The sequence below is a fragment of the Phascolarctos cinereus genome, unplaced genomic scaffold (genome assembly GCF_003287225.1).
Source record: "Phascolarctos cinereus isolate Bilbo 61053 unplaced genomic scaffold, phaCin_HiC Scaffold_9;HRSCAF=440, whole genome shotgun sequence".
Lineage (NCBI taxonomy): Eukaryota > Metazoa > Chordata > Mammalia > Diprotodontia > Phascolarctidae > Phascolarctos > Phascolarctos cinereus.
In genome coordinates this window covers 259,807,034-259,879,122 of record NW_027556402.1, presented here as the reverse complement: position 1 = coordinate 259,879,122, position 72,089 = coordinate 259,807,034, and positions in this window count along the sequence as shown.

Sequence of the window (72,089 nt, the reverse complement as noted above, 5' to 3'; positions counted from 1 at the left end):
ATTTTACAGATGAGAAAACTGAGGCAAGCAGGGTGAAGTGACTTGCCCAGGGTCACACAGCTCGTGAGTGTCCAAGGCCTGATTTGAACTCAGGAAGAGTCTTCCTGACTCCAGGCCCGGTGCACCACCCCCTGCTTCCCAGAGCTTAGCTCACAGTAGGTGAGCAAGGGAGGGAGAGTGTTCTAGGCACCAGGGACAGCCAGAGAAAGTGCCTGGAGCCAAACACCCACTTTCAACATAAGCCAGAGTTGGGAGAAGGGGGTGTTGTATGCGAGAGGAGCAGGGGCCAGGCAGGTGGGGAAGGCAGCAGCCCTGGGCAGTGGGCAGTGACCCGGGATAGGACTTGGTGGAATTGGCAGCTTCCACGGGCACATCCCTGACCACAGACCAGCCGTTCTTGTCCTGCTTGTTTGTCCTTCCTTCTCCCCACCTCTTTCCTTTATTCATTCTTCCCACGTCTGTGTTTGCGGGGGCTCATGGTAACAGAATGGACATTTTTGGAGTGCTTTTACAGGCTGTGACACCATTCCCCAATCCTAGGAGCTAGGGACTCCTGGTGGAGGGAAGTCCATTCAGTAGGGTGGAAGCGGAGCAAATCGTCCAGTCACCCAGCTAGTAGGAGCAGCTGTGGGATGCAAAGCCTGTTCTCTGCCTGCCGCTTCTCAGGATGACCAGCTAGTGTGCACAAATCGGATCCTTCTGGCTCCGGGAAGCCTCACTCGGGACAGAGGTGTGCCTTTCTACCAGGAAGTGTGTTCATCACCTGGATCTTGCAACATCAGTGTCTGCCTCTTGACACTTCCTGGTTCCCAGGGAAGTGTCATTCTGGGGTTGTTTGGGGACAGGAGTTAACCCCAACCCTCCCCCCCCATGGGTAGCCTTGAACTTTGACTCTTTCTTGCTGGGGGCTCCTTGGCGGCTCTGCACTGAAGAGCCCTCGGGTTCCAGCACAATCCCAGAAGCAGCCTCTGTGTCCCCAGCCCTCCTGCCTCAGACCTTGGTCTGTCCTTCCTCTGCCCCCTCTCCACCCCCGGTTGAGTCCTTGCATGGATTGTTCTGACAGCTTGGCTGGGCCTCCTCCTTCCTGAGCCCAAGGCTCTGCCCTGGTCTGTAAGCCCATCAAGAATTTCTCTGGGCCTTCCTCTTCCCATTGGCAGCCCAAGAGCAGCTTGTCAAGCAATGCTTTTTGTGAGGTGGGAAACCTTCTGACACAGAGAATCCATATCTAACCAGGATGAAAATTCCCATGGGGCATTTTGCAAGTGGCAAATTTGGGTGAGGATTCCTATAATCATAGCCCATCAGATCTGGAAAAGACATTCTTCTACTGCTCTCCCCCTCCTCCGACCATCCTGTAATTGTGGAAACCGAGGTCCAGAGACAGCAAGCCAGCGGCCAGTCTCAGATTGGGATCTGTGCCTGAATCAGGGCTTTCTCAGTATCCGGGCAGGCAGCATTGGAACTCATCAAGTGGCTGAGAAAGTGGCTGAGCCCAGGGTCACACAAGTAGGAGGAGGGGCTGAGCTGACTTAGGATCCCTATGTTCTGATTCTTACCCCATGTTCTGCCATGGTGGGTCACCAAGTTCTGAAGGGCTGCTTGTCCCCTCCATCAGGGTTACACTGGCTTCAGGGATAAGAGGGGTTCAGGTCCCTCTAGTGAGTCTAGCAAAGGTTCTGACTTGCTCTTTGCTTTCTCCACTGGCCAACGAGTCCTATGGGGTTTGAGAACATGACTGCAAAGGAGGAGTTCTCTCCAAGTTCCAGCCCCAGCAGGCGCCTGTCAGCACCCAGCTCAGATACTACTTACTACATGGAACCTTCTCAGATCTCTCATCCTGGGTGAGAGTTTTCTCTCCTCTAAACTTTGATATTGAATGTTTATCTCTCAGAGGATTACACATTCTGCCTTGTGTGGGGGCCTTGGAAAGTTGCAAAGAGGAGTATTTCAGCTTGATATGACAAAAGAGAGGTCCCAAAGAAGGATGAACTGCCTTTGCCTAGGGAGTGAGTAGCCCATCACCTGAGGTCTGCAAACATAGCCTGGCTGAGCAAAGAGGCTGCTTCGAGTCGCGTGATCCCTCCATGTGGGGAGAACATGGCTCAAAGCACAAGGAAAGGGGGCCTGTCTGGCCAGATTTAGAATGTTCTTGAGTCTTGTGGGTTCTCACAATGGAGCCACGTTGGAGGCCCATGGGGTCTGACTTCCCTTAGGGCTGCCAGGACCCAGCATGCCGAGTCAAAACAAATGCGCCTTCCCTGGGCCCCCCAAAAGATCTCCAGACCCAGCGAGGACAGCCAAAAAGCTTAGGATGATTTAAGAGTAAATGAATCTGAAACATAAGGATTAAATTGCTCTAAAAATACCCAGGAATCCCAAATTTAGAGGAGGGAGGAAAAGGATTTTGAAGAAGACATTCATGGCCTTTGATGAATTTTTAAAAGTTTGGGGAAAAAATAAATCCTGCTCATTCAGGAAACCAGAACCGTCTAAGCCAGGGCTAGAAAAGAATGAGTCCTGGCCCCACACTCCATGTCAGAGCCACGGCCCCCTAGGCTCTGTTCCTTCTTAGCTGGGCATGCTGCTGGGCCTCATCACAGGCCCCTGAAGTCACAGAATCCAGCCTGCACCTGGACAGCAAGAATTCTCTTTATGGTTCCTCCCAGAGTGGCCACCCAGGCTGCTTGAGGACCTCTAGGGAGGCGGAGGCCACCTAGGACAGAACCCTAGCCTTTGGAGACAGGAAGGTTCCAACCCTACCTCTGACTACTATTCACTAGCTGTGTGGCCCTGGGCAGATCACTTAAAGTCTTTGAGACTCAGTTTCCTCATGTGTAACATGGGGATAATAATAGCTTCTGTGTCCCAGGGCTGTTGTGAGGCTCAGATGAGGCCCTGTGTGTAAGGTGTCAGTTGTACAGATTTTGAAGCTCTCTGGACATGCTGGTCATTATTCTTGGCTGATCGAAGCAAGCATGACACCAGGTTCCCATTTCTGGCCTTGGTGAGAAGGAACACAAGAGAAGCTGGACTTTCTCCTAGAACTGTGAGGAGGGCTGTCCCCCACATGTAGCATGGGAGTGTCGTTGTGTGGCTCAGCGTGAGGCAGGAACAAACATGAAGAGCCTCTTCTCCTCGACCCGTCAGCAAGGGAGGGGAAGAAGGAGGTTCGGACCAGGGCTGCCACTCTGCTATCCTCAAAGAGAAGGGGCACCAGGCTAGAATGCTATCTGTCTGCTCCCTTAAATATTATTTGTCTAGGGGATATAATTTTTCAGTTTCAAGCTAAACTTTGCTCTGTAGTTGTTAATGGGGAAATGAGGGCCCCAGGCTTTCTAGCCAAGTCTTAATTCCCTTCCCATCAAATATCAGTTCCACAATAAATACACGTAGTAAGTAGCAGGAAAACCATTTATTCAAGTCTATAGCCAAACAGAAATCAGAAAAAGTCTGCACAGGAGGATACGTACCAGACAATACAGAGGGAAGGAGCTATCCCATCGGCAGTGAGATAACAAGAGACAGTCCTAGATCTTACCCCAGGGAAAGTTCGCTAAAGTGTCCAGGGCAGCAAGCTGGGGATGGGAACTGATGGAAACCACCAGCTGCTCTCATCCTGGTTTCTCAGTCTTTTCCTTCAGCAGCCTGAAGTGGGGCTGGCCTGGCCCATCATCTCTCTCAAAGCTGAAAGTCAGAACCCAAAAGAGACTGAAGAGATGGGGTCTCTCTTCTCTCTCCCTCTTCCTAACTCTGACCCACTCCTGATGCAGGTAGAGGGCATTGATGTCCACCAGTGGGAAAGAGTCCCCCACTGATTGGCTCTGGGGCTTGGGTAAGGGAGGAAGAGGAGAGAGGAATGTCATCAGCAGGACAGAGGAGCCCTGTCTCCCTCTGAGGTGCCACGCTGCCCTTTTCATGCCTTCTGTTTTAAAGACTCCAGAAGGGCAGCTGATGCTTGAGCACCCGTAGAGGACAGAGCTCTGTCCTCCTTCCCAATTCTTCAGGTGCATGGCAAAGACTGTCCTGGGGCAGAGCACCAAACAGGAACATTGGGATAGCCTGAGGAAAGGATCTATTTAGATGAGGAAGGGAGCTATCTCGTCCAACCTTCTCATTTTGGTAGGGAGAACAGCACCTGCCCAGAAAGATGGAGTGCCACAATCAAAGCACCCCTAAGAAGTAAATTGTACCACTGAGATCCGTACCCAGTTCTCTCTTCAGGGTCCTGCATGGCCTCCCAAGAGTTACACAGGTTATAGGTTCAGAGGAGCCAGGTTCCAATTCCATCTCTCCCCCCACTGGCTGGGTGGCTGCCCCCTCCCCAAGCCTCTTCTCTTCCTTCTTCTGTTAAATGAGGGGGCTCTCTCCCAGCCCTTTCCAGGCTGAGATTGCTCCTGGATTCTCTCTTCAGCTGGAGGTGGCTCCTGATGGCTGTTTCTTGGATCAAAATGCCCTTTTCTCTCCAGAACTAGCTCTGTCTCTTGGAATTCTCCATGTTCATTCCCTACTTCTCGGGTAAAGCCTTTCAGAGATGATTTCTGCTAACAGCTGAAGAGCAAAGTTGGCAGGAAGAGGCAGATTTTTCTCTCTCTTCATTGAGAGACAGAGACAGACAGAAAGAGACTGAGAGATGAGCATAAGGTGGAGACAGAGAGATATACAGAGACCAAGGAGAGAGCCAGAGACACAGAGGAGAGAAACAGAGACAGATGCAGAGATAGAAAGATGGAGCAAGAGAGGAGAAAGACAGAAACAGAGAGAAAAGAGAAGCAGACACAGACACAGTGAGAATTTTTGAACTGCTCCTAATTTTGGGGTGTCCTATTGTAGCTTGTAGTACCTGAATGTGTGGCTGGTCCAAACCTGCACCTTACCCCTGTGTTTCCCCAGTGCCCAGTTCTCTGTAGCGGGAATCCTGTGAAAGGAAGGTCCATGTCAGAACCATCTCCATCATTACTTGGCATTTTGTCTTTAAGATGATTTTAGTGGATGGAAGCACAGAATGGCATTCCAGGGAGGCTCCCAGCATGCCTTTTCTTCCCTTCACAGTAGCTCTGGGACTATGGGCTCCCAGAGCCCTAATCTGGCTAAAGGAGAGATCGCCAGCGTAGGAAAGCACAGTGAATGTGGAGGCAGGTCTTCTGTATTCAGTTCTCAGCTTGGCTATTTCCTGGCTGTGTGGCTTTGGGCTAGTCATGGTACTTTCCTGGACCTCATTTTCCCTTATTTGTAAAATGAGGGGTTGGACCAGGTGATCTCTACGATCAGTGCCATGTGTCAGTCTGGAATGCTCCACAGAATTGAACACCAAGACTTCTGGGATGCACCTGGGAGGGTTTGGACCCCACTCCTCCACTGGGTGTGTCCTCACTCTGTGATCTTGGTGCTGGGCCTTGGTGGGGTCTCCTTGGTGAGTCGCAGCACTCCCCTGGCCTGACACGGAGGGGATGTGACTCAGGCCAGGGCTATTCAGAGTCCTCAGAACTGTTGAGTCACCGAGTGAAGGACCACAAAGCAGCTCTGAGCACTGAGCTCTTGTGTGTTTAGAGTGAGATTTCAGCCCTGACTTAGAACAACCCACAAAACCACCCCTGATCTGGACCAGGCCAGAACTACCAAGGAACTCTGGGTCCTTAAGACTCACTTCCGAAGTCTGGGGACATTTGGCCCTCAGTTACTCATAGCCAAATAGATGAAGAGTCACCCACAAGCCCCAGAAGGCAGCTGCCTGTCCAGGCCAGGGAGGCTTCCTGTCAAGCCCTGTTTGCCTTTTGCTGAGTAGATTCCAGGAGAGGACTATCCATCCTGGACTGGAAGACAAGGCAGGACAGAGAAGTCCTTCCCATGGGCTACCCCACCCCTACAGCAGGGCTGGGGGCCAGGAGCCTGAAGTACTGGCCCATTAATGCTAACTACAATAGAGTCCTGACTGGGGCAGGAAGAAGGCTGCATCCAGACCCTGAAGCCCTGGGTTCAAATTCTGATGAATCTCTCTGGGCCTCAGTTTCCTCATCTGTAAAATGAGGAAATCCAAATCCAGGGTTGTTCCCCCCTCTGTCACAATGCCTTCACCTCTCTAAAGCCTCAGTTTCTAAGGTTCCTTTCAGCTCGGGATCTGTAGTCCCGTCATTACCATAGTCTAGACTTGCAAATATATATATATGTACTTTTTAAATTTCACATAGTAAGCTCTTAAGAAATGCTTTCTCATTCATTTCTCATCCATTTTATCCACCCGCTGACTCCTTCATTTTTGCACCCATAACAGAATGCTGGGTCCAGGTGGCCACTACAGTGCCCCTCCCTGCAGGGACTCTACGGCCATGTGCCCCATTAGGACGGGCATAAACAAACTTTGTACTCACATATCTGCACACACTAACAAGAATCAGGAATAAATTGCTCCATTACCCCATTTTCTCTGTGTGTTTTCAGAGCGTCCCATCAGAGCTGGGCCGAGGGAAGTGGAGAGAAGATTTAGACCTTGTCTCCTGTTTCTCAAAGGCACCATCCTCCTTTCTGTCTCCTGGGTTCGTCATCTTAGTGAACAAGGAACTCCCTGCAAGAAAAATCCTTCCACCCACATAGACTGGCACCTTCTTGGCCACTTACTCTTTGAGAAGCTGAGTGATTTACCCAGGGTGACACAGTCAACATGTGTTAGAAGTAGACCTTGGGTCCGAGTTACTGCCCGATGCTGCCTGTGATAGAATTCCTATAGCGACCATCCCAGAAGGCTGAGACATTCCTACAACTGCTGAAGAACGGTTTACTATCTTTAAGGTTCTCAGTCACAGCTCAGTGCAACCTGGTGGCCTTGGATCTGATGGGAAACTTCTTCCTAATGCAACCCCCATCCCTGCTCCTGGCTGTGGCCCCCAAAGCCCCACAGAACAAATCTGATATCTCCATCAGATGCTTGTGGACAGCTATCTGTTTCCCCTGAATCTTCTCTCCAGCCTCAGTTTCTTCTAGGGATCTTGTCATGACCTGGACTCCAAGATCATCCCCATTCTGGCTGCTCTCCACTGGACACTCTCCAGCCTATCTGTCCTTCTTGAGTCACGGCAGCCAGACCTGACTCCGATAAGACCAGATCGGACAAGTCAGTGGCCCGCCCTCCTTTTGGGGGGCTCTGTTCCCCTTCATGTAGCCTGAGACCCCCATTAGCTCTTCTTTAGCTGCGCCATCACACTACTGACGCCAGTAGAGTTTGGCATCCACTGAAGACCCCCAGATCATTTTCATGACAGCTGCTATCTGTCCGTTCATCTCCTATCCTGTAGGTTGGCCCCTAGAGGGAAACAATGGGAGTCTTCAAAGAGGTACCTTCAGGCTCAATATAAGCCCCAGCTTCCTAGCAATGGAAGCCGTCCCAAAGTGAAGCAGGTTGCCTTTGCAGGTGTGGGGGGAGCTCCTTCAGGGGACCTTCAAGCAGCTCCTTGGGGTTATGCTATAAAAGATTCTGGTGAACACTTTAAAAATGTTTGGTGACTGACGTTCTTCCCACCCTGAGTTGGTTTCCAAGAGCTGCTGGTTGCCACTTGGCTTGCCGGACCCGGTGTCTTGTCTGCCAGGCTGGGCCAGGCAGGCTGGCTCTCTCCGGGGCCAGCCCCAGGACACTGACTGGTTCTGCAGACTTTTCGAGTCCTCCCAAGGAAGAAAGGCACAGACGGGTGGCAGCCCTCTCCAGCCGCAGGTTTGGCTGTGAGCTCCTGGGCTGGCCCGGGGTGGGGTGGGGGTGGGGAAGACGGGCCAGGCCCCCCCCCTTATCTTACACCCTGATGGCTGCTAGGGAGACCAAGAGAGTCGGTTCTCTCTTGACGTTTTAAAATTTCAACCTCAGTTCTGGCTCACTGTCCCAACCAAAAGGCCTGTCCCCACCATGGAATGTGTGGACAGGAACAATCCTAGAATACAGGGAGGCGACCTTCAGCTAGGTCTCTGTCTGCTTCTAGCAAACCTACACACTCATTCTCCCAGGTCTGGACCCTCATCGGCCAGCCCCCCCCATTGCATGTTCAGCCTCTAAAGGACTATAGAAACGTCAGCTATTGTGGTCATTAGGAAGAGAACAAGGCAGCAGGAAGGAGTTGCAATCGGCATCAGTGAAGGGAATGCTAACGAAACCACAGGTTCTTGGAGAAGGGATGTCAGTGCAAAGGGAACGTGATTTTCTGTGCCTTCCTAAGCCTTGAGCACCCACAAAAATTGGAGCCACAGATGTGTGCCACACCGTGTCTCCCCAGTGCTGCTTAATGCTCCCATTCGATAGCTCCTTGCCCCCCAGAGATGCCTGCCCAGTGGCAGTGAGGCACCAGAGGCCTCCAGGGCCTGGGTGAGTATGGTGAACTGGTAGAATGAGTGGCTGGGCTGGCTCACTGCCCATTGTGTGGAGTTATTTTGGGACCTGAGAAATGTACTGTGTGAACTGTGAGACCCAGGGTTATCAGACAATCTCAGATGATGGGAATCATCAGCCAGCCCATGCTCACTGAGCATCTGCTATGCGCCCAGCGCCATGCTAGGCACCACTAAGGGTGTGTGGGGGTGTGTGTGGAGGGGGGGCCCAGGAAGGAATGGCTTCAAGCAGCTTATGACTGATGTAGAGAGATAGTATGAATACGCGTGAGATAATTCCAGGCCAATCTAGGCCTAAGCCGTAATAATGCTAGTTCTGAAGAGTGTGTGTGTGTGTGTGTGTGCCGCGAGTGCCATTAGATTGCACTGAAATTCATTCATGTATTCACACTTATTAAGCACTTGCTGCTAGGCCCTGGGGAGAATGCAAAATTTACATTTAATTCGGGTAGGCTTGGCCCCTGGAGCTCACAGTCTAGGATGGAATCCCACACACACAGATAGCTCTTCCAAAACATTCCTTGATACATGCCTTTGAGATGGCCTGGTGCAAGGGTTCTGAAAGTGACAGAAAACCAGATTTGGGAAATTTGCCAACAGGGCTGTCCCAGGGGGAAAGGGCTGTCCCTGGAGAAGAGGGCCCCAGCACCTCCAGAGGCAGCTGGAATTCTTGGTAAGTTTTGTTCCGGAGTTGCTTTTTGCAAGTTCCATCCATTAATCTTGCTTCTGTCCTCTGGGGCCAAACAGAGTGGGTCCCATCCGTCCTCCATGTGACAGTCCTTCTGATACTATCGTTCGTTCCTGCTCCCAGTCTTCTCCAGGCCAAGCAGGTCAGATTCCTCATCCTCCTAGGCACAGACCTGGGACCTCTTTATTCCTGGAAACGGCTTCTCAATGCAGCCTGAGATTTTATTGGCTTTTTAGCTGCAGTGTCTGCTTGGGACACAACACACATACTGGGGTCCCAGTTCCCTAAAATCCCTGCATTTTTCCCAAACAAATGGCTGCCTCTGTGGCTCCCCCATCTTTTGCTTGAAGAACTGATTCTTTTTTATACCCAAACATGGGACTTTATGATGGGAGCATCCTTCAAAGGCTGGGAGCAGAGGCAGTGACTGCTTCTCCATTGTGTTGTGATAAGAATTCTTTTTCAGATTTGGGTTAGTTTAGATGACCACTGACGTCCCTCCCAACTCTGAAACTCGAGGACTTTCATCTCCTTAGATCCAGCTCAGTGCCCTTTGGGTCCTGTCTATGTCATCCAATGGACTAGCTCCGCCTTCCCACTTTGTGTCATTGGCAAATTTGATGAGCATTTCATCGATGCCTTTGTCCAAGTCACAGATAAAAATAATAAATGGCCAGGGCTGAGCATAAATCCCTGAGGCACTCCTGCGGTGTTGATATGGAACCATTGACAGCTAGCCTGAGTCCTGCCTTCCAGCCGACTTCTGAAGTCATCTGACTGTGTCCTGGCTGCTCTAGAGCTCTCTGCCTTCTCCCCAGGAAGAGTAGCAGATGCTTGGGCAAAAGCTTGCTAAAATCTAGGGGAATCATGCCCACAGCATTCCACTGCCCTGGCCTCATAGATTAGGAATCCTGACAGAAAGGAAGTGAGGTCAGTTTGGCATGCCCAGTTCTAAGTGAAGCCAGGGAAGCTCCCTGGAATCACCACTTTCTTTTCTAAGTGTTGACTAATTATTTCTTCCATGTCTGTGGCCCCTTTAGGGATGATATAAAAGGGATCCTAGTTTAGTTTGGGGTTAGATCCTCTCCGGTTTCTTCCAGCTCAGAGGGTTTGTGTGTGGGTCCTAGGAGGAAGTGAAGCCCTGATTCTGCGCATTGTTGATTTGCGACTTTAGAAAAGTCATTTCCCTCTTTGGACTTCACTTTCTTCCTTGGTAAAATGAGGGTGGGGGGGCAGGAGTGGACTAATTCCTTTCTAAACTCCTTTCTGGCCCTAACTTTTTCTATGATTGACCTAGAGAAATCCTTGTGAAGTGAAACAGTTTGAGGATACCTCCTAGGGAGATGGGCCTTGAAGGCTCATTAGAAAGGGGCAGGGAAGGCATTCCAATGGGGGGAGAGGCTGTAGGCTGGAATGGGCACTGACAAGCTTGTGGGAGTAAGAGATTAGCTGAACTACAGCCCGGGGCTGGCCAGTGAGCTGGGCGGGAGAGAGAGATAAGGCTGGACCAGCAGAGGAAATCCACATTGAAAAGGGCTGAGAAGGTGGGGAGGGGAGCCTGGATTTGTCTTTCCCAAGGGAGTGATCTGAGGAAATCAGTGCCCTGGGGCCCTGAGCCTGACTGGGGCTGGGGCCAGGGGACAAATCGGAGGTTCTTGTCCTAATCCAGGCCCGGGAAGATCAATCATAATCAGCACTGGTTAAGTGCCGAAGCGTGGTGTTCCAATCCGGACCCTGCCACACACCATTTGTGTGGCCTGTCGGGAGCTCCTCATCTCTTCGGTAAAACCAGCATAATCTCCAAAGTCCCTTCCAAGTCAGAACCCACAATTCCTGGCGTGGGCTGGGGAAGAAAGCAGGAAGAGGCAAAACCCAATGACAAGGAGAAAACCTGGCTGGGGGCTCTCTTTTACAATCTCACAAAACTGCTTTGCATGCTTTGGGGATTGACTTAGAATAATAATTAGCTAGCCAGGTTTGCAAAAGCACTTCACATATATTATCTCAATGGATGCTCTCTACAGCTCCTCGAAGGAGGTCCTATTATTATCCCCGTTTTACAGAGAGGTGAACTGAGACTTTAAGTGACTTGCCTAGGGTCACCCAGCTATTAACAGTCTGAAGCTAGATTTGAATTCAGGTCTTCCCGACTGCTGTCCAGTTCTCTATCCACAACACCAATTAATTATGTTCTTTTGGTGTCATTCATTTGTTTCATCCAATTTTTCCTGACCACATGTGGGTTGTAGTGCATCCAAGCAGCCTGTGAGAATATTGAAGCCCTAACAAGGATCACAGAACTGTCCCAAGTAAACTGCTCTCACCTCCCCTGTGGGGACTGCAGACAGGCTCCCTCAGAGGGACCCCGCTTGTGGTGTGGTGTATGAGGGGATCTCACCTTCGCCGTCCAGAGCAGCGCAGGGGGTGGGGAGGGGCGTGCTGCTGGCCCTTTCTCCCGGACCACCCCCTCTCACCCCCAACCTGTTGCAGGGTCCAGTCCAGCAGGGTGAGCACCCACACTCATCACCAAGAACACCACTCACAGAAGTCACCTGCAGTAGTTGATGCCAGTGATTGCCCAGAAAACAGTTCTCTGGCCCCAAGCCGGTCCAAACCAAGCTGCTCGCCCCTTCAGTCCTCCCTCATTGGGCTGCTGCAGAGATATCACTGCACTGGGGACCTCAGGCAAGGTTCTTCCTCCCCTGGAACTCAGTTTGCTTATCTGTAAAATTAGAGGGTTCACTCACTGGTATCTAGGCTCTTTCTAACGCCAGCTCTGTGATCTTAGGAACTTCTGACAAATAGAAACCCTCAGCTCTATGGGCTTTAAGTCAGAAAACCCCCCAAAAGGGTTTTAAGCCCATAGTTATAGGAAGAGAGAAGAGGGATTCCTGTCTTCTGTTGTGCCTCGGAGGAGCAATGTGGGTTGGAGGTGGGGAGCGCAGAGGCCGACTGAGGCTCGAGGTTAAGAAGGACCGGCCTAGCGTCAGCGCCCTGCCCAGGACTCCCTCCGGTCGAGCGCCTGCGAACAAAAGCTGCGCCGCGGCCATTTGACGTTCAGGTTGTAGATACAGGGATTCTGGTACAACTCGGGATCGCCTCTGGGGTCCCTTCTAGCTCTGTGACTGTGAACCCGAACCGAGCTTCTGCGCCCCGGGAATGCTCAGTGAAAATTTTATGTTGACTTGAAGTCGGAGGACCTGGGTTCCAATCCTGACTCTTCCGTTCTGTGACCTTGAGCAAGCTGCTCACCTTCCCTGGGCCTGAGCGTCTCATTTGTAAAGTGAGGAGGTTGGACCAGACAGTGTCTTAGGTCTTGTTGACGGCGGAACCTGCCATCCTGTGAAACCTCGGCCCGGACAGCAGCTTGGAGAGCAGAGGCGGCCGGGTCCGGGTCAGCGACCAGACTCAGGGTGGAACATTTTAGAAACCTTTTACTCCCTTCTCCCTCCTCCCTCCTTCCTCCCTCCCTCCTTCCTTCCTTCCTCCCTCCCTTCCTCCCTCCCTCCCTTCCCCCCTCTCTTCCTTCCTCCCTCCCTTCCTCCCTCCCTTCCCTCCTCCCTTCCTTCCCTCCTCCCTCCCTCCCTTCCCTCCCTCCCTTCCTTCCTTCCTTCCCTCCTTCCCTCCTTCCTTCCTGCATCAGCAGAAGGAATTTCCTCATCTGGGAGTTCTCTTTAACCAGTGACATCCCAGGTCCGGTCCCTATCTCCTGCTAAGGGCAGGCACGGAGAGTCTGATTCTCTTTGTTGTACCGTGGCACTCATCAGGGATCCTGCTTTCCCGGTCCTACTTTTTCCCCAGAATTCCTCCGCCTCCCCGTTTCTTTGGGCACCAGAGTATTCAGTGAGTCCCCACCACATCTTGTTCTGGCATTTCCCAATCTCTGGGCACTCACTTGGTTTATAGGTGTTTGCTGCCCCAAAGAGGAGGCTGTGGGCATCTGGGTGTCCCTGAGACCTTTCTTTTGTCATTTATCTCCTTGGGTATTTGTCCATGGCTGGAATGTTTGGGCCGCAGCATACGAACATCTTATTGGTTGCCCTCTTTTAGTTTTCCATTCGCTTGCTTTTTACAACGGTTGGACCAGTGCCCAGCTCCGCTAGCCTGGTATCAGCAGGCCCGTCTTCCCAAAGTCCCTTTACCTTGACCTCTTTCTGGCTTCTGTCGCCTTTGCTGCTTTGCCAGGTCTCAGGCGAAACCTCAGAGGTGTTTAGATGTTCCTTTCTCCATGGTGCAGTGGTGAGAGCACCAGGCCTGGAGCCAAGAAGACTTGAGTTCACATCTAGCCTGAGACACTTCCTAGCTGTGTGACCCTGAGCAAGTCACTTCACTGCTGTTTGCCTCGGTTTCAAATGAGGATAATAGCAGCACTGACGGTTGTTGTGGGGATCAGATGAGGTAATAATTATAAAGTGCTTAGCACAATGCCTGGCACATAGTAAGTGCTATTTTAAATAATAATATTGTTAAGTATCGTTATTATTTCTCTCATTAGTCATTGGAGCATTATTTCGTATGGTTTTCAATAGTCTTCCTTTGAAAAACTGTCCAGACCCTTCAACTTTCTCTTTTTTTCTACCAAACTATTCTCCCTCTTTCCTTTGAGCAGCTTTTTAATACAATAAACTTTCTAGCAAAGCCAGGGACCGGAGTCATCCCTGGAAGATGGCTGGAAGGGGCTCTGGCCAACAGAGACCCACGTGTTTTAGCTGAAGAACCCTGGAAATTAAGAATGGTCTTCAGAACCCAGCCTGCAGAATGAATGGAAGCCCCATTGGGGCAGGGGATGCTTCCTTTTTGTCCTGGTGCGCCCAGTGCCTGCACCCCACCCCCAATCCCCAGCCCAAGCCTAGCACACAGATTGGGTTTCATAACTGTTTGTTGAACGGATTGAGTAGCTGGAGCCTTCAGCTGTTCTGACAGTGTAGACACAGATAGCAGAAACAATGTGGGGCCTGGCCTATCATTCCTTCTGGTGCATCATTAACTGCCTGGGAGTCAGTAGGAAAGGAGGGTAGGAGAGGTCAAGTGAAGGTGTACAGAGGGTAGAGTGTGCCCTTCAGGGCCTTCAAGCCAGCAGCTGTGACTCTAAAACCAGGGCTCTTTCCCCAGTGGAATCACAGAAGCCTGAGCTTCCTCCTCTGGACAAACCCCCACCTTTTTCTGGTCCTCAGCTTCAATATCTGTAAAATGAGGGGGTGAACCCAACTCTAACATTCTCCGTTCTAAGGTCCCCGCTCTGAGGTTCTACGTTCTGCAGGAACACCCTGTTCTGACATTCCTCGTTCTCTCAGCTCTGACATTGTACGTTCTATGATTCCAGGGGAACAGTGAGAGGGGTTGGCTCTTTTGCTATTGTTTGGGAGTGCTACCTTCCTGTCCCTGGAATGGATGAGAGTGCCAGGAACCAAGCAAGAGACGCTGGAATCATGGACGTGTGTGACTGTTTGGCCCCCTGGGCTCAGTCTCTCCAGTATCATCACAAAAAGGTGGAAATTGGAAAGGTCCTGTGGGTTGGCCCATTGTCCATTCAGCCACGGGGCATCGAGAGCCCACTTTGGCATGTTCTTGCCCTGTCTGCCTATAGCCCTCAGGCCTTGACTATTTTCACAATAGAATTGGCTGAGAGCTTTGGGGTTACAGAGAGAGAAATTCAGGGGTGCTCCCATCAGCTGACTGCAGTCCCTGAGCCCACAGCCCCACACAGACACTTGTCCCCTGGGAATTCTTGTGTGGGCACATTCTGGTGTTGGGGAGGGAACACAGGGACAGCCCAACTCTTGGGTCCCTTCAAGGGTCCAGACCTGGGCAGAGGGGGGTTGGGAAGGAAGGCAGGCTTCAGGAAAGGGGTTCCACTAAGCAGTGGGTCATTAGTGGGTTTGTTTTTTAAGTCTGCAAAATGCTTCACACACATTATCTCCCCTGAGCCTTAGGCAGAGCAAAGTACTTTACTGTTGTGGAGGACAGGGCTATTTAGTCTATCAGCATACTGACTGGAACCTTCTCCCACCAACCCACCAGGGAGGGCCTATAAGGTGTTATTTACTCCATTTTACTGGTGATTTTCCTTAGGGTCATGAGAATCCATAGCCTCCAAGCCTCAGTTTCCCCATCTGTGCCCTGGAGCCCACAGACTGTCAAAGCTGAAAAGGACCCCATTGACCTTCCCTAAACAGGGTCCTGCTCTGTCACATCAGCAGCATTACCCCTACCCCCTCATCTCCCATGATCTCCTCCGCTGAAGCAGCCTTTCTGCTTCAGGGACAGCTCTCCACAAAAGAAGAAAACTTCTTCACTGGACTAGATGATTTTTCAAGTTCCTTTCAGGTCAGAGATTCCAAGGTTCTGAAGAGTATGTCTCCTTGAAGAAGGGAAACCGAAAGGTTAAACCAGTGTTTTTTTTTTTTTAACCAGCCAGGCCAAGCAGACAATGCCCTTATCTGCCCTCTGAATCCTGGCGAATGGCCCTTACAATAATGGCAAGGCAAGATGGGGGTGGGGGCTTGTGGTAAGAATACGAATTCTCTAGAAATCTGCAGTGTTAATCTCTGAGGAGAGCTCAGGGAGTCCTTGCCAATAGCCCAAGATAGGAGCTCTGGTGCTTGCATAGGAGAAACAGATCTGAATGCCTCTCTCCCTCTGGCCTGATGGGTTCCTGAGGCTGGGACCTCTCCCCTGGATGAACCTAGAAGCATAAGGAGACCCAGCTGAGGTCCAGGACAGGGTCTCCTTCCAGAGGACCACCATCCTCATTTACACAGGAACAATGGGGGTTGGTGGCAGGGAAAGGGTGAAGAGGCAGCTTCAGGTTGGACATCAGGGTGTAGGAGAGCTGGCTCAGACCCGGGCCACCTGGGGAGGTGGCAGGCTCCCCTCACTCGAGGTCTTCGAACAGAGGACCTCCTGGTCTTCTCTTCAGTGAATCATCATTACTGACCATCTCTGCGCAGATTCTGTATCCAGCCCCAGTCTGTCCATGCACGAAGCTTCAGTCCCATCCTACCACCTGCCTAGCAGACATTCTCAACCTTGTAGTTGCACCTCAGACTCAACACATCCCAAACCACCCCCTTCCCTTGCCAAATCTTCCTATTTCTGTAGTCTTAACAGTGTCTTGCTGGACAGCTAGATGGCATAGTGGATAGACTGATAGGCCTGAAGTCTCAGACCAGTCCAGTTCATCCCCGCCACAGCCCCCTGGGGGGATTCTCCATAAGTGCAGCCCCCGGGACTCCCCGATTCAACCAGCTCCATTGGCTTCCTATTGCTCAGAGACAGAATAAGCTAGAATGAGCTTGTCCAGCCCTTTCCAGCCGGCCCCACCCGATCTTTCCAGCCTTGCTGGACGTCGCTGCCCCTCCCTCCCTCTGCGATCCAGTCAAACTGGCCTTCTCTCTGCTTCCTCCACTCAACCCCTCATCTCCCCGGCTGCTCCTCAGGCTTGGAAAGCGCCTAGTCCTGGCCAGCGCCTCATCTAATCTCTCTCTTCCTTTGAGAGGAAGCTCAGGCGCGCTCTTCTGAGACAAGCCTTTCTCCATCCCTCTCACTGCTCATGCCCTCCTTCCCCTCAGCTTCATTGTTCTCTCTCTGTCTCTCTCCCCCCGCCCCTTTTCTCTTGCTCTCTCTGTCTCTTGGAGTTAGTTCATTCTTTGTACTTGGATATATGTCCCTAGCATCTAGCATACTGTGTGGTCCATCATAGGCGTTTAATAAATGCTTGACTTACTGATTGGCTGTTGCAGCGGAGATTCCTCTTCTGCTATTGGCTGGTCCCGATGGTCACTGAAGCTTCTCCTAACTCTGGGACTCTGTGCCAGGCTTGGCTGATAGCTGCTCCCCCCGTCCTTAGAACAACACCTAAAAGTGAAATCTCCCTCTGAACTGGGCACCTTTGGACCCAGGGCTCAATGATAAGATCACCTTTATGTTGAGTCAAAGCCCTCCCAGCTCTTTAAGGATGAGTGGATTGTCGGTGCTCCCCAAGGCACTTTCATTTTGTCTTTTGAAGGTCACTCTGACCTGGAAGGGATGTTGAAGACCATTTAGTGCAACCCTCTCATTGTACAGATGGGGAAACTGAGTCTTGGAGAGTTTGTTTTTTCAAAGGTCTCTGAGGCAGAGGGAAGGATGATGCCATTGGCCGCTTCCCCTTGCTCTGTCTCGGTCACGAGATTTGGCTTTCTAAGGAGCCGGATGTTTCAGCAGGGATTTTCAGTCAGTCTGATTAAGCAAAGCCCCCATCTCTGTCCACCTTCTTGTCTCCACTGGCTTAAGGGAGTTTCCATTTAGAATGGGCCATTGACGGGGGCAGCTAGGTGGCGCAATGGATAACGCACCGGCCCTGAAGTCTGGAGGACCTGAGTTCAAATCCAGGCTTAGACCAAACACTTGACACTTACTAGCTGTGTGACCCTGGGCAAGTCACTTAACCTCAATTGCCTTTAAAAAAGGGGGGGGCGGGCTACTGATGGAGGAAAAGACTTCTCAATACAATTTTAGATTACAGCAATGTGCCCAGCAGCCTGCTAGGTACTTGGGGATCTAACAAGATGATAAACCTGGAACTGGAAGGGACCTTAGAGGCTACATACTCCAATCCTGGCTAATGAGCCTCAGAGGCAGGCTTTAAAGCCAGTCTTTGGACTCCAGGGCTTTGAGTGTGTGTGATGCCTTAATAATAAGGACAAAAAGAAGTCAAGCTAACAAGCACTAATTAATATTTGGCCATCATTTACTGATTATTATAAATAACAAAAAACCATTTTGTAATTCATTAGCAAACAATTGCTTGTTGATAATTTATTAATATATAATAATAGTAACATCAATAACATAATTACTTAATCCTTGGACATTTGTAAAGCACTTTGCCTGTCTCTTTTGATATGGCCCCTACTTTCATGGACATCCATTTGGGGGATCCAGGGAGAATCAGCAACGGTTGGGCTAGTAAGGGAACAGTTCACAGAGAAGGTGACCTAGGGGTGGTGGGGAGGATTGGCCAAGGGGAAGGAGAAGGCATTCTCTTTTGGGAGTGCAGGCTGAAAGATGACCCAGAAGTGGCACCAGGGTGGAGAGAGCATTAGGCTTGAAGTCAGAAAGACAGGAGTTTGAATCCCACCTCAGACACTTTCTGGCTGAGTGATCCTGATCAAGTGATGTCACTCCTACCTGCCTCAGTTTCCTCAATTGTAAAATGGGGGATAATAACAGCATCTGCTTCCCAAGGCTGCTACAAGGATGAAATCAGATCATACTTGGCAAGCACTTAGCACCCAGAGGGTGCTTAAGAAATGCTTCTTTCCTATTTGAGCTAAACAGAACATCTCAAAGTATCATAACTTAGAGCTGGAAGGGACCTCAAAAATGCTCATAATTGAAAATAGTCTTTAAGATGTGGTCTTGTCAAGGTAGGGGATGAGTGGGGCTGCTGCCTTCTTACTCTTGAAGGTTATCCCTCTCTTAGAGCAGTCTAATCAATAAACATTTATTAAGTCAGGCACAGTGCTAAACTGGGTGGATACAAAAAGAGGCAACATTCAGTTCCTGCCCTCAAAGAGCTTACAGTCTAATAGGGAGGCAACCTGTAAACAAATATAGACAAAGCAAGCTCTCCACAGGATAGATAGGAAATAATGAGCGAGGAAGGGGTTGGGGGAAGGCTTTCAGGAAAAGATGGGATTTTATTTGGGACTTAAAGGAAGCCAGTATGCCAAGATGGGGAGGGAGAGCCTTCCAGACATGGGGAACGGCCAGAGAGAATGCCCAGAGCCCAGAGAGGGAGGACCTTGTTCATGGAACAGCCATAGGATCCCTGGATTGAAGAGTGTGTGTCTGGGGTTAAGTAAATCATCTGTGACTGCTACTCTGGTCTCTCACTGAGCTTGTTCTCCACTAAGCCCTCCAGATCTTCTTCAGATAATTGGCTATGTAGCAATGCCTCCCCCATCTTGTACTTTATTTAAAAATCCCAATGTAGTACTTTATATTTCTATTAAACTTATTCTTCTTGGATTTAACCCTATGTCCCAGGCTATAGGCATCTCCATTTTTCTCTCAGCCTCAGTTTCTTTACCTATAAAATGGGTTCTGTAATCTGTTATCTGCTTCTTGGGGCTGTGGTCAAATCAAGTCAGCAAGCATTGCTCCTGGTTACGGCTGATAATACTAATATAAGCTGAAAGAAAGATAGTCCCTACCCTCAAGGGGCTTATATTCTAATGAGGGAAGAAAAGACAGAAAGGAGCTAAAATAGACTGGTTGGAAGAAAGGGGGAGTGGAGTGGACAGAAGAAGGGACGTATGGACAGGAATGAAGAACTCACAAGCTTCGACACTGTCCTGAAGTGGAAGCCTTGGGGGAGAGGACCGGGGCTGAAGGATGGAGGGCACTTCCAATATGAGAAATCCAGAGTTGGGGTGAACTTGGGCTGAGGAGGCTTCTTTGACGTGAAGGGTGGAGAAAGTCCAGAGTCAGGAGTGAATCCTGGAGGGGAATGTGGCAAAGGGGTCATTCTGTAACCCTTCAAGTGCCACGTCAATGCAGTTGCCCCTCCCCAGGAGATAGGAAGGGTAGGAATTAATATCCTTTTTTGGCTCAGAAGTTGTGAAGCCAGGGCTTCCTAACAACTAAACAGACATGGAACCACAACTGCAGGCTTTGGATTCCTGGTCCTGGTCTTCCGCCTGCATCATGGCATCTCTAAGTCATGGGGTTGGGATCTGGGCCCCAGAAAGGAAAAACCCTGGACTTTCCCACATGGCCAAATCTCTGGCTTTCCCCTGAGGCTACAATCCCATCAACTGGCCTTTCATTGTGGCTACACCCAATCTCCCACTTCTCTGTTACCCTACACCTAGCCTAGTCCCTATGGCCCCCAGCCATTTCCCACCCTTAATCCTAGCTAGGCTCCATTCTCCCTTGGCCACAAGGTCCAGGTCCCAGGTGTTCTATTCACCCCAGCTTACTGGCCACTCCCATTCAGATCCTCCTTAGACCCCTCCTCCAGTCACGCCAAACTACCTGGCTACTCCTAGATCCCTCCTACAGTCTTTCTGTATATAAGATCCATCTTGTCTCCAGTAAAGTCCTCAGATTCTTAAAATCTGGCCAATGGTTCGCTAACATTCAGAATTCTTACGAGTCTGCCCAACATGACGGATGTTCTAATATTCTAATAAGCATTGTCTTTGGCTGAAAGAAGGCTTGGGTCGAATTGTTTTGGGCAGGATCCACGTGTTCTGATTTTGGGGTCCCAGCACCCCTAGACCCCTGAACCTCATCATAAGGAGGGTAAGGAATGAGAATGTTGGCCTCAGACCAAACACTTGACACTTACTAGCTGTGTGACCCTGGGCAAGTCACTTAACCCCAATTGCCTAAAAGCAAAAAAAAAAAAAAAAGGAATGAGAATGCTGAAAAAAAGGGAAAGAAAAAAGGAATTGAATGGAGCTGTGCTGTGGGCAGAGCTTGGTCCTGGGGAGGGGGTCATGGGGGTGGAGAACACAGTCCTGAGAAAGGGTGCAGAGCTTGGAGATAAGAGGTTCTTGGACTCCATACTAATGAATCTCTGTAAATCACCACTTCCCCAAAGAATCATTGAAAGAACCAGAAGGAAGCTGTCAGCCCCCTGCACAGAGAGTTCCAAGGACACCCCCTCAAACTTAGAGGAAGCTAGACCTTTGAAAGATGACCGAGGACAGCTATAGCACTTTGAACAACAGGCAGGGCTTGGAAGGGTGATTTCCTCTCTAGGCCAGCTCTGGCAGAAGCACCGCTCCTCCTCCCCCACTGACGCCCAACCCAGCTCCCTAAGGCCGGGCTATGTGACCCTGGTTCAGTGGTCAGAGGGAGCCCCTGGTGGAGTCCAGCAGCGGTCAGCTCTGCCCGGCCCAGCATCCCTGTCACCCGCATTTGTATTTCCACATTCCAGCCTAGGCCCTGGCAGTCGAGAAGCCCTTCCCTCTGGGAGTCCTTTTTCGGCGGCTGCTGTTGAAAGGAGGGGTGGGGGTGGGCTTGGGGTCCCAAGCCTGTGCCTATTTGTGCATCGTAAGTGAGCTCATTCTTCAGTGTGGCTTTCCTATTCTTTCCAAGAAAAAAAGTGTGGCCACAGCCACGACCTCCCAGGCCTTTTGATGTCCGGAATCCTCTTCATATCCCTGGTAGAAAAAGTCAGTGATTAAGACCGAGTCCCTAAAGGACATGTCGTCAGCCTCCTCTTTGACCAGAAGGGTTTCCCAGTGAATCAAACCTTTCTCCAGGCCCAGGGGGCCCCACAATAGGCCTTGAAAAGATGGATAGCACAATTGTCCTGCCTAGTGATCCAGGAAGGGAGAGGGCTCCTCCTCCAGGGAGGCCTCCCTCCAGCGGGCCTGCCCCGGCCCCACGGGGGCCCACAGTGAAAGGCCCAAGCGACCAATCCTCTTTCTAGAGGAAAGCTCTAGACAATAGATACCACAGCCAGACACAGCTCCTGCCACGCAGGCCGTGGGGCAGCCGCACACATGGGAGGGGCCGGCAGAGGGGAAAGAAGAATTGTGGCCCCAGAATCTTGGGGCTTCTGCTGGGGGGGGCTCCCCCCAAGGTCAGAGTGACACAGACAGGGCCCCAAGGCAGACACAATGAGGATGAACTCATTGGACAGATCCAGGGCGGGGAAAACTACATCATGTTATGGGTATAGAAACACAGCATAAGAAATCTGGGAGCCTGGAGGAGAGAAGAGGAGGAGGCAGAGGAGGTCGGGAGGACCCTCAGGGCTGCTCTGTCACTTCCTGGGCCTTGGCCCCTGCTTGCCTGAGCTCCCACCTTTGCCCTGACACTGGGACCCCTGGTCTGAGGGGATGGAAAAGAAGTTTATTTGGCTTCCCCTCCAGGCAGGTTTCCCTTCCCAGAACGCACCCTCTCTCTCTCCGTCTCTGTGTGTCTCTCTGTCTCTTATCTCTGTCTCTTTCTCCCCCTTTCCCTTTCCTTCTCCTCTCTCCTCCTCCTCCTTCTTTCTCTCTCCCTCTCTTCTCTCTCTCTTCTTCTTCCTCTCTCACCCTCTCCTCTCATTCTTCCTTCCTTCTTCTTCCTCTCTGTCTCTTTCTGGCTCTCTGTCTCTTTCCTTTCTTGATCTTTGCCTCTATATGTCTGTCTTTCTTTCTCTGTCTCTCAGACCTTGGGATTGCTCTATAGACAGGAGTGCTCTGGTAGGTGTCTACATGCTTCACCCAGTTGTAACCTCGATCTCTTCTTGGGGTCTACCCTACCCAACGGTGCCTACCTTTCTCTGACCCAGTAGCACATGCCCAGCTACTTCCCCCTCCTCCCTTCCTGTTCCTTCTCCAGGTTAAGGCAATTTGGGAGTGTCAGTACCCAGAGACTTTTCTAGGGAGCCTTAGACATGCTAATAGAAGCCAGCTCCTTCCTGCTAACATTGAAATGCCTCATCACTACCAGCCAAGCCTAAACCTTCTTTGGTTGAGTTTTTCATATGAATGGGAACATACCTCACCCACCCTCTACCCCCTTCTGTCATCACTTCACCCCATTTAAATCTTCTTTGCTGCTGAGAGACCCTATTTCCCACCCACAGCAATGGGCTGCTGAAATGCCCGGGTGCTGGGAATATATCTATCTCTTGCCACTGAATCTTTACATTGGCTCTGTTGGCCATTCCTGGAATGCACTTCCTCCTCACCTCTTAGAAACTCTAGATTCCAGGCTGAGCTGGGGGCCACCTCCTACATGAAGGCTTTCTTGGTTGCCCCAATTCTTAAAGGGTGTCCTCCCTTAAAGTACTTCATATCTCCATTGTCTATACTTTGTATAGACTTACCTGTGCATATACTGTTTCCATCCAGTAGAATGTTAGCTTCTTGAGGGAAGGGACTGTTTCATTTTTGTATGAATGTTACCTGGCACATAGCAGATGTTAATAAGAGTCTTGTACCTTTAATACCTCTCAGAAGACAGAAACTGTAAAGTGCAGAGAATGAAGGAGCCTGAGTGGGAGAATAAGGGGGGGCAGGGAGATGCAGAGAGAAACAGTTGGGGGAGGGGGAGGGGAATCGTTCTCAGGAAAGGGGACTGGAGAGAAAAGGTTTTCTTGTGATTTGCTAAGTAGGGAAAAAACAAAAAGCCTAAACAGCTTCTGGTTTTTAGGGTCCATAACATGTAGAACTCCGGGGAAAGGAAAGTCCAAGAAATTTGATTCAACAAACACTTTTTAAGCCCCCTACTAAGTGCCTACCACTATTCTAGGTGCTGAAGACAGAAAGGCAAAAATTAAACAGCCTCTGCCCTAAAGGAATTTACATTCTACTCCGGGGGATATATCACTAATTAATCAATAAACATTTACTAAACACCTGCTATGTGCCAGACACTGTGCTAAGGACTGGAGATACCAGTACAGCATCCCCAGGTGGTGTTCCCCTTAGCATAAGTTCAAATTCATGGATTCTCCTCTCCTCTTTTTCCACTCAGAGTGAGCATTGAGATTGGGTAGGGATGAAATGTATTCTAATTGGCTTCTGCTGCAAAGCTGTGTGCACATGCTGAAGGGGTGAGCTGCCCCTCTGGGCTCCTCTTCCTTTCTGGCTTTGGGGTTGGAAGACTTTTCAGAGCCATGTCCAGGCATCCTGTCTCAGAAAGCCTGTGCCTGGGATGGGGCTTCTTCTCTCTTGAGGGGTTTCCTCCTCCAACAAAAACCCTGAGCAGCTGTCTCAAGAGGCACAAGTCCAGGTATCCTTGTGAATTTCAGAAAATCATGATGTCCCAAGAGGCCGTCAAGGCAACCACTGCTGTGCTCCCCAGGGTAGTCGACTACTGCACCATGGGCCCGCACAAGCAGGAAGTTGGCACAAAGCGAGTGGGGAGAGAGGGGACATGGGGAAGGAAGATCATGTTCGGATGTGTTTGACCTTCAGCAGACCAGACTGTGAAATGGAGGATTTGCTGCCTTTCCAAAACTATTTCTGTCCCCTCCAAAGTTCGAGCTTTAGCCTCCCAAATGAACATGCTGGTAGTAAGATTGGTGGGTTCTGTTCTAATCATTCTGATGTTTTTGGTTGCTTAGCATTCTTTTTTCTGTATGAGAATGAACCTATGTGGTTCACCCCTTGGTCACGTGAGCGCTTTAGCTACTTCTTGCCTTCTCTCCATCATTGGGGAAAGCATTAGACCAGACTCAAAGGCAGCATGACTATGATGGCTAACTTTTCTGGGGAAGTTGAAGCCAACGAAGTCTTCTTCCCTTATTAAGGAGTAAGTTCATCTCAGCTTGGTGCAGCACCATATGACCACAGGAGAGGTGGGTACCTGAGTTCCTGGGAGGCCCAGCTATAATTACTTTTAGTATCTTCTAACAAAGAAAGACAAAAATAGTCTCTGTCCTCAAGCCGTTCCCATTCCAATGGGAGAAATGATTCATAAACATTGAGGAACTTATGAGAAATGTGGAGCGGATAGAAGATAGTCTGAGAGAGGAAGGCTTTAGTGCCTACAGGGCTGAGACAGGCCTCCTGTAGAAGGGATTGAGGCCTACTGGTGAAAGAAGCCAAGGAAATCAAGGCAGGGATGAGGAGGGAGCCCATTGTAGACAGGAGTGACAGTCAGGACAAAGCAGGGAGATGTATAAAGCTAGGCCAGTGTGACCGGGATGTGTAATGGAGGGGAACAGAATGTGAGAAGAATGACCAGCCAAGAAGTTTACAGTTGATCCTAGAAGTAATAGGGAGCCATCACTGATTACTGAGTGGGGCAGTGACCCATTATGTAGTAAGTGTTTAATCAATGTTTATTGAGTTAATTGCGGAACCATAAAATTCTTTGCTTCTGTGACACACATCTGCAAAGCAAATTGTTTTCTAAAGTGATGTAATGCATCTATACATGTACAAACTGATTAAGAGAAATAGTACATTGTAAAAATTTTGAGCAGTGACTTAAAGTAATGAGTGCAATAAGGAGTTCTTAGTGAAGTGATAAAATCCATCCATACTCTGGACAATGTGGTACAGTGTAAGGGTTGGGAACCAGTGAATGTGGGTTCAAATCTTACTTTGCCACTGTTAACTTTGGTCAAGGTTCCCTGAGCCTTGACCTGTAGAAGGAGGAGGTTGGACAAGATGTCTTGTAAGGCCCCTCAAGCTGTGACCCTGGGACCCCCCACCCCAGATCCTAGGCCTGTCTCTCCCCTTTGGGACATCTCTGGAAGTTCCCTTATCATTCTCAGTAAAAAGCATTGGGAAAACCCATCCCTTCATGTGAAATTATTATTTTTTTTTTCATATGCAAACTAAGGATGATTAAATCTACACCATCATATAAAATGCATTTCATCTTCAGGATGTGGAACTTAATGATACCTAAAGCATGTTATTCAAAGGTTCCCTGGGCCTCTAATTGAGTATACTTTAATAATAATATAATTAGAATTAGAATAAAAATTTCTGGTGGAGAAATGATCATTTACGAGAGGTGGGGGGAGGAGTGGGCAGATATTCTCCAAATGATTCACTGGGTGTGCAGCCAAAGGACCAATAGGAAAAGTCTGGGGCAGGTAGGGAAACTGGATAGAAGGAAGCAGTGAATATAAATGGGCAGCTGAGTACTTAGTGATTCTTCAAGCAAATTCCTTAGCAGAACAATGAGAAAACAGCCCACGTTTTCTTCGGAGAGCAATTACTGGAATGATTGCTGGCCTGACAACCCTGGGAAGAGTTTTTAAACCCTTCCTTGCCTTTCCTGGCCCAGTGCCTCCAGCTGGTGGACTGCCCTGGCTTGAGGAGAGACAATTGCATATGGGAGTCTAGGTTGGGTGTTGGTAGTGATGGTGGTGGTGAAGTAGACTGCAAACCTATGAGATATGGTTCCCTATGTCTCCCTTGGGCTGTTGGAGTCCACTAGCATGCACTTCGACATAAATAGCAAACCAAGAAATAAGCTGGGGAGTGGCCCCAGTGGCTATGTCTATGAACATTAAAATGGTCTATTGGAAAGTGAAAAATTCAACATGGCAGACTCTTGGCTACATGATGCCAAGCAACTGGTCTGGTGGATTGATTATTCTCATCAGGGACTTGACTTCTCTTTTCTTGTAATTAACTGAATTGACCAATTAATGTGGCTACCCATGGACCCTATTCAGTCAGCTAACTGACCTTGGGCAAACTGTTCCCTGCCTAGGGTCCTACATCTGAAAAATGGGAAGAACAATATCCATGCATAGAGAATTTCACCTTTGGGTCCCTGGATGCAACTCCTACTGGTGTCCATGAGAGCTGCATGGTGTGGACACGTTGGGGCCTCCTCTGCTTTTGTCCGTGAGAAGCACATACCATTCCCCTGGGTGCACAGATGCTTCCTCCTCATCAAAGGCTCTCATTAAATTAATGAGCCTGTTTTTGCTAAGACACAAGGTGGGGTTGGATGGCTCATGGGCATATTTCTGTAAGGATGAATGGGCCCCACTAGGCAGAGGGCTTCTTCCCACCCACGTTCTCATTTAAGAGGGAGGCTTTGGTGTGGAGCAGTTTAAGTTGGGGGGGGCCCTAGGAGGTGGGGCCCCCAGGAGGTGGGGCCCCATAAACAGATATTTCACACAGGACCAACTGACTTGGTTTAAGAATGCATGGGGGTGGGGTGGGGGTCAGAGAGCTAGCTATTGAGCTTCCTGGAGAGTATCTCCTAGCCCTTTCAGCATGGGGACCTCCTTTCTTTCTGATGCTGCTAACCTTCAGATAGGAAGGTGGCCTTCCTGATGCACCCTCTGGGAAGCTGCCTATTAGAGTCATAGAATGTCAGCTTTGTGGTCAGGCAGATGGAGGTACAAATCCAGTTTCAGATGCCCCCTAGCTTTGTGACCCTAAGCATATCATTGAACCAATCTGAGACTCTTGGGCCTCTCTGAGATCAGTTTCTTGCTCTGTAAAATGGGGATATTACTAGCAGCAGACAGCAGCAGCAGTACCTCTCTGGGCTGTTATGAGAATCAAGCATGGTAATGTCTGTAAACAACCTTGTAATCTTTCAGGTGTTATGCACATGTGCACTTTAATATTTTGGCTTTCTGGAGGGCATTGAAGTAGGCTTCCCAATTCTCTTCATCCTCACTCCAGTTTTTGATAGATTTGCTAATTAAAGGAATGGTGATGGGCTCAAAGTCTAAGGGAAAGTGAAAAGGTAACCAGTGTACAAACATAGATCAGGTATAGAAAAGGCGGCTTACTCCCACTCAGAAAAGGGAAAGCTAAGTAACCAGAAAATGATAGAAAGATTGGATCCACGGCCAGTAACTCGGCCCATCCAGATTCCAACCTCCCTAGGACAGACCCAATTCACATCTTCCCTCCTTGGAGCACGATCCGACCAAACACCAGGCAGGGACTGAGGCCTCCCTTTCCCATACCCACACTTTCTTCTCCTCGTCTCAAGCTTGAGTCTGCTAATGCTAATGTTGCTATAACCACAGCCACTCAGGCCCATGTCTTCCTCATCAGTGGGATTCACAGGCCTTCCAGGACCTTTTGAAGGTCAATGTTCAAGGAAATGCAAGACAGACAGGGACTTCTACTGCAGAAGGGAGGGCCCCAGCCTTACAGTTGGCCAGAATAGGAAAGGAGCCCTCATTCCTCCATTCCCCTTCAGGAATCATGTCTTGTCTTCTTGGGAGATGGCTCCGAGAGGTCTGCCAGCCTTCAGCCACATCTTCCACCAATCATGGGGACTCAATCCAGTGATAAATCATGCCTAGCCTGAGGACGGACCTTGGACAACCTGCTCATTTAACAGACTGGGAAGCTGGGGCCCAGAACCTGAGGACATACAATGTAGTCATGGTAGCTAGTTGGCATAGTAGATGGAACACTGGGCTGGGAGTTAAGAAGACCTGAATTTCAATCCTGCCTCAGATGATTACCAGCTATGTGACCTTGGGTGAGTCCTTTAACTTCTGCCTGCCTCAGTTTCTTCATGTGTAAAATGGAGATAATAGTAGCAGCTTCCCCTCCACTCTTTTTTCTTTTTTTAACTAGCCAGTGGGATTAAGTGACTTGCCCAGGGTCACACAGCTAGTGTCAAGTGTCTAAGGCTGATTTGAACTCAGGTCCTCCCAACTCCAAGGGCAGTGCTCTATTCACAGCGCCACCCAGTTGCCCCATCTCCATTTTTTATTTTGAGGACCAAATGAGACCTTCACTCCTGGACACCACCAGAGAGAGTGTGTGTGTGTGTGTGTGTGTGTGTCTGCACTGGCACAGCTTGCACCTTCTAGCTCGCTTAGCCTTAGGAAGGCCATGCCCCGGGAGCTGACGGCCCCCGGGCAGAACTCAGTTGTAATGGATTCCACGGAATTTCATAGATGGGAGGCAACACAAACTGCAGGAAAGAGGCCTGGAGCTGGAATCCAAAAAATGGGCTTCCAATCCTGAGTCTTCACCCTTGTGGCCTCAGTTTCCCCTTTCTGTCCAGTGAGGGCGTTGGACTCGAAGATCCCTGAGCCGGCTTGCAGTTCCAGATCTGAGCTCCTGAGACTCCCAGGAGCGCAAGGGGCTTCCTGCTGCAGCTGCTGCTCAGGAACCCCCCACGCTGAGAGGCACTGGCGGTAAGGGTGGGGGAGGTTCTAGACAACGGCCTCTTGCCTTCACTTTGGGGAGTAAAGTGTGACTTCCTTACCCAAGGATTTAGAGACCGGGACTGCTCACGGCCTTGCTGCTGTTCTCCCTGGGCTGGGGGGGGGACGCCGGGGATGTGAAGGGAAGGGTAGCCCCATGTGGGGTTCTGGCCATACAGGGAAGCTGTTGGTCAGGGACAGACTAAGCCCCACCTGCTCCCTCCATCACTGTGAAAGAGTCTCCCTGAGGGTGGGGCCTCAGTGATCTCCTGCCTTCCTCGACCTGACTCATTCCTCCAGGGGAGGGCAGGGTTGTGGGTCAGCAGCGGCCTGGGGAGGGATCAGAGAGCCTCCTTCTCTCCGGGTGCCTCCCTCCTTTCGCTTTTCTTTCCCCCTCTCACCAGGGGCTGCTGTTCTCCCCTCTCTTCAGGGCCTCAGCGGGGCGAGAGCTGGCCAGAACGTCGGTGCCAAATTGGACAGATCTCCCTTCTCCTTCTTGGGCCTCCTCTGTTAACGAGGGTTTCGGATGAGACGGCCTGTGAGCCCCTTTCCAGCCTCTCTCCCTTCGGCTCTGAGAGTCTATAAAAGGAGGAGGGAGGCTGCAAAGAAATACGTGTCTCCTTTGACCTGGCTGGGTTGAGGCATCCGCAACGGAGCCCCAACTCCTTTGGATACTTCCAAGGTGCTGATGCCCTCCCTGCCGCACCCATAACCGCCTCGTCTCTGTTCTCCTCCTGGGCTTGGGAACCTCAGGCTCACTCCTCCAGCCCCACCCTTGCCCTTTGGACCCACCTGGAGGCCCCTCCCAGCTCCCACCGAGAGCGGAACTGCTTCATTGGGCTGGCCTCACCTCTAGTGACAGGCATGCTGCTGCAGCCTGAGCCCATAGGCGGAGCCAGGGAGGAGAAGAGATACTCTGTAGCCATCTAGGGGCGCACACCACAGCCATCAGAGACTGCGTAGACCCAAGAGGCAGGACAGGGTTCCATGAGGCCTCTAGAGGGCGCCACGATCTCCCACCCCACAGCTAGTCTGACCTTGTTTCCAAGAAAGAGCTAACAGGACTAACAGGACTGTGCCAGAGCCTGGAGGGCCTGAGAACAGGGGATATCAGAGCTGGGAGGAGCGGGAGAACAAACAGGGGATGTCAGGAGTGGGAGGGGCCTGAGAACGGGGAATGTCAGAGTTGGGAGGGACCTTGGAGGCCTTTTTGTTTCATTTCTTTATGCTATATAAGCAGCTAGGTGGCGCCACAATGGATAGAGCATGGGATTTGGGTCAGGAAGACCTGAGTTCAAATCCTGCCTCATATGCTTACCAGCTGTGAGATTGGGTGAGTCACTTAACTTCCGTTTGCTTCAGTTTCCTCATGTATAAAATGGAAACGACAACAATAGCACTTACCTCATAGGGTTATTGTGAGGGTAAAATAAAATAATTTTGTAAAGCATTTTGTAAACCTTGAGGGGCGTTTGTGAATACTAGCTTTATAATCATCATCATCATCATCATTCTTATTGTAAGAAATTGAGACCCACAGAAAAGCTTGCATAATGTAGCAGGATAATATTTGTAAATATACCACAAGCATCCCCTGACCTCTTTCTTCCTGCTCCTTCCATGCTGTGTCCAGAATTTGGACCCTCTGTCTTAAGGCTTCTCCAGGGTCTGTGCATGGTCAGATTCCTGAAATGACCACTATGAAAAAGGACCGGGGGAGACTTGGTTTCCCAACAAATCATACAGGGTCTGATTCAGCACCAGCTGAAGCACATGAGGGAAATCTGGCCCCTTGTCAGGTGTGAGGCTGCCTCTTGACCCCAGGATATGTTTTAGGAATGTTCACATCAGTAACATCAGCATTTGGCAAATATTTTGGTGTGTGAGCCAGTGACGTATCCCTGGCCTTGTGCCAATGATTGTTGGAGGGGCATTGTTGGGAAGCCGCGGGTGAATAAGTTTCCACTTCTGGCTTCTGAGGAAGCTTCATCACCTAGAGCCAAAAGCATCTGAGGTGTGGGCAGTGTCCACCCTGGGCTGAATAGCCAGGCATCCGGACAGCCAGTCTCCCCCATGTCATGGAGTGAGCATTTCCACTGGGAGGCTTCCAGGGGACCCACCCACCTGACTTCTTCACTCTAACACTGTCTTGGAGGTGTGTAGACAGAGGCAGAACCAGTGCTTTCTGGGACACTGAAAATCCCCTCTAGTAATGAAATCATAGGCTTACACCTTCCTTTTTCAGAGAAAACAAAAATGTACCAGGGACTATATTAGGTGCTGGTCGTAGAAAGAACTGATGGTCTCCTAGGAGGAGAAGATATGTTCATGAATAACTCAAGGCAAAGAATATACAGAAATTCAGAGCACTTTGAAATGTGTGTGTAGGGTGTGTAGTCTTGCGCAGGAAGGGTTCCCTGCATGGGAAGTGAAGCTGCCTCCAAGGCAGAGATGAGGAAGAAGAGCATGACGGGCATGGGGGACCCTCGTGCAAAAGCCATGTGGGCAGGGAACAGCTCAATGCCCAGTTTGACTGGAACAGAATTCGTGAGAGATGTATAAGAGGGTGAAGGAAGAAATTCTTTATGATCAGAGATGGCTCTTTGGGAGGAGGGAGAGGGAAGTTTATGTGATGTGAAAACAAAAGCCATCAATAAAATGTTATTTTTAAGAAGACTAGAAAGGTAGGGAGGAGCCAGGCTGTGAAAGGCTTCGGATTCCAGGCTGGACATTGTGTTTTTGATCCCAGAGTCAACAGGGAGTCACTGGAGATTGCTGACTGGGGCACTAGCAGGGAGGACAGTTGGTCTCCTCATTTGGCTAGTAATAATAGTAGCTGATCTTTATCTAGTGCCTACTATGTATTAGACAACGTCCTAAGCACTTCACAAATATCTCATTTGATTTTCACAACAACCCTGGGAGGTAAATACTATTATGATTCCCATTTTACAGATGAGGAAACTGAGATGACTTGCTCAAGATCACACAGCTAGGAAGTGTCTGAGGTTAGATTTGAACTCAGGTTCTTCCTGACTCCAAGACCGGTGTTCTATCTACTCATCCACCTTGCTGACTAATAATTCCGGATGATGGGAGCTCCTCTAGGTCTTCAGCCTTCCTTTTGCTATTTCTTGAGCAACAGTTGTCTGTAGTTAATCAGTTTCAGTAGGACCTTCAGGGGATGTTGAGTCCCCTTTCCCATCCTCCACTCTCTAGATCTGATTTGTTCCAGTGTCAGAGTAATAGACAGCTGGAGTCATAAAGTTCTACTCCTGGCATTCAGCTGCTTGACCTTGGCCAAGTCACTTAATCAGTCCCTCTCTCTCTCACCTGGACTATTGCAATAGCCCCTAATTGGTCTCCCTGCCCCCATCTTCTATCACCATCCCCTAAAGCTCTCTCTTTTGGCTTCCTGTGCTCTCTAGGATAGACAAATTCTTTTATCAGACATTTGAAACTTCTTATAGCTGATTCTGAGCTATGAAGACTCCAGACTGTCTTGACATCGGTCCCTGTCATGCCATCTACCTCACATACCATTCCATCCCCTGCTTGGTGTTTCCCACAGTTGTAATTCAGTCCTGACCCACTTCTACCTTTGGGAATTCCTAGGACCCTTCAAGGCTTAGGTCAAGGCCAACTTTTTGTCTGAGACCTTTCCCAATCTTCTCAGTTCTTAGAAATTTTCCCTTTCTCCCTAAAATTATGCTGCATTTAATTTGTACATCTGTGTGCATATTATGACTCCCCTGGAGAACAATAATAGTATAATAATAGCTAATATTTATATAGCACTTAGTATGTGTCAGATACTTTGCTAAGTGCTTTACAATTATTACTTCATCTGCTCCTCACAACAAATATGGGAAGTTGGTGGTGTTATTATCCCTATTTTATAGTTGAAGAAACTGAATCTGGGAGAGTTATATTCACTGCACTACCTTGAGGGCAAAGACTGTTCAACTTTGGTCTTTGTATCCTCAGTGATTAACTCAGTGCCTGGTATATAGTAAGTGCTTATTAAATGTATATTGAATTGTGGAGTTACCTTTAGTATACTTAGAGGGTCATTTACTAGGTGAAGAAATTTTTCATCCCAAGCAACTCAAAACCATCTCCTAAGGTGTGGAAAGATTAGGATTTCATTTGAAAAGGGGGCACCTGCACCAATGGAGCTAAAGATCCTTGGACTAATGGAACATTAATCAGATAACTCTCAAGTTTAAATTTGTTGAAACCGTCAGTCACTTATTAAGCTTATGTTATGATGCCAATCACTGTGCTGGGTGCTGGGGCTACAAAGACAAAAATGAGTACTTGCCCTCAAGAAGCTTACATTCTACTTAGGGGATACAGTATGTTCACAGGTAAGTAAAAATATACATACCAAATAAATGTAGTAATTTCAGGTTTCTTGCAGGAGAAGAAACAAGCTAAACCTTGAAGAGAACTAGAGATTCTAAGAGGTGGAGAAACAAAAGGAGAGCATGATAGCCTTGCAAAGGTTTAGAGGCTGAAGATGGGCTGTTGTGTATAGGGAACAGGGAATAGAAAATACATTTCCAGACATTTCTGGCTGGAAAATAGAGCAGGTAATGTAAGGAGTAATGTGAATTCCATCTGAAAAATATAGGCTCGACCCATTGCTTGAAGTGCCAATTGGAGGAGTTTGTTTTTATCCTAAAAAACCAATTGGGAGCCTCTTGAGCTTCTTGAACAGGGGAATGACATGGTCACATCCTTGCTTAAGAATATTAAAATGGCAGTTTGGGGGGATAGAGTGGAGCAGGGAGAGACTAGAGTGAGGGAGAGCAATCAGGAGGCTATTGGAGTAGTTCAGGGGAGAGGTGAAGGAGGCTTGGACTAAGTTGGTTCTGGACAACTTAGGTGAAATGAGACCCCAAGGGTCCTTGCTCTGAGGAACTTATAGATGCCAAGCAGAAACCCCAGAGAGACACCACTGGAACTTCGACTTTAAAGCTTGCAATATGTTTGGGCCACTTTGTGTTTATTGGAAGGCAGTGTGGTACAATGAGAAGATCCCTGGATTTGGTGTCTGAGGACCGGCTATGCTCTGGGCACCTATGTATTTGTACATATGCCTGCATGGACCTCTTTCTTCCAGAAAGTCCTGTGAGGTTGTGGAGAGGAGAGGAGGAAGCTCTGTCCCAAGACATGAAGATCTCCCTTTGTTCACATCCCAGCTTTGCCACTTACTAGCCAAGTGACTTTAAGGTATCCTTTTCTCCTTTTGGCCTCAGTTTCCCCATCTATTAAATGAGTGGGTTGGGCTAGCTGGGTGCTAAGAACACTTCTAGCCCTAGACCTCCAGAATCCTGATCTTATTTCATTTTCACAATATCGTTATGAAAGCATTATTATCCCTATTTTACAGAAAAGGAAACTGAGGCTCAGGTGAAATAAATTACATGGGGGTTTTGGTGCCAGAGGTGGGATTAGAACCTAGGTCATCCCACGCTCTTTCCTCTGATCTCTGAAACTTCACAAGACTGGCTGGAAGATAGAAACATAATCCCAAAAGCTGCCCAGGGTACATTCAGGTACTTTTCGAGTTACTTTGCCAAGTTGCCTCACTTCCAGGTAAGGAGTCTCCAGAGGGATCAATATCAGAGGGGAATCCTTGCTGGAGATTGATGTCAGAGGGAGAACCAGGAGTAGGTGAGGAGAGGAAACCAAACTCTGCCTATGCCCATGCTATGGGACGGTGGTATGGCCTTTCTCCTCAGCTGAAGATATTGAGAGGGGGTTTCCTGGAAGCAGCCTCCCATCCTTCAGCTTTCACCCTAGAGGCTTTCTTGGAATCTTCTGAGCCCCAGGAGCTAATGCCCGTTTTGCACAATGATAGCTGTGTTTGTTATGGGTCTGCTTGTTTGTTTTCCTTTTAAAGCAAAATCAAAAGCTGTCTAGCCTTGAAAGAGATTGAAGCATCTCAATTATTTTTTCCAACCAACCCTGAGGACCCTGCCTCCCAGCGATAGCTAGTGGGGTTTTAAGATGCACACCATCCCACCATCAATACAAACATATATTCAAGTGGAGATGCGGGCATCTGGGGCTTTGGAGACGTTCCCTGTTACATTACTAGTTGATTCCTGGGTGTTCTGGGATGAGGAGGGAGAGAAGAGTCTGGGAGCAAAGGAACCTTAAGGCTCTGAAGGACTGGGTCTCTGGCTGCTGGTGCAGCCATCTGCCCTTCCACAAGGGAGGAAGGGAAGGGATGGGGGCCACGCCTAGGGTTGGGATTATTCAAACCCAGCCAATTCTTTCCAAATGCTTTGGGTTCAGCAAACCCCCAAGTTTCTATGCCAAGTTCTTTTTCCTTTAATTATTAAGCCTGCGTGTATTTCCTGGGAAATGTAATCCTGATGTTTCTTCTTCATTTACGCTTAATTCATCAAAATGCTGTTTTATAAGCACTTGAAGGTGTCCAAGAAGCCTTGGGAACCTTTGAACACACGTCCCAATCCCCCTCCACCCCACACCAAGCCCCCCAAGTAAACAGGAAATAAGGTTTTGCCAAATCTAAATTAGCTTGAACATCATAAAGGCTGAGATCAGCTAGAAATATAGAATCCTGGAATTCCAAGGAAGTCTGTAGGATGATCAGACATGTCTGTCTCTGTCTTTCCCCCATCCCAATTTTGGTCCTTTGGGGCCAGCTCAACCAGGGGGGATGGGGAACAACAGGATAATGAGAAGGGAAACCAGGAACTCAATCCAACAGGCATTTGTAAAACCCGGTTTGTAGGCTGGGCACCAAAAGGAAATTCAGTTCTTGCCCTCAAAGGGCTGCCATTCTAGCGGAACATAAACAAGACAGGATCTATCCCTAGTACAAATGGAGAGAGACAGCAAGGAGATGGAGAAGCTGACGCTCACTTAAAGAGGCAGATGCAACAACAGACACTTATTACACACCTACTGCATGCCAAGGACTGGGGATACTATGACCAAAAATGACTCTGCACTCAGGGAGCTGACCTTTTACTGGGGAGTAACGAACAAAAAGTCATTTGAAGAGAGTAAGAACATTAGCAGTCAGAGATGAGCATGTCCCAAAATAAGCTGGCTTGGTAATCTGGGGTCCTCTCAATCATGGAAGAACAATGAAAGCTTGGATTCTACATTATCTGTAGAGCTGGGCTGATGTTGGGAGTTCCTCTCTGCTCCTGAGTTGAAAGGTGAAAAACTCAGCAGCCCCAACTCATTTCTTCCAAGAGAAAGTAGAATGTAAGAGGGGACAGGGAATCTGGGTCTTCCCTTCAGGAGACCCTCATCTCCCCCTCCCCCTGCTCCACAGTGCACATGCAGGCAGTGTTCCTGCTGCCCCACCCCCAACATGCTCATTCCTACCTTTGCTCATGCTGCCCTTAAATATTCCTCCACCTTCTTCCTAATCATTTCAACTCATTGGGTCTTCAGGCCTCAAGGAGAGTCAGGAAGACCCGGGCAGGAGCTTCACCTCCAACACTTTCTTAATGTGGGACCCTGGGCAAATCATGCAACCTTGCTGAGTCTAAGTTCTACCCTTGGCCAAATGGAACATCCTGTTGGCCACCCTGTCCTGGGGCTGTTGTAAGACTGAAATGAAGGGAGTTGGGCACAGCTGGTAAGGGTGGGCTTCTCCAAGGACTCCAGTTCTTCCTAGTCCTCTCATTCTTTGAGCTGCTGGGATCATCTCACAGGTAAGTGCATGGGGAGGCCAGGTGTAGGCGCTGGGCTTGTTTTCAAATTCTGCTCCTGACGTCTACTAGCTTTATGGCCCCCAGGCAAAATACTTCTCTCTGGGCCTCAGTTTCCTCACTTGTGAAATGATGATACTAATACTTTGACTACCTGACTCACAGGGTTGTCGTGGAAAAACTGTTTTGTAAGTTTTAAAATAGGATAAAGACAAGATACATTACTATAAGTGTGAGACTCAGTCAGTTTGGCTCTTAACTGGTTGCTAACTATTTAAGGCTCTTAATTTTTTTTCTTTCTAGATAGACTTGAAGTAGGTGGAGGATCAGATGTGTTCCTCTTTGTGCCTTTGCTCATGAGGTACCAGCGCCTGTCTCGTTGCTAGGTACATGGGCGAAGAGGACTCCAAAGGTGGGGGGAAATAGCAGGGCTTTCTTCTAGTGTCTCAGGGGCTGCCCTAGATGGAAGGATGAGGAGGAAAGAGGGGGTAGGGAAGCCATAGAAAGGCAAACAGGCTGGACATCAAGAAAAACTTCCTCACCATGAAAGCTGGCCCAAAGAGAATGGGTCATCTTGAGTTTCCCTTGCTCGGGAGTCTTCAAGCAAAAGGCACATGATCCCCAAGTACGAAAGTCACCCCCATGCCCTAGTGTGCCCAGGTCTTCCCGACTCCCCTTCGTGAGTTTCTGTGACCTCCCTCCCCCTCCAAAGTCACCTCCCAGTGGCAAACTGTGGTTGGGAGCATCTACAAATCAAGTGGATCTTGGTGTCTCCGCAAAACAAAGCTTCTCTTTGCATAACCTGAGCTCTGCTGGGAAAGCTATCAATAATCCAGGGCTACTGAATTCTGTCTCTTATGAAGGTTCAAGGGTCCCCAGATGAGCATCCCCCTCTTTTTTTAAAATTTTGAAACAAGGTACCCTTTTCCCTTGGTCATGGGAGGATGCTAAAAATATGACAAGCATTTTCCCCTCTGTGATTTCCATCAGGGCTGCGGTGCATAGCTGAGGGCAGGATTTGGCCTGGTCCGGGTGGTCAGCTGCCAACGGACACTGGGACCCGCTCCTTGCTCGCCCGCCCATCACTCAGCTCTTCTTTCCCAAACAGAAGCCAGGAGGCTATTGCTGCAACCCTCCTTGGACAGTGACTGGCACCAAAAAGTTTTCTGTAGTTTGAGCCTGTGCCAGCTGCAGCTTCCAAGTACTTTCCTCCTCTGGGTTGGCAGATTCACAGCCTCAGTCAATCAGCTGAGGAGCAAGTCGCCGCCTGTGGAAACATCCACACCATGAATCTGGAGAAAACACCCACGATGAGAGTCCTCTGGAAAGGAGATCTCTTATGGCTTGTGAAAGGAGATGGGGAGGGGGTCTGGGGACCAAGGGGCAGCAGGTCCCCAGGACTCTGAGGTGGAGGCCCAGGGAGGGTGCCTACAAAGCAGGGCATGGCAGGGAGATGGCCCTCGAGGCTCTGGACGGCCTGACGGTGGCCCCCGGGGTGCTCTCCAGCAGCCCTCTTGCCCTGAGGGAGTTCCCACGGAGCCTCCCAGGAAGAGAGCTGGTACAGAAGCTGCCCTGCCTGCCAACTTCACATCTCGGCTCTCTGTTCCTGCTTCTTCTGTCTTCTAGGATTGATGTATGCACGTGTGTGGACGAGTGTGCATGTGTGTGCATGTGTATGTATGTGTGTGTGTGTGTGTGTGTGTGTGTGTGTGTGTGTGTGTGTGTGTGTGTGTGTATGAAGGTGGGGAGGGCCAATGCATATCATTCCTTGGCCCAGGTCTGTGCTTCTCCAGAAACCCGGCTGTGCGTTCTTCCCAGAAGGAGATGTGTCTTGTTGGAATGGAGTCAGATGCAAAAGAGAAAAGCAGGAGAAAGGAGAGTGGTACCACAGCATTTGAGAACAGACTTCCCTTCACAGAATCATTGAATGGGAGGGCTGGTGGGGAGCTGTTGTGGGGGGAGGGAGGCTCAGCTTCCACCGTGGTAACATGAGGAACTAACTAGGTCAGGACAAGGCTCAGGCCCAAGGGTTTAAACTCGGCTCCTGAGACCACGAACCACCATGGGGCGCTGGTCCTTCCCCAGCTCAGACATTTTGCGTTCTAAGGGCCCTCTCCAATCTGATATTCCATGTTCTCAGGGTCCTCCTGGATCTGGAATTCTGTGTTCTAAGGGCCCTTCCAGCATCAAGCTCTGTGAACTCTGATTTTGGATGACCTCAATTCCTTCCTCACTGACAGCACTCTCTCTAGTTGGGGTTATGGGTGGACGTGGGGGAGGGACTCCTCTCTCTAGTCCTAACCGGCCTTTAGAAAGCACTTCACCATTATTTAAACTTATCCTGACAACAATCCTGGGAGATAGGTGCTATCATTACCCCCATTTTACAGATGAGGAAACTGAGGCAAGCAGTGATTAAGTGGCACAGTGATCCCAGTGCCTGTGGTAAGTGTCTGAGGCAACATTTGAACTCCCCAAGATGAGTCTTCCTGTCTCCAAGCTGGGCATTCTATCACTGCATCACCCAGCTGCCCATCACAAGTAAAGTGCTTTTCAGTCCTTCCAGGGCTATTCAATGTTGTTACTGCTGTTGTCATCATCGTCATCATCATCATCACCACCACCATCATCATCATTATTGATGTTATTATTATTATTATTATATTATTATTATTATTATTATTATTATTATTATTATTATTATTATCTCTAAGATGCCTTTTAACTTTGAGATTCTGTGAATGTCCAGAGAATGATGACTGGGCTGGGAGAGGCTGTGCCATACAAGGCCATAAAGAAAGACTTCCAAATGCTCAGCTTGGGAAGCCTTGAGAGCTACCATCAAGTGCCCGGGGGAAGGCACAGAAAGATCAGCTGGGGCTTGATGGCAGAAAGACTGTCCCAGTGTGAGAGCTGTCTGTGAGCGGAAGGGGCTACTGGGGGGAGGGAGTAGTTTCTCATCCTGGGAGGTCTCCAGCCAGAGTCTGTGTGGTCTCTTGTTGGGGATGCTGGAGAGAATGTGCTTGCTCTGGCAGGTGGTGGACCAGATGACCTCTGAGGTCTCCCACTGCTTGGAGAACCTGAGCTCCTGTGCTCCTTAGAGGGTCCTGTCTATCCCATCCCAGAGCACCCTGTTTCTCCTGTCACCGCGATGCATCCCTCCCCTCTGTCAGTCTCTCTTCTGGGATCGCTCTTTCCAAGAAGCTCTCCTTGGCTCCCCAGCACCATCTTGGGCTACTTGGTAGAAATCCACAATTACTCATTCAGGAAAGAAAGTTGTAGGTTCACTGTGACCTATCTGTTCTCGCCAGGCTCGGGGGCTCCAGGGCAACGAGAGTATTTTTCTTTAAATAGCCTCACAAGGGCCTTGTCCACCCAGGCTAACTGCCCTTTGGGCATTCAATAAATTCTTGACTGACTGACTATATTTCTCTGTAAACTTCCCTATTTATAGCTCTCAATGCTACTACATGTGCTAGATGGCCTAGAAAGGTCATTCGACAGAGAAAGTATTTACCTCTCAAACAGTATTCCAATTGTCTCCTTCCTGGGCTGGTCATGGGACTTCAATATGGTATCTCCATCTGTAGGAGAAGGCTGTTTCCTAAGACATTGCCTCAGTCACATCGATTCTCGTTAGCCCCACATTTCAGGAAGTTTTCGAGGCTTGCTGGAGAGAGATTAGATAATGGGGCCAAGGCCTTCTGCACCTCCAAGTTTCTGGGCCCAGGTGTGCTGCTCCTGTGACTCTGGGTGGGTTTGGGATCAGAGCCTAGCCTCTTCATCAGTTGGGACTGAAGATCCATGGGGGTGTAGGACACCAATGGTGTCAGAGACTGAACCCCAAAACTTCCATTATAATAAACTATTTCCATGGCTCACCTCCCTGCCTTTTTAATCAATCTATCAATAGATGAGCTTTCATTGGGCCCTGCTAAGTGTCTTGTACTTTGCCTGTTGCTTGAGATATAAAGACAAAATGTAAAAAGAGTCCTTGTTCTATTTGAGGGAAATGAAACGTAGGCATAAAGTAATTGAAGAATTTCGACAAAGTAAATCTTAATTCATTTCAGGGCAATGCTGATAGTGGCTGGAGAATCAAGAGTCCTCAGTCTTTCCCCAAAAGGATGATGTAACCCAGGAGACAGGAAGACAAATCAGGTCCTGTGAGCCTGGGTCCTACCCTAGTTGGAGCCACTCCCTGCATCTTAGCCCACTTCTGGGCAGCAGCACTGGGAGGCAGGCATCATCCCCCAACCCCATCCTCAACGGTTCTCTTGATCTACCTCTTGTTTGTAAATGTGGGAACCCGTTCAGGGACCTTCTGCTCTCCCAAAGTGATGAGTGTGCTCATGTTCACCTCTGCGTCTCCTCTTCCTGGGGTATCTCTTGTGGGCTTACACTGCATGGGCTAAAGAAGCCATTGGTTAGCCCTTCTTACAATATGGACATAACTCTGCAAACTCCTCAGGGTTTGGGCACCAGCAGACTTTGGGAGCATCTCGATATTTTGTACCCAGCAGGCACTGAGTGTCTTGCAGAACACAAATGTTGGCATAAATGTGAGAACTGAGTTCTGTACTAATGAGTGGGTGGCAACGGTGACTTGGACGTACTTGTGTAGGAGGAAGAGAAAAATAAAAAGAATACGTGGCATTTTGTTTCCTTCTGTAACTTCTCTGACTCTCAATTTCCTTATCTGTAAAATGGGGAGAATAAGGTCACCATGGCACTGTGTGCCAGGCTCACAGTGTTGTTGTAAAGACCGAATGAGATGATGTCGGTAAAGTTCTACAGATATAAAAACTTTGTTGTTATAATTATTTATTCCTTCCTTTTCTTCTTCTTTCCTTCCATCTTTCATTCCTTCCTTCTTTCCTTCCTTCCTGACAAAATAAGCCTTATTGTACAAGTCTTTTCTGTCTCTCCCTTTCCTTCCTTCTCTCCTTCCTTTTTTCTTCCCTCCCTTCCTTCCTCCCTCCCTCCTTCCTTCCTTCCTCCCTCCCTCCTTCCTTCCTTCCTTCCTTCCTTCCTTCCTTCCTTCCTTCCTTCCTTCCTTCCTTCCTTCCTTCCTTCCTTCTTTCCTTCCTTCTTTCCTTCCTTCCTGACAAGATAAGCCTTATTGTACAAGTGAGAAACCCAAGGCTCTGAGGAAAGAGGGACTTACCAGGGTCATCCAGTCCCTGGTAGAGGTGCTACCTGAGCTCAGGTCTGCCCCCCAGACCAGGGTTTTCTCTATTTCAATGTGCTGCTTGGAAAGTCTCTTCTTAGTCCCACTGTCCTGTGCCCTGGATTAGGCTGGGATGCTGTGTTCAGTTCTGGGCACCAGAGTTTAGGAAAGACATTGCCTGGCATGTAGAATGTTGAGGAGAGGGCAATGGGGATGTGGAAAATCCCAGGATTTTACACAGTGTCTGGCATGTAACAGTCACTTAACAAATACTTATTGACTAATTAATTCATTGAGTGAAATAATGGGGATATTTATTCCAGAAAGTCAAAGAATCAATTAATTTCAAGGTTGGATGGACCCTCGTTAGAGAAGGCTTTGAGGGGACCTGATTGCTGCCTTCAAGTATTTGCAGTTCTGTCAATGAAGAATGCATTAGCCTTGTTCAACAAGCTTTGGGAATAGACCTCAGCCCTCAACACAGAGTTACTCTGAGGAGAAAACCCCCAGGATACTGAGTCCTTGATGCTGGCAACATTGCCACAAAGGGAGGACCAGCCAGGGAAGAGCTCACTTGAGCACAGCTATGCTGAGCTGGAGCAAGAGGAGGAAGGATGCCATTGGGTCATTTCTATTGGAGGGCTGTCAGCACCCTCTAAATTTTAGTGCCCTGGAGTCAAGCCCCAATGTCCCACTCTGGTTCTAGGTGCTACATTTTGTGAAGGACTTTGGCAAGGTCGTCCAGAGAAGAAACAATGAAGATGTCAAAGGTCCAGGGGATGGTGCCAAGTAAAGACAAGAGAGCTGAGAAGTCTTAGGGGCTGGGGAGAGGGAGGAGAGAGAGAACACATCTTTGAGCATTTGAAGGGTAGTCCCATGGGACAGGGATTGGACTAGCTCTGCTTGTCCCTTGAGTCCAGAACTAATAGCATTGGTGGGTACTGGCAAAGACAGAAATTTAGACTTGATGTATGGAAGAACTTTCAACAATGGGAGCTGTCCAAGAGTGGGATGGACAGCTTTGGGAGCTGATGGGTTTCTCCTCCCTGGAGGAAAAACCAGCAGAGTTTAGCCAAAGAGCAAAATGGTGGAGCTCCTGTGGGGTACTGCCTTTTATAGTCACCCCCCCCACCCCGTGCTAGCAACAAAACCAATGGAAAAGACTACTCCTAGCCACGTGGTTAGCTCACTGGAACTAGGTCCAGAAGGGCCACATACCCTCCTGGTGTCTCCAGGCACCTCCCTTACATGTCATCACGACTCTCCCAGAAGGAGGCTCCTTAACTTCCTCCATGTGTAGGATGGGGTGGAGAGGGTGCGAGGATCTGTAAGAGGTTCTGCGTGTTCCTCCCAGTACCTGATTCTTCTGTAGTCCATCCCCTGGTCACATCCTGCCCTGAATCACTTTCTCTTTGTATTACGTGTCTGTGTCTTGTCTGTCCCTAACCAGACTTCAAGTTTTTTGAGGGTGAGGATGGAACTCTGTATCTTTTTATCTCCCCAAGGCTGAATGTCTGGCTGCTGGAAGCCCAAGGTTATCCCACCTTAGGGACAGGAAGAGGCCCAAGGTCCCTGGAGACTTGCTTTATTTGTGTACTTATTTTTGTCAGCTCCAACATATTTGATCATGCACAGAAGAATGGGAAATTGATCCCAGCCTCTTTAAAGTGGGGACCAAGCTGAGGCTGCCTCTATTCTTCCAGTGTGTGGTCTCCTCTGGGGTTTCTGCGGCCCATTTTCAAAACTCCTTTCTTGCAGCCAGAAGCAGCCTCCTGACCCCAAGCAGGGCTGCTCACAGTCCATGAGGATGCTGCCACTTGTACCCAGGATGTTTCACTAAGTCTACATTTAGTGATTTTTTGTAGTCTCAAGGGTGACAGCTCTAGGCAGGAAGTGTGGGCTGGTGCAGCTTGGGAGATAGGAGGCTTGGGAGCCATGCTCACTGGCCCTGTGGAGGGTGAGCCTCATGCGCTTCCATTTCTTTATCTGTCCAATGAAGGCAGATGGTCGCTCCCATCCTCCCGGCTCTGACATTCTGTTCTAAGATCTCTCTCAGATTTGACATTCCATGGTCTTTGGTCCCTCTTATCTCTGCCATTCCACATTCTGTTACAATGTCACTCCTGACTCTGATATTCTGTTCTAAGGTCTCTCCCAATGCTGACTTTCCTTATTCTAAGACCACTCCTGGCTCTTAGATTTTCTGTTCTAAGATAGCTCTCTTAGCTCCAATGACTATTCCATCTCCTTTGTTCTAAGTTCCTTCCAGTTCTGACGTGCTGCATTCTATGTTCTCAGATCCTTCTAACTCTGATATTCCATGTTCTATGTTTTCAGATCCCTCCAGCTCTGGTGTTCTATGTTCTATGTCTCATGGTTCCATTAGAATATAATATACTGGGGCAGCTAGGTGGCGCAGTGGATAGAGCTCTGGCCTTGAAGTCAGGAGGACATGAGTTCAAATCCAGTCTCAGACACATGACACTTACTAGCTGTGTGACCTTGGTCAAGTCACTTAACCCCAATTGCCTTGCAAAAAAAAAAAGAATGTAATATACTCGAGAGCAGGGATTATTCTGCTTCTGTCTTTATATCCCCAGCATGTAACATAGTGCTAGGTATACAGAGGGTAATGAAATATTTTCCATTGGAATAGCAAAATGGAAGCAAAATTGACCTTAAAAAGGAAAAGGGCCTCCTCATTATGTGAGTCGGGGTGAAAAATGAGAGTGGAACACAAGGTTTCTGGGTGAGGTGAAATGAGGAAAAGGGGAGGAGAGAGAGCTTAGTGTGTTAGAGTTTGAAGAATGCTTGACTTTAGACATCACTGAATGGGTGTTGCTTTGGACAAACTGATACTTGGGAAAGACCTTAGCTTAAAAAGGCCAGCATCTCCCACTGTGTCTGGGGCCATCACTAGTAGTCTTGACCTGTGTCTTGCCACTGGACTCTGATGACTCTGGAGGAGAAAGTGAGGCTGATGACTCCGCACAATTCTGCATCACTAAAGTCCTCTTTGAGAACACAGGCTGAAAACAACACTAGTAGAATGTAAGCTACCTGATGGTCAGGGCTGATTCATTTATCAGCGTCCCAGCACCTAGGAGATCGCCTTACAGCTGCTCAATGAATGCTCCTTACGTTGGATGGAATTGATAAACTTACTTTGCAGGACTGTGAAAAAAATCTTTGGAAACCATAAAATGCCATAGAAAGGTAAGTAATTAGTAGAACTAATGATAGCAAAGCACCCTAGTAATCAGAGCTATTTCCCATTTCAGTATTTCAGGTGATTGAAGACACTAATCATGTCCTCCTGGCAAATCTCTCCAAGGTATGTAATTCCACACAGCTTCTTCCTCCAACCCTCCCCTCCATTGGCTTCTTAGCCTCGGCTGCATTCCAAGTATCAGGGTCTGGGTGGGGCATCTCCCCTTTGACTCCTTGAGAACCTGAGGTGAACAGGAGGCTGCTGCTTTCCCAGGCCCTGGAGGTCCATTTGCAGGTGGCCAGCCGCCAAGTGGTCGGGGCCAGAACTGTTCATGGGCCCCACACTATTGGCTCTTAGCAAAGGGTAGACTCCAGAATCAGATAGGCTTGTCCTGGACCCCACCCAGGGGAGCATAGTCCTTGAAGGACCCAGGAGACCTCATTAGATATCAGCCTCACCTTTCAGGCTACCCTACAGCTTGCAGAGCCAAGGAAAGGGTTATTATGCTGAGGTCCTCAAAGATGACCTTTGAAGTGGCAACACCCAGCAAACAAGACTTTCACCCTCCCAGGGGACCCCCTCAATAAAGCTGGTGCTGGGAGCAGGGCTCACACCTGCCTTTTAGACCAACCAAGTTAGGGGACCAATGTTTTTCTTTAATTTAATTTTTTAATTTTCAAGACAAATGTCTTACTTCATGAAATTCGGATTAGGTACTAGAGGAACAAGACATAACCCACAGGAAGCAGAATAAGCAGTCATGTTATAATGGGACTTCCTTTGTCCCAATAAATAGCTCACATTTCTGGGATGCTTTAAAGTTAGCAGACACACTTTTCCTTACAACAGATATTGTAAAGGAGGCATTCCAATTCCAATTATCCCCATTCTGCCATTGAGGAAACAGGTCCAAAAGTAAGATTATTTTGGGGAGCTCATGAGAGCTCAGTGACTTTTTTCATATAGCTATAGTTTATGTGGTTGTGCTTATCAAGGAAATTTCTCTCCTGGTTGTTTCTTGACCCTGCATCAGTTCACACAAACCTTCCTAAGCTTCTTTGTATATGCCTTGTATTTTTCATTTCTTCTACTGCAAGAATATTCCATTGCATCTCCCTATCTGGTTCAACCGTTCTCCAGGAAATAAATGAATAAACAAACGAACACACAGAAGTCCCTACCCTCCAGACACTTACATTCTATTTGGGATGGGGAGACAATACATTCCCAGGTAAGAAAATATAAAATATACAAAGGCAACTTTGGGGTCAGGGAGAGCTGGGGGAGTAGGCAAGGTTTCTCAGAGGAGATGGCACCCAAGCTGAGCTTTAAAAGCAACAAAAAATGAAACAAAAAACCCAGAGATTACACTCCAATAATGGGGATGAAACAGGTTCCATGTTGAGTTTGGGATTCCAAAGACCCCGGGATCTTAGCTACAGAAACAGAAACGTATCCAGCCCAGCTTCATTTTAGAGAGGAGGAAACTGAGGCATTGATAAGTGAAGGGCCACAGCCAAGGTTATATCTGAGGTAGGATTTGAACCCAGGTCCTCTGACTCCAGAGTGGGTGCTCTTTCTCATGTACCCAGCCAGTCCCACCCTCTCTCCATCAAACTCCCACAGAGCATTGCTGCTTCTTCTACATAGAGAGCTCAAGTAGAAATGGCTTATCACTGTGCTTACATATAGTAAGGACTTCCTAAATGACTGCTGATTGACCGATGGACATATTGTCTTATCTTCTGAGGGCAAAAATTGTCCATTCTTTTTTTTTTTGGTAGTCCTCGTATCATCCAGCACAGGTCCCTGAATCTCACAGATCTGCTCTGTACACATTTTGTTGAATGAGTGAATGAATGAATGAATGAATGAATGAATGAAGTCTTCTCTTTCCCTGGTTGACAATAAACTGTGTAAACATTTGTTTCTCATAGAATCTTTCCCATCTGACTCTTGGACCTCCATCCAAGGGTATTAAGTCCTTTGTTAAGTATTCTGAGTGGAGAAGGCATTTCATAAATATGTGGTGCAGGGCTGGGAATGAGGGAATGAGATAGATGATGTGAGGGACCCCTTTCACTCGACGACAGGAACATCTGGTTTTCTGCCACACCAAGTCCTGTGATTATCTCCTCTGTGCTGGGCCAGGCACACTCCTGGATGAGTTTCTGGAACTCTATAATAAACACTGATTGGGCTAGGGCTGGGGCAGGGGGGCAGTGGTTGGGGAGGGGAGGTTGAAGAGGGACATCTTTATCATTCGGCAAACTCCCAGGCTGGGAGCTGATTCAGGAATAGAGACTGGATGGCAACAACAGAAATGAGAGAAACATTTACTTATTTGTTTCTGGGACTCAAAGAGTCCTATGCTTCCTGGATGATAAATCCTTGTTCTTGGTGGAAAGGCTGTGAAAAGGATCCTTTGAACAAACTCTTCAGAAATTGCCATACCCTACATAGTTCTGCCTCAACTGGCTTCTATGGGACCACCACGGGGCATGGCAGAAGTGTCCAGACTCAGAGAAGTCTTATGGCACCTTCTAATTCTGATACTGAAGCTGGATCCTAGAGCTCTTTTGCCAGGCTGGAGCCCATTCCAGTGATGGGGCTGAGGTGGGACTGAAACCTATGTGTGTTGCCTCTGGGGCTAGTATTCTCTCCACAGCATCTGCTCCCTCTCATGAGTGGATAGATGAATGAGTAAATGAGTTAGGTGGTTTGGTGGAATGCGCAGAGAGAAGAATTTGGAGCAAAGGAAAATCATGTAAAGGTGGTTAAGGAAGAGCAGTGTGGAGGGCACAGAGCAGAGAGCTGTTCCCAGAGCCTTCATTTGAGGTGGGCACCCAGGCCAGCCAGCAGGCTGCACTCCCCCTAGACTTCTCTATCATACTGCTGAGCTGAGGACCTGAGCACCTTCCTCACTCCCCCTGTTCTTCAACTTCCTCTTGTGTGTTGTCTTCCTCTATTAGACTGTAAGCTCCTTGAGGGCAGGGACTGTCTTTTGCCTCTCTTTATATCCCCAGCACTTATCACAGAGCCTGGCACATGGTAGGCACTTAACAAATGTTTATTGATTGCTTCTTTATGGTTGACTGGCCTTGGAGATCATGAGTCCAATCATTTCATTGTGAATATGGAATTAAGCATCTTGGTTAAAAAGCAGAGCTGGGGTTTGAATCCATGGCTTCTGGTTCCTGTATTATACAGGGTGTTTCCTGAGATTCTCCACAGAAGATGAGCCCAACATGCCTGCTCTGTAGATGTCAAATAATCACAATAGCTGGAGTTTATATAACACTTTAAAGTTTGCAAAATTTTTTACAAATATCTCATTTTATCTTCACAACAACCTTACGAGGTGAGTTCTATGATTGCTCCCATTTTACAGATGAGGAAACTGAGGCTGACAGAATTTAAGTGATTTTGCAAGTCATGCAGTTAGCACGGTCCCTGCCCACCAACGTTCTCCTTTCCTGACAACAGTGAACACCATAGACAGGCAGACCTCCCCCTTTTTGGGGGCTTTGCTTGATACTGAGGGTCAGAGATTCAATGAAAAAAGTTCTCTCTGTGGTGGCTTCAATCAACAAGTCTTGTAAGATCATGGAAAATAGGGGCGCGCATGTGTGTGTGTGTGTGTGTGTGTGTGTGTGTGTGTGTGTATAAACATACAATGAGCCTAGCAGGGTCGTGCACGCTCTATACATTGCTATCAGTATTATGACTGTAAAGATGTGGTGTGCTGCAGAAAATCGTTTGGGAAAGCCTGACTACTCCCTCCTAATATTTTCATCCAGGATTCTTTCAACACATGTGCAGACCATTTGCCAAAAGATTTTTTTTTAGGCAATTGGGGTTAAGTGACTTGCCCAGGGTCACACAGCTAGTAAGTGTCAAGTGTTTGGTCTGAGGACAGATTTGAACTCAGGTCCTCCTGACTTCAGGGCTAGTGCTCCATCCACTGTGCCACCTAGTTTACCCCATGAAAGATTTTATGAATGTGAGAGACATCCTCTTAACTACCCCTTTTGCACAGCAAAGGTGATTTGGGTGATTTTTTCCCCTTGATACCTTGAAAAACAATCCTTTAATACTTTCAATTGTGATAACTTGAAAAAGATAGATTCTCTTGGTGGAAGCATCGTGTGTGGTTTAGATTTATGGACACAGAGTCAGTATGCATAATGAGACTGGAAGGCTAGATTGGGGTTAGGCGGAGAATGGCCTTAAAAGCCAAACCAATCAGTTGATATTCAATCTCAGAAGCAACAGGGAGTCACTGGTGTTTACTGAGTAGGGGAGAGACGTAGTCAGATTTGTCCTTAAGGAAATCACATTAGCAAGCGTGTGGAGGATAAAATGGAGTAGGGAGATATCTGAGGCAGGGAGGCCAATTGGAAGGCTATTGTCATAGTACAGGCAGGAGGTGATGAGGTCCTGAACTAAAGTGGTAGCTCCTAAATGGAAAGGGGACAGCTATCAGAGATGCTGTGGGAGTAGAAATTGTGTGATCCAGCAGCTGATTTGAAATGTGGGGTGAGAGAAAGATGGTAAGGATAATGAATGAGTGAAAGAATGAATGATTGAATGAATGAATAGGTGAATGAATGAGTGAATGGATGAATGAACGAATGAAGCATTTATCAGAGACTTACTATAGGGAAAGCACTGTGCTAAGCACTGGGGATAGAAATAGACAAATCAGACAGAGCCTGCCCTGAGGGAGCTCCCATTCTGTTAAGGGAGACAACATATGTGGAAGGTTTCAGTTGCAAGTCAGATGGAAAAAATTTCCCTTCCCACACTTTACATTCCAGAAAAACTGATCTTCTCTGTTCCTCTCTCACAGCCCTTCATCTCCAGGGCTTGGTGCTGATGGATCCAATGCCTGGAGGGCTCTTCCTTTTCACGTCTTGCTCAGAGAATCTTGCACTTCCTTCAAGATGCAGCTCAACCATCACTTTCTACATATAGCCTTTTCAGATTCACACAGCTGCTAGGACCAGCCCTGCCTAATTATTCTGAATTAAATTAACTTTGTATTTTGTATTTCTTCTGTATAAATATATATATGTATGTATGATGTATGTATGTATGTATGTATGTGTGTGTGTGTGTGTGTGTGTCTGACAGAATGTAAGATCGTCCCATACATCCCTCATTAGGGTCTTCCTTTCCTTTTTCCTTCTTTCTTTTTTTCTTTCCTTCCTTCCTTTCTTCCTGGGAAGTGAAAAGGACCTGAGAGGCATCTAGTCCAATTCTGACCTGAACAAGAATTCCTTCTGCTCCCCCAGCACCTTACCCCAAAGTTGCTATCCAGCCTTTCCTTGAAGGTCTTTAGTGGGAGAAGGACACGTGTTTCACCCTTGGATTGGTTTAATTTTAGGGAAGCTTTCCTTACATTAGACTTGAATCTACCTCAACAACTTTCAGTCATTCTTTCTGATCTTGCCCTCTGGGGCCAACCAGAACAAGTCTCTCTTTGGAATGACAGCCCTTTAGATACAGGAAGACAATTATCCCTTTCTATGGAGTCTTCTATTCTCTGGTCTAAACCACCCCAGGTTCTTCCACTGGTGCTCCCACCAGTGCTCTGATTTTAAGGACATTCACCATACTGTCCACTATCCTCTGGATCATACACAACTTATCAGTGACCTTTCTAAAAAGTGGCTCCAAAATGAAAAAAAGGGGGGGACGATGTGGGAAAAATGAGACATTAATACGCTTTTGGCAGACTTGTGAATTATGAACTTGGAACTATGCTCAAAGGGCTATAAAACCATGCATATCCTTCGACCTAGCAGTGCCACTACTAGGTCTGTATCCCAAAAGAGATAAAAACCAAAAAGGAAAAGGACCTATATGTACAGAAATATTTATAGCAGCTCATTTCTGGGCACAAAGAATTAGGAATTGAGGGGATGCTCATGAGTTGGGGAATGGCTGAACATGTGGTATGTGATTATGATGAAATACTATTGTACTATAAGGAATAATGAGCAGGATGCTCTCAGAAAAACTTGGAAATTCTTGCATTTGCTGGTGTAAAGTGAAATGTACTACTGCATACAAAGTAACAGCAATATTGTAAGATGATCAGCTGTGAATGACTTAGCTGTTCTCAGCAATACAATGATCCAAGACAGCTCTGAAGGACTGATGATGAAAAATGTTGTCCATTCCCAGAAAGAACTGATGATATCTGAATACAGATTGAAGCAGACTCTTTTTTTTAAACTTTCTTTATTTTTCTAGAGTTTTTTGATTTATGTTTTCTTTCACAATCTGACTCATGGATATTTTTTGCATGACTACACATGTATAACCTATATTGAACTTCTTGCCTTTTCCATGGGGGCAGAATGGGAGGGAGAGAGAGAATTTGGGACTCAAAGTTTTAAAAACAAATGTTGAAAATTGTTTTTACATGTAACTGGGGAAAAATAAAAATAAAACACTCAAAAAAATATGGCTCCAAGAACTAATGTAATACTACAGAGATGGTCTGACAACTCTGGTGACAGTGTGGTGTATGCATTGAGTGTTCTACTTGATTCAGGATCTGGGCTCAAATTCTGTCTCTAAATTGACTGGCTCTGTGCCTGTGGATGAATCATTTATCTTTTCCAAGCCTGTTTCCTTACCTGTAGAATGGGAACAATCTCATCCCAGGTACCAGTCTTACAGGGCTGCTGTCACTGAAAGGCTCCTCCAAGATAATGACTGCACAGTAGCTAGGCAGATGCCAGCTCAGATGATCATCTCTTCCCACCAAAGGAGTCTGTAGCCCAAGCCAGCGTTGCCTTTGCTTGCCATCTCTTTGGCCCTCAGTATTTGCTGGCTGAGGTTATTTAGGGGCCATTTGGTCTCTCTCTCTATGGCAGCTGCTTTGTCTCAGTTAAACTTTAGGAGGTGATGGTGAGACTCTGCTTTTTGCTATTTCCTATTTTTTAGAGTGATAGCTTGCTTGAAATTGTTGCCATAGTAGGAAGTATTTTCTAATAATTGCTTTTTATTCTAATTAATTTTAATTACGAAAAATAAACAAACATCAACAAGCCTGAATACTTCAATTTGCAAAGCAGAATACAATATGGTTGTATGTGAAAGTGAACTTCTGTGATTTAAAAGATATATATTAAGTGTAACGTCATGTTACTAAAATTTCCCTGCCTGTGTTCTTTTCTGAACTTGTTTCATTTTCTTCTGTGCATTTTTAAATCAATGAATAAAACAAAAACATTATTACATGCTAACAATGTGTCAGTCTTGTTGAGTGGTGATGATGCAAATACAAAAGAGCAAATCTGCTCCTGCACTCAGGGAGCTTACACTCTAGAAGACAACATATATAGGGGAATGGTGGTGACCAGGATAAGTGTCACTGGGAAAAGAGTGGAACCATAAGGTGATTGGCTGATACATTCATCCCAGAAATGGTGGTATGGATTTGAAGTGAATGTTTTCAGAGCTAGAAGTGGAAGGAGAGTGGGTGTAATGGGATGTGGGGAGCAACATGACAGGAAGATGACTGGAGTATAGCATAGTGGGTCTGGGGCCAGCTAAAGATGGTGCTCTGTCACCATGGAAACAGTCATGTTTATTAATGCTCCTATCTTTCTTTTTTTGTATCTCTTACCAATATCCATCAACTCACTCCCAGACCACTCAGTAGAAGACCTCCTTTATAACATATAATTATCGTACGACAAAACAGATCAACGCATTGGGTGCATCTGGAAATGGATGTCTCACTCTGCTCTTCCCAGAGAGGTGATAGGCACACCTCACCCTTAGTCCTTTGAAATCATGATTGGTCACTGGGTTGATGACAGTTATGAAAGTTGTTTCCTTTACGTTATTGTCCATCTGGAACAGGGAAACTTCATATAGGAGGTAGCACCTGAGCTGAGTCTTGAAGGATGAATGGGGTTCTGAGGGGCAGAGGTGAAGGAGGGCATTCTAGGCAGGAAATGGTGTGTCTCACTCGTGGGTCAGTCAAGTGCATGAAATGGACCGATGTAAAACAAATCTGTGAAGGCAGCCTGGAGCTGGACTGTGGGGACATTAAATGACAGGCTGAGGGCTTTCTTTTTATAGTGGAGATAATTGGAAGCTTTGAAGGTTACTGAGTGTCAGGTCTTAGGAAGATTATTCTGAGTTATTTAAAGACTAGTTGGAGAAGGGATGACTGGAATCAGGGAGACCAGTTGGGAAACCTTTGCAGCAGTTCAGGTGAGAGATGAGGAGGTTCAGAACCCTGGGGGTGACAGAAGATGTCGTGCAAGTACAAGTGGCAGCACTTGGCATTGGCTGGAGAGCTCCTTCTCTCTTACCCCATATATTCAAAGCTGACTCTCAATTTTCAGACCTTGGTGACTGGAATGACAGTGGTGTTGAAAATACTGGTAAAAATGGACAATTTTGGGGGGAAGGCAAAGTTATGGGGGAAAGGTATGAGTTCATCTTTTGACTCGCTGAGTTTCAGGTGCCAGTGGACCATCCAGGTGGTGATGCTCCATATGAAGTTAGAGAGGAGGGCTGGCCATATAGACCTTTGATGTAACTATTGAACCCATGGGAATGGATAAGATCATTAGGAAAGAGAAGAGAAGAAATCCTAGCAAAAAGTCTTAGGCAAAACCCTAATTAGGGGATAAGGAAATGATGATGAGTCAGCATAGAAGATGACAAGGGTATGGTTGAGTAGGTAAGAAAAAACTGAGATGGACTAATGTCACAGAAATCAAGATAAGAGAGAAAGCACAGGTGAGGAGGTGGTCAATGCTGAAGAGAGGTCAAACAGAATGGAGAATGGGAAGAGGGAATCATCATTTATAATTCAAAGGTCACTGGGTGAAACTTTGACGGAGAAATTTCAGCCCAGTGGTAGATTTGGAAGCTAGGCTAAATGAACATGAGGGAAAGGGTACACTGGAAAAACATTCTCACCTTAGTTTGCACTGGTTCTCAATCATAGGGACTACTGTAGCAGGAAGTAAGACAATGCTAGCTATGGGGGCAGTGGGGGAGACTAAACAGGGAAAGTAGAAGGTTGATGTGACCAGGTCTCTGTCCATGGTACTTATCTCAGTGGATTAAAGTGGGGGAAGGGCTAGTTGAGGCTTGTGATGGCCAGAATGTCCTGGGGTTAAAGGGATCTCTGATGGGGATTGATGGTAAGATATGGGCAAGAGTGGGGCAAGATGAGGTCAGAATGGGGTTGGATTAGCCATCGTGCAGGACGTACCTCTGCTCAAAACTATGGCAAGTCATTTCCTTGACAACCAGCTCCTTCTGGTGGGCTGGACACACCACCAATCACTTCTTGCTCCTAGACAGTCAGCTAGGCAGTAGGTTATATTCAAGTGAAAACATTTCAGAGCTGGAAATGGCCTTAGAGGTCCCCGGTCTTAAATACCACTCCCTTCACATTACCTACGGTCTAGTGGAATTGACTTTCTGGTTGTTCTGATTCCTATCACCAGAATGCCATCTCCATCTCCATGGTCTTTGAATTGATTTTATACCATGTCTGAAATGTACTCTGTCCTCACGTCTAGCTCTTGGAATCCCTAAATTCCTTCAAGATCAGCTTGAGCCAATTTCCATGTCAAACTTTTCCTCATTTTCTAGCTGCTGCTCTCCCTTCTTTGCCCCGTAACTTTGTACTTTTTGTCTCCTACAACAGGATATAATAATCTCTGTGTGGACAGAGGCTGTTTTTGCTTGTTTCTTTGTATCCCCAGTAACACAGCATCTGGTACATAGTAGGCACTTAATAAATGTTTGTGGTTTGAATCACTGATTGATTGCCTCATCTAATGGCCTTTACTCAGACCCCTTCTCTCTTCACTGCTCTGTAGACTTTGACACTCTCTTCCTGAATGGCCTCTCTTTTCTAGGTTTTTGACATCCTTTTCTTTCCTGGTTCTCTTCTCACCTGTCTGACCACTCTTTCTCAGTTTTCTTTGCTTGATCTTCATCCAAATCATGCTTACTAGCCCTGAGTGTCCCCTAAGGCTTTGCCCTAGGCCCTCTTCTCTTTTCCTTATGTACTATTTCACTTTGGTAATCTCATCAGTTCTCATGGTTTCAACTATCATCTCTATGTAGATGCTTCCAAGGTCTAGTCAGCATGTCCCAAAAACCTGAGGGCAGTTTCAAGCTTTCACAGCTTCTATGCATTCCTAATTTCTCCCCTGAGTTCCATTTTCACATCATCAACTACAATACAGTTTGGACATCTCTAATTGTACGTCCCATAGGTAGCTCACAATAAATACGCCCAAAGAACTCATATTTTGCCCCAAATTCTCTCCTTTCCTCAACTTATTACTTTTAAGTAATAATATAATAAATAATAAAACACCTTCCCAGTCACCTGGGCTTGTAACTTCCGTGTCAGCCTCAACTTCTCACTTGCACTTACTCCACATGACCAACCTGTTGTCAAATCTTCGCCTTTTCATCTTTCTGTCTCTCACATGTGTCCTCTTCACTTACAGAGCCACCATCCTTGCACAAGAACTCACTTCTTGCCTGAACCGTAGCAATAGCCTTCTAATCTGTCTCCCCACCTCGAGTCTCTCTTCTCTCCATTCCCTCTCCTACTTAGTTGTCCAAATGATTTTCCCAAAATACAGATCTCATTATGTCCCCCTCTTCCCAACACCCCACTCAAACTCCAAACAGCTCCCCATCACCTTCAGCAAATATGGACTCCTCTGTTTGGCATTGAAAGCCCAGCTCAACCTGGTGCTACACTACCTTTCCAGTCTTTTTATGCTTTCTTCCCCATTGATGCACTCTGTGATTAAATTACTGTGGTCTCTGCTATTTCTCACACATGACACTCTATGGCTTTTCACTGGCTATCTCCCACACCTAGAAGATTTCACCCACTTATCTCCGCCTCCTGGTTTCCTTCAAGTATCATCCAAATGCCATGTTCTGCAGAAGGCCTTTCCCTATCCACACCCAATACCAGTCCCTTCCCTGAGATGGCTTTCCATCTCCTCTGTTTATATGTGGTATGTTAATTGTTATTTAAGTGTTGTCTCCCCCATTAGAGTATGATGAGCTCCTTGGGTAAATCACTGTACACACTCAGCCTCAGTTTCCTCAACTGTAAAATGGGGATAACATATTAATGCTATGGATTAGCATATTAAATAAACATCAAATGAATTAACATATTAAATAATCAATGGAACTGACCTGGTATTGTTAGGAAGCTCATAAAATGATGTATATAGAGCGCTTTGCCAAGCACAGTATAATGATCAATCATTCTTATTACTGAAATTCTTCAATACATAAGCTTTGGGACTCGAAAGTTTTTGTATATCCAAAGCACCTCAAGTATATTCATGACACTTTGATTTCACTGGTCTCCTTACAAGCAGGATCTTAGATGCCAATTCCAAGTGTTTCCTTTTGCACGAAATTGTGGTTTCCAGATCCAAACCAGAAGCACTTTTTGAAGTCATTTTGCTTTTGATCTCATTGAAGACATTTTCAATCAGCTCAGATTCACTGATGTTCAATTCAGTGTTTTTTCAAAGCCCCTGGGATCTGTCATTCCTCCATTTGGGCACTTACTCCTTTCACAAACCCAAGACCTCCTAGCCCTTGCATTGACAGATCATTTTCCAGAGAGGTTGAGGCCAAAAAGCATTGCCTCCCCTGAGTTCCCACCTGGTGATGAATTTCTTTGACTTTAGGTAGGCTGGTCCTGGGAAATGAGAAGTGAATCACTAGGGGGCTGTGTGCTAAGTTATGGATTTGAAATTAAGCCTTTACTTAGTTACAGAGAAAATACATACATACATACATATACATATACATATACATATACATATACATATACATATACATATACATATACATATACATATACATATACATATACATATACATATACATATACATATACATATACATATACATATACATATACATATACATATACATATACATATACACATACACATACACATACACATACACATACACATACACATACACATACATATACATATACATATACATATACATATACATATACATATACATATACATATACATATACATATACATATACATATACATATACATATACATATACATATACATACACATATACATACACATATACATATATACATATACATATACATATATATATATTTATTTAAATTCAGATGCGCCTCCCTTGGTCAACCTTCCCTAAGGGGCAGGGCTAGGGTACTACTGTACCTACATTCAGGAAGATCTCGGTTCCAATCTGGTCTCTGGTACTTTGAACAGTTTGTCAGTTAATAAACATTTCTTAAACAACTACTATGTTCCAGGATTTGTGCAGAGGGTTTGGGAGTCAAAAAGAAGGAAAAGACACTGTCTGCCCTCAAGGAGTTTGCATTGTAATAGGTGCTTACCCAAAATGTGACCCTGGGCAGGTCTTGGAACCTCACTTTTACCACCTGTAAAATGGAGAAGTCATATTATTACAATAGTATCTGTACAATCTTTCTTCTAGGGAAATCGTAAAACTCAAGAGAGACAATGGAGGGCCCGACAAGCTTTAAAACGAGGCCAATGTTACTTCTCCCTTTCTTTGGCAGCTCTCAGCCAACACAATGTCAAGTTTTGTATTTCTTATGCAACAACCATTGTATCTGGGGTCAGAGGAGCTCAGTTTGCATTCAAAGACTTGCCTTGTGCTACTGACCAAGTGAGTTCACGCTGCCCATGTCCTCAGTTTCCCCGTCTGTAAAATGAGGGCATTGGACTTCCAGGTCCCTCCCAGCTCTCGATCTCTGATTCTGGATTGTACATTAGTCACCTGTGTTTGTGTTTTCTCTCCTAGACCATGAGCTCCTCGAGGGCAGGGACGCCTTTCCCAAACTTTGCCTCTCCCCTAATAGGAGTACATGACCTGCGCGCTTACTGTGCATGAGAAGTGTTTGTTGTCTTGGGTCTCCACGGAGACAGGCCATGCCTCATGTTTGGCAGATGCCTCTGGGGTGTTGTGAAACCTCCCTCCTCCAGTTAGTTTCGCCAGGTGATGTCACCGAGAGGTCAACGAACCCTGGCTGACAATGGATCATGGGAACTCCCTCGGGGTTTGGGAAGGTGTCCCGCTGGAGGGAACGGCAAAAAACCTTGCCGGGTGCCGGAGGCCCGTCTGCTGTGGCCATCCAGGCTTTATCTGAATTCCTCTGGCTCTGATGGATGGGCTCAGCCCCGTCTGGGCGTTAACAGATCTCACACGCAGGCCTTTCAGCACTCACTCAGGAGCATCATCGCTGCTCTAGCTCTGGTTGGGAAGAGCTCCCTGCCCCTCAGGCTCGGGATTGTCTGTCTTTTGTTCAACCAAAAAAGGACCTTTAGAACTTGGCTAAAATTCCTGGACTTATGGACTCTTGGAATTTCAGAGCTACCTGTGATGCTCACCTAGACTCTGCTTGAAGGCCTTTGTGAGGGGCAGCCTCTGCCCTCCCAAGGAAGACTTTGGGACAACTTGCCCAAGGAAAGGAAGTCATTCCTTGAATGAAACCTGTCCATCCATCTCTCATCAGCTTCTGCCCTTGGCTTCTAGTTCCAGGGGGCCAAGCAAACTTGTCCAAAGCCCCCAAACCCTCTAAGCTTCCCATTGAGGCCATCGCCAGCCTCCCAGTCCTTTGGCCTCACAACCTGGGTGTCATTCTTGCCTCTTCATTCTCCCTCACTCCCCATGGCCAGTCAGTTGCCAAGTTCCTCACATCTGCCTCCTCGCTTCCGTGGCCTCCTTGAAGACCCAGCTAAAACCCAATTTTCTGCCAGAAGTCTTTCCAGGTTCATTACACAGTCTCCATTGATAGAAGAGTGAATAGTATTTTCTAGTGCCTTCCCTCGGTTGATTATCTCAAATTTAGTGAGTTTCCTCAAGCCCTTGTCACCCACCTACTCAGTAAACTCCAGGGGCTCCCTATCACCTCCTGGAGCAAACACAAACTGCTGTACTTGGCATTCAAAGCCCTTCCTAACCTGCCCCCTACCACCCTTCCCAGTCTCCTTACATCTCATTCCCCAGCACTTACTCTTCCATCAATGACCCTGGCCTCTTGGCTGTTCCATGAACAAGACCCTCCGTCTCTTGGCTATGGGCATTTTCCATGGCTGTCTCCTATGCCTGGAATGCACTCCCCCCTCACTCACATTATAGATCTGTCTGGCTTCCTTTAAGTCTTGGCTAAAATCTCATCTTCCACAGGAAGCCGTTCCCAACTCCCCCTAATGCCAGTGCTTTCCCTTTGGTCATTATTTCCTATTTATCTTGTATAAATTTATCTCATATAAATCTTGTCTATAGCTTGCTTTTCATATGTTTGTTTGACTGTTGTCTCCTCCATTAGATGGTGAATTCCTTGAGGGCAGGGACTTCTTTTGCTTTTTTCTGTATCCCCAGTGCTTAGCACAGTGCCTGGTCCAAAGCAGATGCTTAATAAATATTGACTGACTGATTAAGAATAATAACTAATATTTGTATAGTGCTTACTATGTGCCAGGCATTGTGCTAAGCAATTCACAAATGATTATCTCATTCAATCCTCACAACCACCCCAGGTAGTAGGTGCTGTTATTATCTCCATTTTCTAGATGAAGAAACTGAGGCAAACAAAAGTTAAGTGACTTGTCCAAGATCATACAGCTAGTAAGTGTCTGAGGCTGAATTTGAGCTTAGGTTTTCCTGGCTCCGGGTTGGGGACATATTCCCTCACCACTTCTTTCACGGTGCCTTCCCTGGAGATTGCCATCAATCAAGACTGTTTATAGCTTTTTTGTACATAGTTGTCTGCATGTTGTCTACCCCATTAGACGAGGTGCTCCTTGAAGGCAGGGACTGTTTTTTTCCACTTTCTTTGTACCCTCAGTGTTTAGCACAGTGCTGGGCACAGAGGAGGTACCTCATAAATGCATGTTTACTGGCCAAGAGACTGCTTGTTTCTAAGTCTCTCTTTTCAAAGGCTGAGTCAGAACTTGTATTAGCCAAAAAGTAAAATGGCGCCTCTCCAAGTGTAGGTTTTCTTTGCCAGTCTGTTGTCTAGATTACATTTACCTTTCCACCCACCATCCACCATCTTCTTTCCCAGGCTTAGACTTCAAGCCGTTTTATCTGAAATGACTCTCTTACTCCTCTCTGCCTCACTTTCCCTGTCGTGAATATGATTGAATATCTTGATTTTCTGGATTGGGGCACAAATTCAAAACCCACAGAATTCAAGGGGTTTAGGGTCAAGCTCCTTAACTTTCCCAAGCCCCAGTTTCCTCATCTGTAAAAATAGGAGCAATAATTCTTTGAACTCTCATTTGAGAAACTCAAATGAGACGACAGGCAAAATGATCTGGGTAGAAATGGTCTGGGACAAGTTACTGCCCTCTTCTTATTACTACGTCTATTCTTCTTTATTTGCTTGTTTTTGAGCCTGGGTCTCTCTATCTTGCTCAGGCTGGAAAGGTAACATCCATTCACAGACCTCATCCCCCTGCTCATTGGGATGGAAGCTTTGACCTGTTTTGTTTGAATTTGTGATGGTTCCTCCTCCTGAGGTAGCCTGGTGGTCAATGCTATTGGGCGCTTATCACATTGGTATGGAAATTTGGTGGCCCCCTGTTCAGCTTAGGCCAGTGTGAGTCAGATCTCTCAAGCTCAAAAAATCCCCTCAATTTTGCCTCCCCCAGTAGGTAGGATTTTAGGCCACTACACCTAGTCCCACTATTGGTATTTTAGATTTAATGTTCCAAGACACATGTTTGTCATGTGATTTCATTCTCATCTTTTTTGATGAGTTGATAACAGTTGATAACGATCAGCCTCATTGCAGCCTCAGCTGTAACTGAGATCATTGTGAGTCATTCTATCAGGAAGCCCCCTTTCTGCATTTGTATCTACTTCAAGAGACCCTTCTTCAACTTACTATAATTGGTTGAGGGAGTGGTCTCTGGACTAATCTACCATATCCAAGAAATTCCTTCATTTTCTATTTTTCCTAGAGAGCTGAGGCATTCTCCTTATGTCACTATTTGCTCACCTTTGGAGATGTGCAGGTCATTTCCAGGGAGGACTTGAAGGGACTGACTTACCCAGAGTCTTCTATGCAGCCCCTTCCTCCCCTTCCCCCCATACCATGACATGGCTCCCCAGTCTCCAGCTTCGGTTTCTGGTTTCTGAGTGTTTCATTAGCAGCATCGAGACAGGGGAAACCCTGCTCCTGGCTGGCCCACTTCCTCCCTGGGTGCTCATAAGTCTTGGGTCCATTGGTACAGCTAATCTTTCATCTCTGCCGGCTCAAGGCCGCCAACATGCTCATTTCCAGTTGGAGACCTCCCCAGGCAGCCCCAAAGTTGAGGTATTTATTGGTCCTGGCTGTTCCTAGTCGTGAGAGGAAGCCTGGGAAAGATGTGGCTGCACCTGGACCCCAGAGCTGGCCTTTTGATTTCTTTCACAGGGAGAGCCAGGGAGCCAGCCAGAGGGTGTGCTGGAGTTTTTCTTTGGTTTCTGCACCTCTGGGACCTATGTTCAGTTTCTAGAAAGTCTTACCTGAGGAAATAGCACGAGTATGAGCGTCCTTACCAGCAAGAACACAGGTAGCTCAGCCGCCACTACCAACATCTGTTTTCTCTGTCCTGCCTTCTTAGGGAAAGAAGACAAGAGGGCAAGTGGACATTGGGGGATTAAGACTTCCCCTCCTCCCAAAAATTAACAATCAAAGCCTATGGAAAAGGGAACAGCCTTTCTCTGCTCAGCCCAGAGGGCAGAACCATAAGCAAGGGGAGTGGCAGAGAGTCAGATTTTGGCCCAACACAGAGAAGAACTTCCTAGGATTGAGAGATGTGTTGGAGCGGAATGGTTTCCCATCACTGGAAGTCTTTAGGCAGAAGCTAAATGGCCCTTTATCAGCTTTGATGAAGTGGCTTGTTTGGTTATGGGTCAAACTCAGCGGTCCTCGGCTCATTTTGAGACTCTGAATCTGTGAGCCTACATTGACAGACCCATATGGTGAGTCCTGGGATTCACAATGAGCCCTCTGAAGCTCTTTGAAATCCCACAGTCTCGTCATTAGAGGCCCCTGCCCTTTAGGGCTGTAACAACAATAATAACATGTTAGATTTTTCAGTGCTTTGCACTTTTCCCCCAAACTTTGTCCCATACATGAGCTCATTTGTGTGTGAACACAGCCCTATGTGGAGGACAGGGAAGACCTTGTCATCTGACTCAGTTCAATTCAATTCAACATCTAATAAACCTCTCCTATGTTCAAAACGCTATGCTCCAATTAAGTAACCTGTTCATGACCACACAGTTAGTGTGAGAGTACAGACTCGAACACAGATCTACTGGCTCCCAGTGATGAGTTTTCTCTAATATGCCAAGAGCTCTTCCAACCAAATGTCCTTTCCTCTTGGTCTGGGAAACTGTCTGCCTATTGTTCTGACTCCCATGGCTACAGATTGAACTTGGCTTCCTTGAGAAATTCCTCCCCCTTCCCAGTTGAAAGAAAGATCAATCCCTTCCTCTTCTCTCCACCTGGGAGTTCTCTGTGCTGCGAGAACTGGAAGGACAACGGTTCAGTGGTGAATGATAGGGGGTGGGAGAGTTTAGTTAGACCAGGGCCAATCCTCAGGCTCCACACAGTCATGACCCACCTCCTGGGGGCATTGTGAAGAAAGGACTTCTTGAAATTTAAAGTTTGGTTGCTGTTGCTTACCCTTTGTTCTCAAAGAGGACCATGGCATCAGGGAGGTGATGCCATGACGTGCACGTGACTTGGATTTAAGAGAGGGAGGCTGCGCAAAGTCACCAGCCTCACTTTGTCCTCCAGAGCCATCTAGGTCCAGTGGCCAGCTATGGATCAAGAAGACTGGAGATGGCCCAAGATGCAGGGGGGACCCTGGCCTTTTCAAGCTAAGGTCTTTAATAGGTTTTAATTTGACTGAAGCAATGCCCATTCAGAAAAGGGGGAAAGAAGTTTCAGAGATTAAAATGTAAACTCCCTTTGGGAAAAGCACCTGCAGGTAAGGGTGTGATACTCTATGTGGAGAGAGGGAAGGGAAAGAAAGGAGGAAAGATAGAAGAAATTGAGAAAAAAAGGAAGAAAGAAGGAAAGAAGAAAGAAAGAAGGAAAGAAAGAAAGGAAGAAAGAAAGAAAGAAAGAAAGAAAGAAAGAAAGAAAGAAAGAAAGAAAGAAAGAAAGAAAGAAAGACAGGAAGAAAGAAAGGAAGAAAGAAAGAAAGGAAGGAAGGAAGGAAGGAAGGAAGAAAGAAAGAAAGAAAGAAAGAAAGAAAGAAAGAAAGAAAGAAAGGAAGCAAGAAAGCCGTGTTGCCCCACTGGCCAGTTCCAATTTGGTCCCCAGTGGGCAGCTCCTTTTCTACTTACAGAGGTTCTTGTTTGCCCTTTGTTTATAAAATTTAAAGCTTGGTAGAAGCATAACATCTATTATTTTAATTCTCATCTTATATTCAATGAAGTTCAGATCCAAATTGACATGGGCCAAATTGTTCTCCCACCATTGTTATTTTCTGATTGATACCAGGCAGACAGGAGAATGCAATGTATCTATTTTTATGGATGAATAAAAGTATTGGGGTGCAAACTTATCTTCAATAGGCTCCCTGAAAATATCTTTGAGAAAACTCCAGCAGCAGACGTGAGAATGTGTTCTTTGCCCTGTGCCCCTGTGGTTGTCATATACTGAGGTCTCTGTATTTTGAGAGTGTTTCATTCCATGTAATTTGGAGACTGAGTATTTAGTATGGTGTGTACATGAAAACATTATTACACATTTTTATGAGTTGATGTTATATCTGAATGGTTGTGGGAAGTAGTTTGTCCCGTGGTGATGCTCATGTTACAGTAGAATTAGTCTATTGACTTTTCAAGGACATTTTGGGGTTTGTATGTGTAGTGTGAGGCTTTGTCATCTCTACATTTATGAAGGAGAATGAGTTGAGGCAGCTAGGTGGTGCTGTCAATACAGTGCTGGATTGGGAGTCAGGAAGACCTGAGTTCAAATCCTGTCTCATACACTTACTAGCCGTTTGACTCTGAGCAAGTCACTTAATCTCTGTCTGCCTCAGTTTTCTTATCTGTAAAATGAATGGAATAATCTGAATGAATGTAATAATAGTACATACCTTATATGACTGTTACGAACATTAAATAATATGTAATGTGACTTTCAAACTTTAAAGTGCTGTTATTATTTCTAGCATATAAATCTGGTTGCTCAATGGTGCCTTTTAGCTATTAGGGGTGGGGTGTGCTAAATTTGTGCAACCTGCAGGGATATGTTGCATAGTTTCTACCATTCTCGTGCAAAATTTATATCAGTCCCTAAGTCCAGGCTGCATAAAAATGACTTTTCAAGAATTTCTAGTAGCAATGTTTTCTAGTCTTGTGTCACTCTCATAACCACTTTCCTTTGATAAACACATTTGCGTGACTTGGACTTTGATTTTTCTTTGTCAGTCTCCTGTCAGTAGAGTTCATGGGGATGCTGCCCACAGATGGCCTTTTGATTCTCCTCCTGAATCTTAATTACTTCCTAGGCTCCCTCCAGAGATAAGCAACATATATTCTTAGAGATTTGCCTGGGGCACTAAAAGGTGGCTTATTTAGAATTAACACCAGGTTAACCAAAAGGATTCAGTAAAATAGGAAGCTACCAGATGGCCTTCTTCCTTCCATGAGACCCCGGGGGGGGGTAGTAAGCTAGCAGTGCCTTTGTGGTGCTTCAGGGTAACCATTACTACTTCCTCCTCCTACCTGTCATGGGTTAAATTTAGGGCACTTTTTGTGCAATTTGCTATGAATGAAAAATATGTTCTGTTCCTGATCCTGCCAGGTCATTGGTATTTGGAGTTTCATCGTCTTATGAGGCACCATGGTGGTGTCATCTGTGTCACTAAAGACATGGAGATGTGGAGAAAAGCCCAACTCCTAGAAGCTAAGGGAAGAAATAGTGCTACTAGGGCACATCCCAGGAAAGGGTCACGAGTTCAACTAATGGTTTAGAAAATGTGCGAGGGTTGAATGGCTCCAGGAGGACCTGGAGATGTTTAGGCTAGAGAAGAAAGACTTGACTATCTCTGAATATCTGGAGGGCAAACACATGGAAAAGGGATTTGGTTTTATCTGTGTGGTTCCACACTGCAAGACTGTTAGTAAAGGATAGAAGGAAGTACATTTTTGCTCAGTATAAGGAAGAAATTTATCTGGTCTAGCAATAGCATGGGTTGTCTTAGGATCCTGGATTTGCCTCTCTGGAGCCACTCCCCAGTAGATACCAAAATGGTGGGCTGGGTCCCCAGGCAGCGTCTACTGATTTTCTCTTAGGGCTATAGTGGCAACCCTGAGGAACTAGGTTTCTTGTACTGCTGCTCTTAAGCCCCCACCAGTATGCTCTCCATTAACAGTTAGCCAGTAGAGACTGATTCACTTTTAGAAAAGGGATTTCCTGAGAAGGTATATTAAGAACCATTGGTACAATACATTATTCCCAAAACTTAGAATTAACTCAACTAAAAATATAAAAAGAGTCCATGAGGGAAAGGCATTATCTTAAAGTCACAGTGGTAGTGAGGCACACATATAGAGAAAATGTGTAGAAAATGGGTAACCTTTGGCTCCTGGCCCTGAACATTCTTTTCCTTTGTGAATCACTCATGAAGCTTGCTTCAGGGCTTTGTATTGATAGTCGATGAATCACTCCACTGTCCAGCTGGTCTGACTCCTTGCAGGGATAGATCAATCCGATGCTGGACTGGTCCTATCTGCTGCTGTCCCAGGGAAAGGGAAGTGGGGGAGGGAACAAGCATTTGGGAACTTTACAAATATTATCTTGCCCAAAGGGCTATAAAACTGTGTCTACCCTTTGACCCAACAATACCACTCCTAGGTCTGTATCCAAAAGAGATTTTTTAAAAAAAAAAAAAAGGAAAAGGACTTATACAGACAAAAATATGTATAGCAGCTCTTTTTGTAGTGACAAAGAATTGGAAATTGAAGGTATGCCCGTCAGTTGTGGAATGGCTGAACAAGTCGTGGTACATGATTGTGATGGAATGCTGTTGTGTCAGAAGAAATGATGAGCGGGATGCTCTCAGAAAAACTTGGAATGACTTACATCAACAGATGCAAAGGGAAGTGAGTAGAACCAGAACATTCTACATAGTGACAACAATATTGTAATAATGATCAACTGTGAACGACTTCGCTGTTCTCAGAAATACAATGATCAAAGACAATTGTGAAAGGCTCATGATGAACAATGCTCTCCATCTCCAGGGAGAGAACTGATGGAGTCTGAATGAAGATTGAAGCATAAACATACACACACATAGTTTACTTTTCTTGGGTCTTTTTCTTTGGGTCTGTGTTTTCTTTCACAACATGACTAATATGGAAATATGTTTTGCTTGGTTTTTTTTCCTTTTTTTTTTTTAGGCAATTGGGGTTAAATGACTTGCCCAGGATCACACAGCTAGTAAGTGTCAAGTGTCTGGTCTGAGGCCAGATTTGAACTCAGGTCCCCCTGACTTCAGGGCTGGCGCTCTATCTGGTTTGCCACCTAGCTGCCCCTTGGAAATATGTTTTGCATGACTGCACATGTATAATCTATATCAAATTGCTTGCCTTCTCAATAGTGTGTGGGGGAGGAAGGGAGGGAGAGAATTTGGAACTCAAAATTTTTTTTCAAAGAATGTTAAAATTGTTTTTACATGTAATTGTAATAAGCTAAAATACAAAAAAAAAGATCTCATTTGATGCTCACAATAACCCTGGGAGGCAGGTGCTATTATGACCCCCATTTTACAGCTGAAGAAACTGAGGCAGATAGTGGTTAAGTAACTTGCCCAGAGTCACACAGCTAGTAAGTATCTGAAGGTAGATTTGAACTTTGGTCTTTCTGACTCCAGGTCCTGCACTCTGTGCACTGTGATGTCCCCTATCTGCCTAGGTACCACTTCTCTCTGAACAGGCTGCACATACTTTCTCCTCTGGACCTTGAGGGAGAAGGAAATGCCAGCTGTCACCCTGTAGTCTCTCCACACCTTGTAATGTCCATAAGATTTCTCTCTGCCTGGGCACTCCCATATCAACATCGCTACTCAGTCATCTAATCAGGGAAGACAACAGAAGAGAGACAGGGGCAGCCATATGCTGACAGCTGCCATTGGCCAGGTGGCCACAGAGAAGGAGGCCCAAAGGTTCTACCTCCTTGCAGCCACAGAGGAAAGAGAGAAGAAGGTTTGGGTTGCCCCTCTTATATACTCCCTCATTCGCAGCCTAGCAACTCCTGAGTTCTCTGTTCATCTCACTCTATAACCAGCTCAAGGACTTTCCATCATCATATGGTATGGAGCCCTTAGTCCCACACAGCCAGGAATGGGGCACCTCCAAGTTTCTCACATGGTTGCTTGGCTTGGAACTAGGCTGGGAATATGGTGACTGGTCCTCCTACCTCAGGCCATGCCTGAGACTCAGTTTTCTTCATCTGTAAAATGGGAAGAAGTAATGGCCACAATATGTTGGTTCATTATGAGGCTCAAATGAGAGGATGTGTGTTATAAAGTACTTTGCAGACTTACAGCTCAGAGAAATGCCGGTGATTGTTATAGGGAAGAGGCAGAGAGATCATGTTGTGTGGGAGCTGCCATTTTACAGCAAAAACTTGGTTTATCTGTTGATCACTTTGAGCTGACAATCTTTTTTATTTCTTTTTTTGCTATCTGGGCCCCCAAGAGTCGCTCTGCTTAACACCCAGATGGGGATTGTTGGGATTCCCAAACAAATGCCTCTCTGGGCTGAGTTATTTTGAGGACCAGCCTCTCATCCATCACTGATTTTAGGAGGCTCTCTGGCAACCCCCAAAGAAAACAGCACACATCATCAGACGATTCTCCCTACCACATGTGATAGAAATAAAACCAGCCTCAGAAGCCTGGCTCCGAAGCTGGAGATGGTCCACAATGCTGCTGTCACTTCAGCTGCTTCTGACCACAGAAGAGGGAGAACGAGGGGCGTCATCATCACTGTCGCCATCATGGAGCCTCTGTTAACTATTTCAATAGAGGCAGCTATTCTCCGAGCTCTTGCTCCTTTCTTGTGACCCGTGAGACAGAAGCCAAGTGCTGTCAGGCATTAGGAATGATTCTCTACTGTCCCTGCTGCTTCAGAATGTAGGTGTGGAATGAACCATCCAGGCCAAGGGACTTACGGGTGTCCCCAAGCCCTTTGCAGATGCTCCATGGGAACTGTGACACCCTTGGCATCTAGCATCCCCTCATCCCTGCCAAAGGAATGTGGCACTTTTGGAGCAGCTGGACCCAGTTACAGTGTGTCATGCCCATGTGGAAGACATCACTACTGCCAGCCCCCATAGCTGGGGTCCAATACACTGGGCCCCATCTTCCTGTTTGCCTTCAGACAGGAGGGGTTTACAGGGACAGACAGACTTGGTGGTGGAGACCCCCTTGGGAAGATGAGCCTAAGGATCACACTCAAGAGGTGAAAAGATCACAGAACCATAGTTAGGGACCTCAGAGGCCATGTAGTCAAAGCCAGGAACATTAAGTGATTTGTCCAAGGTCCAATTAGGCAAGTATCAGAGGCTAGATTTGAATTTAGGACTTTCAACTCCAGAGTTAGTGCTTTCCCCCTTGTACCAGAATAGCTATTCTAACCCTTCATTCTATTTACATTTGGGGAAACGGAGGCCACACAGGAACCTAGTTTCAGCAATCTGCTTATCCAAACAAGGACATTGATTGAATGTACAGAAGGCAGGAATCTCACATGACTCATTTAATGTTTGGTAATTCTATTCTAACTTCCCTGGGCTTCAGCTTCCCTATGGGTGAAATAGGAAGGGAGGGGTGGAAATTGGACCAGATGGCTTTTGATGTACGTCTCAGCTCTCAATCTAGTATCCCATTATCTTGTAATCAATCTTGTGAGATACTCTCATCCTGCTAATTTAGACGTCATTAAGGAGTTGTTGTCCTTCCCAAATCAGAGTTGGGCAGCTTGGTCAGTGTATATAGCTGAGCATGGCTTCCCCTGTCAGTCACATACAATGGTGGGTCCTGGAGTTGAGAGCCCAGACATTAGGACCTGCCAAGTGGAGAACCGCAGCTGTGGGACCACTTTGGGAGCCAGTTTTGCAAGTGGGGAGTCCAGGATCCCAGAACTTGGAGGAACATTATTCCATCCGTGTGTGTGTGTGTGTGTGTGTGTGTGTGTGTGTGTGTTTATGTGTGTTTGGATGGGTTCCTGTAGTTTCTCTGTTCTTAAGAAAGCCCTTGAAACAAGAAATGTGCCTTTCTGTTTACTTAGAAAACTGCTTCCTTGTGTCCTGTCCGTCTAAAAGCAAACTCCAGTATCTCTGTGAAATAGCCAAGTAATTAACAAAGGAGGTATTCGAGGAGGAAAGACAGGACCTGAGTGCAGTTTTCTAATGAATTTAGAAAAAAGATCTAGAGGTTTGCTTGTGGGCTGTAACTAGAATCCAATGTGGCCTCAGTAGTGGGGGTGTGCAGGAATTAACTTTATTTTAATATGATTTTTAATTTCTGTTTAATCAGATCTTTCTCCTGCTTTCTTGATGAAATGTAGTTAAGTTCTTTAACATCTGATTTCTTTCCAACGAGAATTAGAAGTGCGCAATCCCAAGTAAGTGCCTCAACCCCACTGTGGCTCTAGCTTGTAAGGTAATTTTCATCTTCAAGCCAATGGTCCAAAGTATATACAACTCCTGGTGGAGATCATAGTTTCACTTGCAGGCAGAAGGCCTGTTCTTTAAAAAAAGAAAGAAAGAAAGAAAGAAAGGAAGAGAAAGAAAGAAAGAAAGAAAGAAAGAAAGAAAGAAAGAAAGAAAGAAGAAAGGAAGAAAGAAAGAAAGAAAGAAAGAAAAAGCCAAGAGGCAAGAAGATACTGTCCCCAGAGAAATTTCATGAAGATAGAAAAATCTTTTAGATTTAAAAGATCTCCCCCCAAAATACAGAGTTCTAACTTCTTAATCTCCTATTCTTTGCTAGAGAAAAAAGACAAACCCTGCCCTCAAGGAGCTTACAGTTTAATGGGGGAGACAATATGTAAACAAACATATACAAATCAAGTGCTATACGAGATACATAGGAAATAATCAGCAGAGGGAAGGCACTGGAATTAGGAGCGGTTAGGGATGTCTTTCTGTAGAAGACAGGATTGTAGTTGGGACATGAAGGAAGCCAGGGAGGTCAGTGTTTTGAGAGGAGGAAGGAAAGCATTCCAGGGACGGAGGACAGCCAGAGACAATGCCCAGAGAGCCATTGGAAAGTCTTGGTGAGGGAATAGCCAAGAAGCGGGTGTCACTGGATGGAAGAGGACGCGGTGAGGAGTAAGGTGTAAGCAAACTGAAAAGGTCAGAGAGGCCAGGTTGTGAAAGGCTTTGAATGACAAACCACATTTTGTGTTTGATCCTGGAGGCAAGAGGGAGCCCCCAGAGTCTACTGAGTGGGGCTTGGAGGGGTAAGTGGTCAGACCAATGTTCTAGGAAAATCACTTTGGTGGTTGATTGGAGGGTGGACTGGAGTGAGGAGAGACTTGAGGCAGGTAGACTCACCCCAATATCAGTTGGCAGTGATGGGCACCCTAGTATATACTCACCTGTATACCTTGTCACCTTCATTAGAAAGTAAGCTCCCTGAGGGCAATTCCGATTTAATTTTGGTCTTCAGGGTTTAGTACACTGGTGATCCCATATCAGGTACTTCACAAATGCTTGCTGGTAAATTGATTGATCCTTAATCAGCATCACAAATAAAAAAAAAAAGCAAAATAACAATCTCTTCAGCACCCGTCAGGATCTTGCAATAAACACCAGACTTGAAGTCCTTTGGTGGATAAGCTAGTGCACATGCTGGTAGCCGACTGACCAAATGAATGAGTTCTTTTTTGCTTTCAAGGTTAGGAAACATAAATATTGATCATAGCTTTTCTCAGCCATGACTCTTTCTGCCACACTTCATGCTTCATTACCTGAATCCTCAAATACAAGAGGAGAAGGATTTTCCACGCGATCATCAAAAAAAATACCCACCTCAGGTTTGGGTCAGTAAAATACAGATATGTTGACACTCACTCTTTTGCTTCATCAGTTACGTGCTTGTGTGTGGTGAATTTTTTGTAAACATTGTACGTAGTACTACGGTATGATATGAAGAAGAAGGTGGTATGATACAGAAGACCTGGGTTTGAATCCTGGCTCTGTCATCTACTAATTGGGTGACCTTGGACAAACCATTTAACCTGCTTGGGCCTCAGTTTCCTCATCAGTAAAAATGAGGGCATTGGACAAGATAGACTCTAAGGTCCCTTCTAGCTCTACGGCTACAGTTCAATGACTAGAGTAGCTTCTCTTTTAACTAGAGGCCATCAGCTTCTCCATTCTCTTGCCCGAGGAGAAACTCTAGAGAGATCTTTGGGAAGGCAAATGGAAAGACTGTTTGACCTAGCTTTGAATTCTCTATCAACTCTTGGATTCTTCCACTGGGCCAGGAAGCCCAGTATGTGTGAACACGTCCCTGTGTGATGTGAGCAAGTCAATTAACTTCCCTGAGCCTTAGTTTCTTTCTTCTTTTTTTTTTTTAGGCAATTGGGGTTAAGTGACTTGCCCAGGGTCACACAGCTAGTAAGTGTCAAGTGTTTAGTCTAAGGCTGCATTTGAACTCAGGTCCTCCTGACTTCGGGCCGGTGCTTTATCCACTGCACCACCTAGCTGCCCTGAGCCTTAGTTTCTTGATCTCTAAAATAAAGGCTATTGGCCTCCTTGCTGTTCCTCACATATGACATCCTATTGCCCATCTGACTACCTTTGCACTGACTGTCTTCCATGCCTGGGGTGCTCGCTTCAAGGCTCACTTCACGAACCATCTTTTACAGGAAGTCTTTCCTGGTCCTGCTATTTACCAGAGACTTCCTCTTTCCCTCTCCCTTCCAAAATTGCCTTGTATTTACTTTGTATGTGTTTTGCCCTGTATTAGATTGTAAACTCCTCGATGGCAGGGGCTATCTTTTACCTCTTTTTGTATTCTTGGGGTTTAGGATTATGCCTGGAATGTGGTGCTTAATAAATGTTTACTGACTGTCTCCTCAGTGGCAAGTCCCCAAACATTTGTCTCCCCCATTAGGATGTAAACTCCTTGAGGGTAAGGTTTGCTTCACTTTTGACTTTGTATCCCCAGTGCTTAGCACAGTGTGCAGTGCATAATAAGTTCTTAATTCATGCAGTATTGAAATGATAAAAGAGATTACATTGGGAGAT